Source organism: Pundamilia nyererei, unplaced genomic scaffold, assembly GCF_000239375.1.
Source record: "Pundamilia nyererei isolate P.nyererei 1_Seehausen unplaced genomic scaffold, PunNye1.0 scaffold00060, whole genome shotgun sequence".
Lineage (NCBI taxonomy): Eukaryota > Metazoa > Chordata > Actinopteri > Cichliformes > Cichlidae > Pundamilia > Pundamilia nyererei.
Genome location: NW_005187461.1, coordinates 1,482,821 through 1,553,995, shown reverse-complemented (window position 1 = coordinate 1,553,995; position 71,175 = coordinate 1,482,821). Strand labels below are relative to the sequence as shown.

Below are 71,175 nucleotides of genomic sequence, written 5' to 3'. Positions count from 1 at the left end.
TAGAATAATCCTCATCAGCAGCTTATTCCTCTTAACATCTCAGCATGTGCTGCACCTCTCTGACTTCAGCTGCCGTGCTGTTCATAGAGTCCCACAAAGGCATCTGCACTACCGCTCACACAACCTTGAAGGCAAAGGTTTTGTCATTTTTCAGTTACGCTGCACATTGTAACTGCGCATACATCCACCAGCAGACTATTGCCGTCGTTCACCAGGCCTCAACCTACACTGTGAGCTTGTGATGAGTTGTGCAGCTACACCAAGCTTTTTTACTGGGGGGAAAAACATGGGCAGGGAATACAATTATGTTATAGACAAAAGCGGCTCTGCAGGGCCACTGAGGGACGGAGGGGTTTGTCTGCCACAAGGATCCACAGCACAGTTGGACAGCAAGCATTACTTGTGAACGTTCCACAGACATTCCAGACATGTGCATGCATTGTTATAGAAACCACTGAGTTCTTTCCTATTCTTGAAGTTTCATCTTCATCTGGGTGATTTGATTTCTCCTCGTTGCATCAAAGTTGTTTAAATTGCTGCACATCATGTGTGTTTCATGCTACTGTAAACACAATCGCACTGATATCTTCAAATACACTCTTTTTTTGGATTAATCAGTATTTTCTCCCCCATATATTTATCATGTTTAGAACTGCAAGTCTAGCCATATGGAAAAGAAATAGTAAAAACTTTACTCATGAAAGTGGCCACTTTCTCATTACTTTCATACATTGTTTTAGTAAGTATCCAAAACATACAAGTTTCATTATATAATTTTTCAAGGGATCTTATATCTGTTTTCACTCTTGTGTGCTTTTCATACAAGTTTCACACAAGACAAACTTTATAAGATTTATATAAATCTTTTCCATATGGGTATAATCCTGACTGACAGCTCACATGGTCATTGTCTTCCACCGTGTAGTCTGTCCTTTATAATTAAATCGAATTATTTAATTCTTTTGGCTTTTTCACAGTCCGTGAAACATTCACGGTGCCAGGGTTTCGTGCTGATTGTTGAGTTATGGATCCCCGTGGTGGTTACCACACGTCTACTCATGCTGAGCAACAATTCTTGTTTTATTTGAATTCTCCACTGCTGTTCTTGCCGTTCTTCTTCATTCTTCATCTTTTAAGTGTTTCACTGTGTTTTAATCTATGTTTCATTTATATGCTTGTACTTTTTTTGTGTGTACTTGTCCCTGACCTCTTGTTCAGTGCTAGCTTACTTAAGTGTAAGTTTTCTTTTGGTCATTTCCTGTTTTCACTTGAAAGCTGCTGTTCTGTGTTACCTCATTTTAGTTTTGCTGCTTTCTTTCTGTTGATTGTCTGCTTCTTGTTTCCACCTGCGATGCTTTCGTCCTCTGTTCTGCCCTCGCCATTGTTCAGTTTTGCAATTAGCCTTCTGTGTACACACTGCCCACTCCCTTCCTTTGTCTGATCTTTTCATTATCAGTCTGAATTTTTGTTTGTTTGTTTGTGTCCCCTCACACCACAAACCCGCTCTCCCACCCAGTGTGCAGGTTCCTTTTTATACTTTTGCTAAGCTTACAACACAGTCAACAAACAAACAAAACCTCTGCACGTTTTATTTTGTGGATTTTACTTTGATGGCAAATGCAATTTCCTTACATCTCATTCTAACACTCACAGTGAAGCACCATATCATGCAATGTTGCATGTAGCTGTGAAATAGTCTCAGAAGCCTGAAAAACTATAGAGTAAGGCTGGACTGCAAACCTCTCTTTCTTTTTCAGACAATAAGAAATCTGAAGCCACCAATAAGAATTAGCAGACTACAGCATAAGAAATACAGTAAAAGCAGGGTTGATCATTACCTTGCATGAAGCTACAACTCTGGTTTCGCTGTGAATAAAAAAATCCTCCAGAATCTGATCACACTGTGTGCACTGACTTTTAAAACTGCAAATCTTTTTTTCAGGATAACATGTAAGCTTCACTGTTTTAAATTCACTCCACTGTATGAAAATGGATTATGTGTTAAATCAAAAGTGACTGTCAAGAAAACAACACAGAGAACCTGCTGACAGGCCACGTACATACAAATAAAGACACTATTGATCCGCCGCAGTTTATGGCTTTAAAAACAGGGTTTCCATCTGGCCAGCATTAATGAGGTTTGCCAAACTTTGCAACCCAAAGTTACCGCGGTCTCCCAAACAGCTAACAGTCTCTTTGATGCTCGAGATGATTTCATTATTTCAAAAAACCCTTTGAGATGTTTACAGGACTTGGTGATAGTTTGTTGGGTAAATGGCCTTAAAGCTACAAACATTCTTCTGAAGTGGTAGCGCGCTCGGCTCGGTATGTTACTTTAATGTGTGTGCGGGTCGTCGTAATTACTGACATTGCTGCCGTTTCCCTTTGCTATAAGTCATGCCTGATTTTATTGCTAATTATAAATGCAAGCAGCATAACGGTAACAACTTTGAGAGTGTGCTATTTTGCAAGAGACACAGTGACAGGATGGACAACACAGAGGGAGAAGAGGGAGAAACTGGAGAGCGAGGCTCATTATGCAGCTCTGACCTCTGAGGTCAGGGGCAGGAAGGAAGCTGGCAGACACAGCACTGAAATGTTTTTAAACTACAGACTACAGACAATGGGATTTATTGTTTTCTACAGAAACGCGATGTATATAGGATCTTTTAACAATAAAAATCAGTGTTTATATTCAAGTTATTTGGAATCCAAGTAATAACTGAACAAAATATGTCATGATACTTACAGTGAAAGAGGTTACTCCCCCTGCATTACTTACAATGCAGAAAGTATCTACTAGGAATGTAAAAAAAAAGTACATTGCATGTTTTCTGTATTTACTTGTGATGCTCTGCAAAGAGCCCAAAAAGCTGCACCAGGCTTTACATACATAGCCAGTGATTTACATCAGAGTCGCTGCAAACGCTTTGGCACAATCCCAATGTGTTGTGAATTGAAAGTGGGGTTTTTTTTTCTGTGAATAAATGAATGTAAACTGGTTGTACCTCCCATGAGACCAAGTCATTAAATGTGATGAAGCTCTGCTGGAAGGACAAAGGGGGGTGAATAAGGAAGGGACGGAACGGGGAGGAGTGAAAGGGGGGGTGAGCAGAGGAAGGATGCAGTGAGATGAGAGAAAACACTTTAGCTTAATTAAGACTAATGTGCTTTGGGTAAGACTCATCATGTTTGGGGAGAAATGGTGTGGAGAGTTCAGCACAGCAGGGGAACGTTACAGTAGAGTTTCACAACAGATGAAGCATGGCTGGATGTAATAAAGAGTTTGTTGCCTGCAGCGTTGATCATGTTTTGCCACATCCAGCGGGAAGGGAAGGTCAAGCAACTTTACCGGAGGACAATTAAGACTTAAAAGCACAGATTTGTTTCAATAAATGAACTCGCAATATATGTGTATGTCAAATATGCATGTGAAGCCTTTTTCCAACACGTAAGCATCGTCTGCCGTTTTTAAATGAGCCGATTTAGAGGGTGTGGGTGAAAGGGTGAGACTGCATTGTTTTTAAACATGTGGAAATTGTTATAATGATATAATGACCTTAAATTGTAATGGATATGCACCACATTTGTCTCTAAGTAAAGCCAACAAAAACCAAAGTCACCATCGCTCTAAAAAATCATTTGCAAAGACTAACTGCTCTGGGAATGCACAGCAAACGACTGCAGACAAAGTGAGCACTTTTGTCTTATTTGTCTTTGTGGAACTATGTTTAAAGAGCCAGTGAGATGACCAGATATACTGTTCCTCCCTTCCTATGTGCAGTTTGTGTAACTTTTAATTTACTGCAAAATATGCGTTGCGATAGCACATATATTAAAGTGATATATGTAGGACATACATAAAATAACAAGGAGTGCACCAAGCTAAATACATAGTGGACTATCTTGTTTGTTTGAGATGGACTAAGCACTAATCTCAGAGGAGTCAGTTCTAACATTTTCTGCCTTTAACAGCAATATTTGACAATACTTTACATGGTAAACTAGAGAGGAAGAGCGGGACGGATCCATTTGATTTAACTCTGTTTCTTACTCTATTACTCTATTACTCTATTACTATTTCTTCATGTTGCACTGCTGCTCAAATGTGCACCTTCTTTGGTTTGTTTTCTTTCTTTCATTGGCTCTCTATATGGCTCAATACTGCATGGCACTCTGTGGTTGTGATGGGGTTTGTCCTTTGGTCAGTCTGCAGCAGTGATACAGTCGGTCACAAGAACTTTTCGATGGAGTGCTGTAATGATGGATATATGATCCCCTAACCTTTCCTTTAGTGCCATGATGCAGTTGACAAGTCTTAAGTTACTCAGCAGCTTTGGGGTCGATTCTGACATCGTAGAGAAGTTAAGATGAAAAACATATTTTAAGATTAACTGGATGAATTCACATGATGTGCAAAATAAGAAGACCTTGGCTATTAGTCCGAGTCATGAGGGAATGAATGGTAAATGATTCTTACATAGCGCCTTTCTTTATACAACATGCCTCATTCATACTTAAGTGCTTTCTAACTAACATTCACACACACATTCATACGCCGATGGATGCGTCGGAGAGCAACTTGAGGTTAGTATCTTGCGCAAGGATATTTAGCATGCAGACTGGAGCCAGGGATCGAACCACCAACAGTCCGATTAGTAAACGACCTGCAGTATCTCCTGAGCTACAACCGCCCCTATAAGAAGAAACATGCTTATGATCTGAATGAATGTGATGTGAAACCGGTGATAAACGTGGTGGGAGGAAGCATGGACACTAATTCTGAGGCAATGTCAAGAGGAAACAGGTGGAGGAGGGTTGCATCGATGTGAACCTGTCCAACACTTTGTAATATGGCCAATTATGCAAATCTCACCTCAAAAGTGCAGGTGTGTTGATATTTAAGGTAAGATTTCAAGTTGTTGTTTCCCTAACCAGCGCTGTCTCCAGTGTGTTGAGGTTTAAAGTGAACAGACAAAAGAAAAACCACCGCTGCCTTAGAAATGTGGCAAAATTTAATTCCTTTATTTACCCATTCTCTTCCCCACTTATTCCATTTCATGGGGTCTGGTATCAATCCCAGCATGCACTCTGTGAAAAGTCACGTTGTGGCAACGTTTGATTTAAGCAGTGTGAGGTCTGGAGTTTTATTGCTGTCTGTGTCAAACAGACAGTGAAACCAGCGTAACTGCTTCCTCAAGACCTCTTCGGAGACCAATTTTATAGTAATTTAGCAACAGATGATTGGCACTTCAAACAGGATACACACTCTGACGCTGTCCTTAAATCTTTTTAAATACTTATTAACTCTGCTCTTTCATTAAATGTACTGCTAACGTGTTTAGAGACGCCCTCAAAGAAAGATATTTGTGTTTGTGCCTTTAATCAGACACGCTAGGAAACATCTCACGGGAAAGTGTGAAGTAATGATGTAACACAGGGTGATCCCCAGCAGTGTGGTGGATTTATGCGATTATGACACTCAGTGACTCTCATACACAGATTCTCATCAGCTGCTGGAGTCCATGCTGGCTGTGAAGACCAACCAGCTGCTCTCACATATCACCTTTCCCTACCACACCAAAGGAGGAACTCTCTGGGCCTGCTAATATCCGTGTAGACACAGCAAGCGAGGAAAGGTCACAATTCCCCGCTGGATGTTAATCGAGCTCATCAAGCATACCATCAAAGCCACAAAAACACACATGAACCTCTTCACGTTTTTGTTTGGAAAAGCAGTATTCCTTCAAAAGTATAAAAATCGGGTGATTAAAGTAATAACATAAAATGTAATTACACCGTGCACAGTGATCTGTTTTTGTTCTGGAACAGTCAGACGCTGCTAAATTGGTTTCATTTATTATTTTAATCCACATCTGCAGTGTATTCTAATAGCATAACACTCGTGATTACAGCAGCCTAGACGATCTGGGCCTTATTTTACGTAGCATTCCTTTTTTCAAACATAATCCCAACCATTTTCCCTACTTTAAATTCCATCCACTTAAAATTGCAACTATCAACCGGTCCGACTGCACGATTAATGAGACACTGCAGCAGATGAGGAAATTACACAAAGAAATATTGCTTTGCAGTTCGTCTTTTAGCAGACAGTAACACTTTAGTCACGTATATGTTGCACATGTTGTTGGTGACCTGCGGCCCACCTGTATCAAAATACTTTTAGTATTTCCTACAACTAAACAGCAATGCTCCAGCTTTAATCTGGATCTTCCAATTGCACTTTAATTAAATCCCTTATTAGAGCAAATATTGTGCTTTTTAAATGTAAAGTTGTGGTGGATATCTTTTTCATTGACTTGGCATTGATGTGTTTCTCGTCAGCACTCCAATAACAGTAAAAATCCACTTTTTACAGTCAGTGTATTGCTCACATCCTTGTTTTTACCCTCGACAAACCATTAGTCACACTGCTGTCCGTTCAGTAGGAGACCCACTGTCCGTGGTGTCCGTCTGTTATTGTTTATAGCACGCTATTTCTGCCTCGCTAAATCAGACAAAGTAAAGGTTCAATGTGCAACCGGGGGCTCCCCGAGGATATGAAATTTAACAGGTTACTCGAGATGGTAATTTTTGGCAAGTAAACCAAAGAACTAAATACAGACTCAGAGTGAACTAACCCTCCTTTGACTGCGTGACACAGTTAGAGGTCAGACCACAGAAAGAGTGAGCCGGCATTCCCGTAGACAGAAAAGTTATTTTGACCGAGTTTTATGTGAATGAGAAATTATCCCTAAGACAGCACAAATCTGATTCCAGTAAAGCAATGCCACAAGACCAGCACGGTCATCCCAGTAGAGCATTTTCATCATCGTTGTCATTCACCTTGAAAAACTTGAATGAATTTAAAGATAAAACACTGAATATACAGTTAGAACAAGTTTGTGAAGTGACAGCTGTACGCGTGTATGCTCCCTCTCTCTTTCAGCTAAATACTGTAAAACTAAGCAGGTCGAGCATCTGTGTATTAGTGGCATCAACACAAGCACTCTAACATTGTCTATGATGACTCTGATTTCTCCAAGTCATGAAAAATGACTGTATTCCTTTGGGCTGTGAAAGCATCTTAATCTGCAGCTCTTCAGCATAAAAGTCAGAAGTTATTTTTAAAGAATATATTCAAGATGTCATCTGTAACTGCATCTGTGCCTTTCGCTGAAACCACCCTGGGTGCTCGCACACACAGCAGGAACCCGAGTGCAGCAGTAACCTCATCACTCTCGTTGCATTAGAGATGGATCCCTACATTTAGCACTGCCTGGGTCTATGATTTCATTACAGATGCTTAATTCAATACTAACAACTCAAATGACTTCAGGTCAATTACTCAATGACAGCGCTGCGGGCAACACCATCAGTCACTTACAACTAACCTTCATTTCACGTCCTGTTCACTGTCAGAATACACTGCAAGTTCTCCTTGCAGGTTTTGATCTTAAGTTGATATATACCACTCACTCCAGCATAAAGCTTCGCTGCCAAGGGCACAGCTTTGAAAACAATCATTTCACATTTATTTCCCAGTTTTTCTAGCGTTGGATCATTTTTGTTTTTTGTGTTTCAGCAGGTCTGTGTTAACAGATGGACAAAGTCAGGCTTCTCCTTTAATAACCCAAGGTCAGCCTGTATCTGACGCACAGGAAGATGTTCAGATGGACACACACAGTGAAAGAAGACATAACCTAACATGACTCGGAGATTACAACCGTGCTGGAGATGCCTTAATGCCTGTCACAAATTTCAATTTCATCTGGGAACCACGAAGGGCTTTTTTAAAATAAATAAATGAATAAATAAATGAAAAGTCGGCTCATTAGCTATTGTTGATAAATCTTTCTGAAAAGCCAAAATTATTAACAGGCTAATGGCAGTAGTGGAAATGTTGGCTTAAACCTCTGGTGAGATGGGATCTGAATTCTTAAACATCTTTGCAACATAATATTTGTGCAAAGCAGTGGCTCTATATTGCATCCCAGCAGCCATGGCTCTGGCATGGCTAAGAAGGATGAAAAAGGTCGGAAAGCAAAATTCAGGTTAAGTGGAGAAAAGACAGACTGAAGAAAACAATTAAAGCTGAAGGGGCTAACACAGTCCCCATCAGCCTGTGAAAGACCTTATACGGCGAGACAGTAGCCTTAATGGTAGAATCAAGGTCCATTAGAAGATTGACCACAGTGTCAAAGAAACTGGTAAACATATAGTCTGATGAGCTCCTACTGACATTTAAGTGAGCTTGAGGGAGGGAATCGAGAAAATGTGTGTGCTCAGACGTCTGTGAGAAGTTTTTCCTTCAGTTTTCTTGTTCAATATCTTCTTTTATGGGCAGTAAAAGATTAAAAGAACGATTAAAGAAATCTTTTCCATTATGGGCAGTGGGGTGAAATGCAGACTCCCAGCTCCCAGCAGGACCTGCAGTCATAAGTGAGGTAATGGCCTTGAACTGCAGGCGTCTGTGCAACCTGAAAATGAGCCCTACGGTCACTTGCTCAGATTACTGAGCCATTACTACAGCTTAACTACAAGAAAGCAGTGGAACTGAACTTACTTCAAAGGGATGCAGTTGTAAACTGTCATCCCTAAGCAGTGTGAAAATATAAAAAAATAGTTTTGCATATATGTCAGTGCTCTCAATTTCAAGGTCGAGACAAATGAGGGGGAAGCTGCATAAAGAGGGAAGAGGAGGATAAGAGGATGGCGAGGAAGAGGGGAAAAAACGAAAGACCTAGGATTTACATAAGTGAAGACTGTGGATATAGCTAAGGATTTACAGACACACACGGGATATTCTAATACAAGTACACACACCCACAAACTCTAACAAAGACTCAAAGAACTGAATGCGAGCAACGAGGGGTGCGAGGCCTCGCCACTGCAGACGGCTCATCTGTCGTCCTTGAGATAAGAGAGGGATTCAGGCACGATGGGTTCAGACTCTTTCTGTCTGCAGGCTGAGCATGCGAGACGCAAGTTGTTGCATAAAAGCTTCGAATGAAACAACAGGCATTATGCAGAATTACATATTCAAAGATTTTCTTGCAGTTTAGATCTGACAGTGTTAGATGGATGTCATGCAGTCAATGTAAAATGTATGTTATTATGTGTACGCATTAAAATATCTATGAAAAATAGCACATATTTCTTTCATCTTTCTTCCATGACTGAGACCATAACACGCCGGTGCGTTCAGGAAGCGTTAATGTGCCACATAAACCGACTGCAAGTTCAAAAACTGGAGATTTAAAAAAGATCAGAACATTTCTAATTTATTAGCAGCTGGTTGAAATTTTTATTAGATTATCGAAATGCCAAAATATTACCTGATGGTTTTATAGCGGCTTGATGATTTTATGGTTTTAGTGCGCTTGTGCAAGAGTGCATCCATGTGGCGGCAACACGTCAGGAAAGCGTTACAAGCGTAACTTTTTTAGCATCAATGTGAAAATATATGATTTTGTAAAGCAACTCAAATTTTGTTGCTAAAAATACAATTATATGCAAATAGTACAGGATTTATTACATGTTCATATGCATACAATGAGCTTTGTTCCATGGGACACCTTCAGCTTGTAGGAACCACGGGGACCACAGCCAAAATGCGGGACACCAAAAATCACGTTGGATCTGAAGTTTAGCTCTTTAATCGAGGCTGTGTTGATGCGCATGTTTCAAGGAAAGAAAAAGGCGCTCGCATGAACAGGTAAAATACACAATACTGTATAAAGAGAGGGAGAGCTGGTGTGGAGAATTCATCATGTGCGAGTGATGACGGTGGATGAAAAAGAAGTGAAATTGTCATTGCTCAGTAACCAAGAAAAATAACAGAAAAAATAAGCAGTTATTATCCCAAAACAATGACACAGCTTTAGTAAAGAAGACAGTACACACATTTCTACTATCTGTACTTTATTTTATATTCAGAGACGTCTCCTGTTTGTTCCCATTGCATTTAAGCTTTGAGAAAGAATACCAGGATAGCATATTTATCACATGTATTCTCTTTATTCTGAGACAATCCAGCTGTTGTTCATGATGGGAGTGGATATTTGTTGCAACCCAAACCCAAATGCAACAACATAGGTCATTTGTCAAAGTATGGTAATTGTGTTCCCACTGGAATCCAAAGTCCGCTCTGTTCCCACAATGCTATTTTTGTAGTTTGGATGCAGACTGTCCCAAAAAGTCACATTTCAACTGCATTTTAGGGGATTTTGAACTTCTCCATACAGCTAATTACAGTCGTGCCTATGGTCTGTGTCTATAACAAACAGATGGAAGTTGAATTAAATGGCTGGTGATGTATTACCGTTGCAGCAAAAGGCCAGGAGAGTGTCCCAAAAGACAGAAATGATGAGGAGTCAGTATCCCTTTAAAAACAGGAGGGTGGCTAAACGGATCATAAAATGGGTTTGGCTTGAGGACAGCAGCATACAATACAGCACAGTGATGACAGATGGTCTGTGAAAACGCTGGGATGTCTGCTGCCAGGCTGTGAAGTGGCAACTGCCCGTGATATGCTGAATATAGTAACCGAAAAGAGAAAATGCTGATGGGTCGATGTGAAAATGTGAAATTACCAACACTGTGTTTTTAGAGACATTTTTACAAATGTACATTTTTAAGACTTGAGAAGAAATTTACCGAATATCTTGTTGCAAGCGACAACAAATAAAATGAAAGTTGCAAAAATTATTTGCAAATGCAAATTTTTCACATAACTGAAAATAAAAACAGAGGAAACAGGTCAACGTTTTATCTGGACGTCGTTCTGTGGCAGGACGCTAGCTGGAAATTGATGCTGGCATATGGTGCCATCTAGTGGACAAACATGGCTGGTACAGCTATGATTACGGTGTAATCTTTAGTGACATTTAGACGAATATAAGTAAATATTTTGTGTCATACGATCTGACAGATGGAAACACGTATTTGTTTATTCTTGTATGGCTGAATTTTGTGCAGGAAACTTTCCAGTTCATGGTGACAGATTTGTCAGCATGCTGTTAGTGCTGTAAGTATACAAGATCCCAAAGGTAGTCTTCTCAGTTCAAATCTGATTACTGCCATCGAATCGTGAAGTAGTACTGGAATGGCGGTCACAACATGGTACACGAAACTTGATTGTGCCCCAAAGAGTTTGAATGGAATAATCCCCACAACGTGAAAACACCACCAGCAACGTCTGCTGATATCAGAGCCAAACTCCACCACCTGCAGCCTCAGTCAAAGTAATACACTCATGCACTCCTGTATCAAATGTTATGTTGACTCTTTGATCACTTCGGGCTCAGATTGTGAATTCGAAGAGTCATTTCTTCTCGCTACAGCTGTAATGTGCAGTTTTCTGACCTTCTATTGGCCATTTTCGTGTCTTCTCTTGTCAATGAGGCGTTCCTTATAGAGAGCTGCTGATCTATTAGTTCTCAAATATAATATATTATGTTGAGACTTCTTTCATCTGACCATCTTGTGATATGCCGCTGCGCTCTGTGTACCGCTTGGTGGTGTTAGAAAACAGCTGTTTTCTATGATCATTTTCAAAACATTATAAATACAATTCAAAAATATCTACTGACACAAACTCTTCTTTTCATAGCAGGAAGACAATAAATCCTTGTTAAAATCAAAGATGGCTCTTTTAAATATATGAGGAATCTACCACTATTGAGACATTTCATGGACACATTTGTGTAATAGTACACAGAGACCTCATTGCCTTGTTATCCATGGAAAAAGACTCACGTAGATATTTTACTTTGGTAATAGCAGGAATCCCCCTGGACTAAGAAAAATACTCCAATGCAAGCCAAAGTCCTGCACGTTTTCTTCCATTTATCCAGTTGAGGAATCCAGGGCCCTGGAGCCTATCACAGCTGCCACAGGGCAGGCGGCAAAGTTCACCATGGACATAGAGAAGGACAACCATTCACATGCATGAGCCATTTATAATCACCTGTTAACCTAAAAAGCTGTGGGAGCAAGCCAAATCCCTGTTTTAAATCCCCGAGTCACCAGTAACAGGTACAGCACTGCATAACTGTGATATTAAAATTTCAAGAATTACATCTTGCAGCAATGCTTTTTTACTGTTTTTCAGATAAGTATTTATCCGTGTTGCTCAAAATGGTAACATGAAAGGTCAGTATTACTTCACGTGCGATGCTACTGGGAGAGATAAGAAGTCACTTGGTGCACAGTTCATAATATACTGCAGTCGCAACCACTGGACAGTCTCTTTCCCTGTCATGTGATGGATGTCGTCAGTCCTCAGGCATGTCTGGCAATCCTGTTTCTTTTCTTTGCCATTGCAAAGAATTATCTGTTTTATTCCTAATAATCTAAAAGGCCAAATTTGTCTTAACACTAAACATCTACCTCTGAGTCACTCACTGAGTACAGCAAGAAAGCAAATTATTTGGGGTCCTGTACAGCCCAGAATAACATTTTTTATTTCATGTGAAAGAATCATATGTTTGTTCAAGTTCTAGAGCTGTGGTTCTTGGAGGTCTTACAGAGGTCATAGCTCTCCTACCAGCTTCAGCACAGCCTGCGTCTGCATTCCTCTGCAGCAACACGACCGCCACATCTCTGCCACTGAAACACATCCGACTGCACTAACATGATGCATACCAGAACTTTGTGCTGTGCCCAGGCGTTGGCATCAATTTGAACTCCTACATGGAACAAATTGGGACTAAAATAGCGCTACAACAGATAAGTGATATTTTACACGGTTGTATTTTTGGTTCGTGTTCCTCAGGCTTGTGTAGAAGGTGAACGGTGCCAGGCAGTGAACAAAGTGCCTCTTTGTGGTTTCTGCAGATGTTTTCAGTGCGGACTTCAGGGTGTACACATTATACAGTTAGAAATAATCACGTAGCCGAGTTTCATGTTCATGGAGTGTGAACTTTTCACATTTCTCATACTGAAGAACGGAGACCAAGCTGTTCAGTGCTCATCCTGGCACCGTCACATATGCTCCAGCTGAGGTACACCAACTGTTGGTGGTAAATACATAGCTCATGACTTTATAAAATATATGTATGTAAGCACATTCTTTCTAGAGACAGTTGGATGAACAAATAACTCTTCATTTAACAGCAAGTGACAACAACTTTGTTACATGACAAGTTGTTTCCAAGGCTGAAGAGCTGAATTGCAAAGGTTACACTAAATACAGATGAGAATTTTAGATTTGATACGAAGCTTTTCTGTGACATTTCAGTGAGAACATATTTGAACAAAGAAAATCGCTGCTGCATCCATGAAGAGGACACGAGACAAACACATCAAAGTTGTCCACATGTACAAGAAATAGGGGAGACCAGAAAAATGGTGCAAAAATAAGAGGGTGCCTTTGAACCTAATGATAACCAGATGGAAGCATTGTAATCCTGCTCATGAGAGCAAAAGAGAGAGAGGAGGTGGAGAGAAAACACAGTTCTGAAGGCAGACCGAATCCGAGAACACGAGTGATGAATAAAGCGTGCCGTCTGATGCTGTGTGTGGCTCCAAATGCTCAGTAAATTTAGAGACCTCTGTGCAGTTTTGCAACCAACATCAGGCAACCATGCTGCCCTGGAAGATGCTTATAGTTGCTCTTTTCTGCTGCTGCATCGAGGCAGGTGCCACACAACATCGGGCTAATGGTAAGACTCAAAATGCATGTATGTAAGTTTGCTACAGAAAAGCAAACAGTTCAGTTTCTGCAAATACTTTTTGAGGATTGGGAATCTTTGCTGAACACAGAGTGATCCTCGTTCCTCACCTGTTCTGTAATCCAGCACCTAATATGTGAGTTAAATAGTTTTAAATGTCTATTTTTAGTCAAAGCGTGTTTTAATGTTGGCGGCTGCTCTGGGATCACAGATCAGCTGCACCTGTTTCTAATGGGAAACAGTGGCTGGAGCTGTAAACTGATCTGAAAGAAGGAGGAAACACTGTGAATAATAAAAAGCTTACAGCAAAGATGATCAGATCAGCTTGTGACAGATGATTCTTTCTGCCTGTGGAGTTTGAGTGTTTTTGTAAATCTTGATTTCATTGCAATTCAAAAAAAGTACGCCACTCTAGGAAAGCGATTAAAAAGCAGAGATGAGTGTGGGTCACTGACATGAAGGCAAGGATGAAAGCAAGTAGGGATGAGAAGCTGCAATCATCAGGATTCGATTTATTGGGCTCTTTTTTAAGATCAGCTGATAAACGTGAGCACCATGTGCACTTTAGTGTTATGATGTTACCCCGCTTTGGGCATTTATCCCAGTGTTTCAAACAACTTCCTCCCGCTGCGATGTGAAGCTGCCAAAGAAATAAAGTTGGTCATGGAGATTTAAGACTGCAGTTAAAGTCCAGGATCTTTTTTGGAGTTAAAGTCTTAGATGAATAACTTACCATGGCGCAGCACCAGTAAAAACCATGCAAGTGGAACCTCATCCAACCTCACGTGCTTGAAAAAATGCTAATTTTAATATTTGCTTATATAATATAATATATATATAATTATATCATTTAATATATGCTATTTAATAACTAGGAACATGTATGTACATGAAAACATTTCATGTAAAACTGTGCAATAAGAGAGAAGGAAGAGAAAACAGTGTTTGCTGTGATATCTTCTATCAGCAGAACATAAAAGTGAAAACAGGTTTGGATGTGCTGGCGTTTAATTACTATTTTATGCAGCTAATTATGAATTATGTCCTGACATAATCGTAATTACCTAAACATGTAATTCAGAGTAATATGTTTCATGAAAATGTTTAATCGCTGTGAATTGGAGAAGTTACTAAAAAGGAAACGCTATCCTGTTCAATAATGCAAGCTCTCGCCGGCCTTATTGAACTGAGATTAATGGAGATCGTTAGCTTAACATAATGACCGACTTGCTCGGTTGATTTAAAGTCTATTAAAATATCATCTCGTTTCATCTGCTGAAATAAACACATGCTGTGAACGTGCTGGCACTGGGTAAGTGGCTCTGGCGTATCAATAGCAATGAATTTCTTAATGTGCTTCCTTTTTTATTTGTTGAACTGAATCACTATTCTGCCGATATTACTGCATGCCGGAACAGTTTGCTGTCTGTCTTTTTGCACGGTTCCCTCCTGTTTTCATGCTTTTAGGAAAAGAAATTCTGTCACCTGGATCTCGGAATTGCAGAAACTCCACTTTTAGGCATTAATAAAACCACGCCATTATTGGATGTGAGAGACTGGACAATGTGTGAAAACTGTAACTTTGTTCCTTTTAAACATGTTAGTTCCATCATTGTCAGCTCACTGGGTCCACCGCTTTGGCCATGTAATCTAGATTGATAGAATTACTGTGTAGTCATTCATGCTCTTCAGTGTTTTAATCCCGTGACCTCCTGGACTTTTCATGTTGTTTTCTGTTTTTCATGAGATTTTCACATCACCCTACAACGCAGGCTCTCGAACTCTGGTGGTTTTACACACTGACATGTGGCACCAACACCTGGACAGAGTTTTGTCAGATACCTAATGTTTCCATTAGACTCGCTGAGTTTAATCCTAATTAGTGAGCCTTTTCTGAGGGAAAGCAGTTGACTCATTCACTGCCATTGACATCTATAGCCGTCAATTGCAGTGAATGAGTTAAAAGTAAGGCAAAGGAACAATTCTGCTTTTGTAAAATTCATATTCAAGTTAAAAAACGAGAGCTTCTGAATTGCATTTGACCCATCAACTTGTTTTTAACATCCTGGCTTAAGGAATGCTGAAACTGAGGCTGAATCCCATATACAGCTCTGCACAATCATCTGGAACTTGTTGTACAATCCATGTGCCACTCCACCTTTGATTTCTATGTTTCCTTTGAAGTTTGAGGTCATGTCTCATTGTCTGCTGATAGGATTCATAAGAAAGGTTACAGATCACAGACTTTAAAACACCCATTATAGATTATCTGCTGCTGTGAGCTGGATGAACCTGGATTGCACATCTGTCACAGGCTTCACCTCACAGTAAAATCTGCATTTCATTGTACCATGCAGGGATTATTGCTTACTTGTCACAGGGATTTCCAGCTGAAAAGATTTAAACTGTCTTTTGGATGCATAGAAATAATCCAGATGTGAAACTGCGCATGCTTTCATAACACCCTTGATTCTCATTGTCTGTGTCTCTTGGTGCACCAGCCTTATTTCCAGCTGCAAGTAGTATAAAAAGAGGAGTGACAGCTGCGGTGAACCCCACTTTCATCAGCTCCATCAGTGATGCTCACCTGCTGTTTGAGGTAAAAGAACAAACCTTTGAGTTTTTATGAGTAAAAAGCAAACACTGACAATGTAACTATTAACAGTTACTTCTTTTCTTGTCACTAAATACAGATACTGATGTCTGGCATACAGTTTGAATCCAGTGGAGTGTTTTCGGTCACAGATGCTGAACTAGCTTCCCTTCAAAAGACAAGAAACCTGGATTTCATCTGTGAAGAGATCATTCCGAAAAAGCTAACAGACATATTGAGGCTCATATCCGGTCTTTCAAATCATACTGGCTACCTGCATCAGCACGATTTTGAGCGCACTGTCTTGACTTTGGTGTACACTGCCCATCAGATGGTCAGCTCCGCTACTGAATACCAAAGAGACGTGTGGGCAGAGTCCTTTGTAAGCCTATACAAATCCATCAAGAAGGATCTGACACTGAGAAACTGAGTAAGCAGTGGTGCTGTGACACAATGACTCACTGTTTAATATGCACACAGATGAAAAGCTGAAGTGTTGGAGCTTGCAGCTGGATGGCTGACAGATCCTGATGGAAATGTCCTGTCAGTAAACGTCAGCATGAATTCGTAAAGTGCACAGAAAGAAAATAAACACAATCATTGTAAAATATTAACTGTTACAGCAAATGTTCATCCAAACATGAGGTACTGTATATTAAACAAATTCATATCTTGAATGTAGCATTAAACATTGTGGATTTAATCATGTTCCTGTCATTTCAGTGTTTGTTCACTAGCACCCAGATGTGACGGCATTTCGAGACTAACATGAAAGAATAAAACATCAAGTTTTGAACCAATGAGAACTGCAGGTCTGGATTCAGATGACTGCTCAGGTTTTTTAAGATATACATCATCAACAATTATCATATCACCAGTTTACAAAAAGTCTATCTATACTACCTTCCCAGTCAAAGATGAGCCACAACATTAAAACCACTTCTCACGCTGTGGTAAAACAGTCTCCTCCTTAAAGGAAAGTGTTACTCGTCTACAACAATGTTTAGTTGGTTGAAACGAGCGAAAGTCGCTTCCCCATGAATGCCAGGAACGAAGGCTTCCCAGCAGAACATTGCACTGTAATGAAACGATCACTTACCCACTAAGTGGTTGTAACTTTGTGGCTGATCATGTACCTCCCAGTGCAGGATATCATTTGCAAACGTCACCTTAAAAGGTCCTTTAAATACTTTGCACCGTGTTGTTATATTAGAGTGCCCTTTACAAGGTCCAAACTTGTGATGGAACTGGTTTTGGAAAAATCCCCAAAATGGCACGCTGGAGTGAGTGCACCGCTCACAGGCCAGCTCCAGTAATAACTTGTGCAGGCTCTTGTTGTCCCAATGGCTGTTTAGGTTCCACGGAATTAGCAACTGCCCCGCATCCATCTGAGGAGTTGGGCATGGTAGGAGGACAAAAGGGGATGTACCGGAACCAGGAGGAAGAACACAGATGAGAGTTGATGCCAAAGGGAAGGCTGTAGACTTTTCCGCTCTCCAGTGTGTTGCTGGAGTCATCCTCATGAGCCTTGTTCCAGGCAAGGATACCTCGTTCATGCTTCGATCCTGTTGGACATGTTCAATGTTTTTAAAAAAAAAACTGACTCTGGATTATCTCTATTTCCTGATTTGGTTTGTTTATCATAAATGTTGACAACACTGTGTCCCGGGATTATGATTCTCTAATAGAATATTTCTAAAACATTGTTCTTTTAAATTTAGCTGAAGTGAAAGACACTAATGAAAGGTTAAAAAATGTTACTTATTTTGCTGTTTTCATTTTTAAAGTCCTGTGAAAGAGAAAGTAGACCCTCGCTACAATGACAATGATAATGATCCCAAGCACGCCACCAAATCTAAACCAGAATAGGTAAAAAAAAAAAATCAAGGTGTTGTAAAGACCCATCAAACTTTAGAGCTTGAGCAGATTGAAATTCAGTGCTCCCTTACAGTCAGACCATAAGAGGGCTGTGCATAAACAAATACCTGCAAACATCAATAATCTCAAGCAATGCCGTAAAGGAGAGTGGGTCAAAATTCCTCCACAATGATGAGGGTGAGAAAGGAAATGATTATTTCACCTAGGAGTTCTCATAGTCCTCACTGTAGAGTCATAGAGTCTTGTGTAAACTTTCTTTTTCACATTACTTTTCATTCTGACCCTTTCTTAATTAATTGAATAATCACTAAACTAAATGAATATGTCCACAATACAGTTTCATTAAATTGCCATGTTTATCATAACCTCAGCTCTGTGCTTCAGTGTTTTAAACATGGTGAATTAAATACATGCAGAAAAGTAACAAAGAGCAATACCTGGAACGGTGTTGTCCAGTATGAAACCAAAGAAGCCACCGACAAACATGCTGGTTGTCAGAAGTACCTGTAGGACCTGATCAAGTTCTACCACACCTGGACACAATGTAAACAGACCTGTGTTTAAATGATCAGGTTTTTTTGAAAAAAAGATTAGTAAAGAGTTTCTGTCCACCTGTAGAAATAGCTTTGGAATTCTTCAATATCCAATTTGGAATAACCAGACCAGTGAACATGGAGAAGCCGAAAATGAAGATGTTTCGAGACGAGTTCATGTCTGCGTACTGAAAATGTGACCCAGAAACAAAGTTTAGTTAAAACCGACTCAAATCAAAAGAAGAAAATGTGCCGACACGTTTGAGCTTCAGTACAAACCTGCAGATTTGAAACTCCGGCTGCAGAGATGACACCAAACATAACCATGAACATTCCTCCTATGACAGGTGACGGGATAGTGGTGAATATAGCGCCCACTTTACCAAATATACCCATGACAACCATCAACACTCCACTGGCCACAATCACCATCCGACTGCCCACCTGCAAAAAATAGAAATTCTCTCAGTTTTCCTGAGATCTGAGTGCACTGAAATTTGTGCTTAAAATGGCAAATTTAAGGGAGGAAAAGAACTAACAATGCAAAAAACTGCACAAAACGCCAAAAAATCCAAACAGTAGCAAAAACTTCATAAAACAGCAGGTCATCTCACCTTTGTGATACCAAGGGCTCCGACATTTTCGCTGTATGAGGTGGTACCATTTCCAGTACCCCAGGCACCTGCCAACAGGCAGCCTATCCCCTCAATACCGATACCCCTGTTGATGGCATGTTTTGGGGGTGGAGGAGCCCCAGATAACCTAGCACAGGCGTGGTAGTCCCCAACAGACTCTATCATAGAGGAAATTACACCAGCCAAGATGCCAATCACCCCTGCCAGGCTGACAGTAGGTCTCCCCCATTGTCCTAATTTTGGAAACGCAAGCAAGTTGAAAATGTCACAAATGCATAATCTGCAAAATATTATTCTGAAAATAAGATAACTTTGATGACTCTGTGAGTTTCTTCCAACACATCACTGAGCCACACTGTGGTACTGGATGATATTCCTCGTCATTACAAAGAAATGTGGGTGGAAACAATGATCCCATTCAGTCTGAGTTTAGTTAAAAGTCAGAAACAAAGAAAAGTTGTTTTAACGGAGCTTTTCTATCTTACCTGGGTACGGGAAAACCAGCCAGGGAGCCTGACTCATGACATCTCCCTTTAGATCGGTGCGTGCAAGGTAACCATACTTGTCTGGTTCAGCAGGAAGTACATTGTAGACAGTCAAAATGTAACAAATGGTCCAAGATAACGTGATTCCAAGCAAAACCTTGTGATGCATTAAAACAAAAACACCTTGTTATCTGTTTTGTTTGGCTTTAATATAAAAAAATTAATAGAAAAAAAGAAAAGACTCAATGTCTTCAACATACAGGAAGAATCTGAAAGACGTAGACTGGAGAGGTGTGCAGCCTTTTATCCTTGTTATATGCTGGAAAGGGCACTGGTATGTGACGGAGGTACTGCGAGAACAGGATGATGAGTGCCGTGGTCCTGTGTGACACAGACATAAAGGGGAAAAACATCGTGTAAATATTGCTGAGATGTAATGAAGAAAAAGGAAAGTAGATCAGCTGTACTGGATGTTGGGCAAGAAAGTTTTAATAGGCTTTTCTCTGCAGCCTTAAGATTAAAGCTTTACTGGGTTGAAGGCGTATTCTTTTCTAAAGTCTTGCCCAGGCAGGACTGGGAGCACGCTTAACACAACCTAACACGCATTTTATTGAGAAACCTGCTTTAAGGTGGCATGAAATATTTTCTAGACAAATCTCTCTGGCAGTCTTTAAATATTCGTTTTTTCATTTTTATGTTATGTAGAGAAATGGGGCCTTTTTTAGGGACTTTATTTAGAAGTTTTACCCACATTGCAGAGATGCCCCAGTGGTTCCCAGCACTGCTACCCGCTGAGTCAAAGAGGGACAGTCCAATGAGAGAAATAGTAGGAGCGATGGTGAGAGGCCCAATGAAGCGCATGAAGAGGCCAATGAGGCCTGAAAAACCAACCAGCACTTGGAAGACTGATCCCACAATAATGGATCCCTGAAGCTTAAGAAAACACAAAAATGTTGACAGTCAGAATTTGGAATTCGTAACCTCATTAACCTTTTTGTACTAAAAAACATTTCTGTTGTTATTTGCTGGCAAACATTTCCATTGCCTTCCATAGACTTTTGGGATAAAATTCTATCTGCCTCACCCTTAAGTGTTTCTGTTTAACAGGACATGTACAAATCTATAAGCCAGGAGCTGCAACCTCCACCAGAGGGTTCCAGTCTGTGGCTCGGCATCATGCATGAACTTGAAGGCTTCCAGCATAGGCACTAGGACCACTACAGACGCTAATCTGAAATCTTTGTGCCTCCCTGGAAGCACTTTTTTTTAACAAGCTCAACTAGTTTGCAGTTGGAGAGAACAAGTCAGACGAGTTTTTAGAAAAATGTAACCAAAAATGGGATCAAAGTGCTGAAGGTTCAGACTGTCACAGTTTACTTACTGCTCTCATTCGACTTTGCCACACTTCTATGAAGTGTGTGGACGAGGTGTTGACTAGGCTGGCATTTTGTGTCCATGCAGGACACGTCCACTCTGGCATGGAGAGCAGTGCCATGGAAGGAGCCAGTAATGTGAATGTGCCACCTTGGAGAATCGGCAGCCTGGAAATAATTAACACAATACGAGAGAGCAAACCATCAGTTACTGTATCTTTGGGTGATCGAAACGCTTAGACTGACTGAGACAGTGTCTTCTGTGCATGCATGTGTTTTTTAAGACCTCTCTGACGGCATCTGCAGTCTATTTATTTGACTCGTGTACAAGGAAATGGTTAATTTAAACCATGTGAAGAGAGTGTGACCTGTTATGCAAACTGTTAGACTGAAAGTTAAGTCAGTTAAAATAATCTGCCACGTAATGACCCTCATTATGCTATTCTCATAAGCAGTGCATCATTCACACACGTCGCAGAAGAAGTTTTCTTGTGAAAAACAAAACATGCAAACATTTCTTTTGATGAAACATCGGAAAGTTTTCGTTGTGTCTCGGGACGCTAAAAGCACCACTAAGTGCGAGGCTTGTTTTCCCTCACAGCTGACTTGCAGACATTTTGGGAAAGACAAGAAAGCATGAGTGGTGCTAAGCCAGAACAATGTGGACTTAGCAGGAAGTAGATTCCAAACATAATAAGATAGAAATTCCTCCGTTAATCCATCTGTGACACCAGTATTCAGGCAGGCTGAGTCTGCAACCACATAACAGAAGTTCAGAGCAACAACATACAAGTTTGTAGGCCTCCAGAACAGTGACATCATGTTCGCTCTCCTGTGCATGTGTCCCTGTTTACAAGGAAGTTTCCATACTGGTATTTTAAGCAGAAATTAATTAGCAAAACAACTAAATACTATTTATTTGACAATAAAAGCTCTGTACAGTATAAAAGCTCAAATGGACTTATTTCACCTCCATGAAGCTTTCAAATACTACTCGGTGTTCATGAACATTCATTTTGGCAGACATAATAGTTCAAAAGAGGTTTAGAAGAAAGGCAGAATGGCTTCTCTGTTCTGGCTGTTTAATAAGAAGAAGAAGCTTAGTTAATTCCATCCTGCTGCACCACTGCGTTGGACAAATACTCTCAGAACACCAAAAAGCACTGAATGAACAATAAATTAATGTAAATCATCTTACATTAAATAAAAGAAATATAAAGCACTCCAGAATCCCAAAATGTAATTCATGACTGCAAAAATTCCTAGTGCATATCCCCAGGAGACATCCCACAGATACAGACAGCCACGCAGCCTTACAGCCTGGTTTTCAATAAGTAATGTTCCTGCTTGTTTCCTTACCTAATGCCAAAGACTACTTGCAACAGAGTGCAGACCCCAGAAACCAAGAAGATTGTACTGATGAGATGGCTCTGTGTGAGGCCATCATGCTGCAGACACAGTCCCTGGGACAGAATCAGGGGGATGGCAATGATACCTCCAAATGCAGTCAAACAGTGCTGAGAGGGCAAAGTTGGGGAAAAACAGAGATTCATTTAATCGTTGTAGGATTTACACATTAAAAAAAAAGGTACGTGGTTGATGTTTGTACACCACCTGAGAGATTACAGTGAAGGTTCGGTGCAATTAAAGTCCAATTTCACTATCTGGCTTACACAACTAAAACCAAGCAACTAACACTCAAGGAAATGTCAAGCGAAAGCTGGTCATGTTTACATTGTTACTTTAGAAACAATGCAGCAAAGCTGGCTCCTAATCATTGTTAAACATGACCAAAGGGAAACAAATCAAAGAAAAAACCTTTGTTGACATACCTGGATTCCTAAAATGATGCACAGGTACCAGGGAGGAACATCTGTTACACAGTATGCTAGTTTGTTACTGCACTCGTCCGTAGAGGAGGCTGGTTCTTTTTCGTTGTCGGGCAGATCACAGAAACGTCCTTCCAGCTTTAGTTCATTAGAAGAATAAGCAGACATGTCAAACTAGAACATTCTGCAGGGATCTATCAACACTTGTGATCCTTAGTTCACTGTATGCATCATTCACAGCTGACTGCCCTTTGTTTAAAAAAAGAAGCATGTATTGATATGTGTTTACACGTTATCTATAAAATGTATGTAAATAACTATAATTAAAGAACTTAATTTCATGTTTCTCATAACCAAAATATTAGAATAAGATGAAAAGAACAGGGCAGTCAGATAAGTTGTTCCATTTTTCAACACTAGGAATCAAGAATTCCTTCTATAATCATGTGATGGTAGGAAAACCTTCATTTCACAGATACTTTAAAGAATCTACTCATGCTTCTGTTTCACTCAGCAAGCAGCTGTTTGATCTTAAACTAATATGAGGCTGTTTAATCGTATTAGTTACTGCAGTTACTGCAGGTAAGAATGTGGGTTATTATTTATAATCCACATGGACACCTGAGAGTTATGAATGCCAAGATGTGATTCTGAATCCAGTGCTTACAACTGTGTAGAGACTATGCAATCTCTCGAATCATTTCCTAATATGAAATTAAAAGCAACACTCACCGCAAAGGTATAGTTGTCAAGTCCATTACTTTCCTTTTCTGGAGCCATGTCAGGCTATAGGTCCAGTTTGTGGTCTCCTGAGCCGAGAAACAAAACAGAATGAAAACCATTAATCAGAGGGGAGGGATCAGGAGGAGCATCTGATAGAGGCGAGAGAGCGTACAGACGGGTCGGAGCAGGCAGAGTATTACGAACGCGCAGAGTTCAGACATGAGACTGCAGCTTTTGTTGATCAAAATGGATCCCACCTGCAGCTCATGTGAACCGAATTACAACAGAATCAGCAGCTGACCGCCCGGCATTTGGCTGGCAGGAGATAAAATCTCTTACCAAGAACTCTTTAGGCAAGAAAGTATTAAAAGATTTAATTCCTCAGCATAGGTCATATAATTCTAAAGCTGAAGAAGCAGCAAGTCTACTGCACGTGGTGACCTGTGCTCAGCTCTGCAGTCAGAGATGTTTAACAGTTAAAGAATACAGCCTTTAGTTTGACAAAGACTTCCCCCTCCCAGAGTTTCTTTCTAAATTTAACACCAAATGTTTGTGATCACATGTTGACAAATAATCACAAAGCTGGTATTGATAGATGACTAGAAAATGTTCTGTAGATGTTAATTTAATTTCCTAATTTACTGTATATTTCTACTTCCCGTAAAATGATAGTAAATCAGATTATATTGTTAGGAGTTTGATAACAGCCCACCACCACTTCATTAATGTGCTGGACAAGCAGCAGAAGCTCATCCTCACACTGCTTGCATCCATTTCTGTCTGCATGTCATATGATTATTAGTGCACATCTCTTCTTATTCCAAAATCAGGATCTAAGGCACACGCTGGCAGCACAAAGACACCAGTGAAAAGCAACCAATATCATTCATCCTTAAAGGATACGAATGCCTGTGGAACTCTCCGTTCTGTCATTGCCCGGACATTTGAATTCTGCAAAGGTTTTCTGAAGGAAAAGTCAGGTGATCACCAAAATGAGAAGGTTTCCTTGTCAGGAAGAGCAGAAGTGTTAGAACTAAATTAGAAAATACAATTTTAAACTAGAATCCTGAGAAAGGGTTTATCCTGACTGCTGTGGAGTATTTAAATAGTTGAGCTGGAAGCTTGGAACGTATCCAACAAATAAAATAGCTGAAGAAAACTGAGGTCACATGAAACTTACAAACCCAGGAGAGTAGCAGGAGTGGGGCATCATGCGGTCTACTCTGAGTGCATGTGACTCACATGTCAGCGAGCAAAGGCCCGATTGTAGAAACAGTGTTATTTTTAAAGGCTTAATATCATTTGCAAAAAAGAAACAAAAACAAAAAAGAGAAGTGAATATTAGAGGATAACTAATAAATACAAACACTCATAAAAGGTACCAGCAAAAAATGACTCTTAAACCAAAACTATTGAACAAGCCTTGGCTCTGCAGCATCTTACTTACACAATTAAAGCGTATAAGAAGAGGTGAAATGAAGAAAAGGAAGCAAATGAACGGTCACAGCAGACGGCTGCTCCTCCAGGAGCCAGTTCTGTTTATTATTGTTATTTCTTTGTTGTGATTTGGTGTTATCAAATAAAACTGAATTCTGACTGAATTGAACACACACACACACACACACACACACACACACGAGTGAGAGAAAGACAGCTCTCTTCCAAGAAGACCAATAGAAGGCCAAAGGTCAGTGGAGTAGCAATATCTGGTCAGTGATTGAAATACCAATGGAAAAGAAGTTATACACATAATGATTTAGCACTGAAACAAACAAAACTGCTGAACGACACTAAGATTTAATGAAGCTCTTATTCTTGTAACATGCTGGGAGGTGCAAATGAGACATAACAACGTTGACTGTAATCTTTTACGGCCTCGGTCTAAATGTTTTGGCTCTTATCTTGTGTCTGATTGCATCCTGTGACCTTCATAGTTTTACGAGCCGTGCAGTTTGGCTTGAACTTACCGGAGTTTGCCGGTAAGAAAGCGCATGTTGTTACTCCTTATAGTTTTCTCACCATACCTTCGATTAAGTGTGAGCTTGCTATAATTGATTAGCTTCTCTTTGATATGATGTATTGTGTCCGTGTCTTTATCAGCCCTACTTAGCTCTGACTTGGAATGGTGCATACCGAATTACCTAGAGATCACAAGAGGCACATGTGCGTCACATTTTGTGACTCATAAGTGGTTAATGAGTTAATATAAAGTATTTAAACATGTGCATTGCTTACCTTCAGCCCCCAAGCTCAGAGGGTTCATGCTGTTCATGAGGGTTCATTATTATATTCAGAGAATTACAAGCAGGTTCACTGAGAGGCCGGTACCACTAGATGGAGACAGACCACTTTCTCCTACACTCTGCAGCTCAGTGCTTTTTTTTTAGTTGAACTAAAGTGTCAGAGTGCATACAGAGGCCATGGTGATAAAGATTACTGTGCAATAAATCAGGCAATAAGAAAGAGAAGCAATGATTTTAAATTTGTTTATGGTGAAATTTTATCAAGGTGATAATCAAGCTGCAGATTTAGAGTACAAATCTATCCTACAAAACAGGAACCTGGTGTCCTGCTGATTCTGCTGAAGGAAATAAAGGCTCAGAGCAAACTGAACTACTCAGTTCTATCGTGATAACATCGTGATAACAACCAGATGCCATTATCTGGAGAATTAATTGAGCACACACCTTAAATTAATAGCTTATATATGAAAGATTAAAACTTTGAATGCTGGATGCTGAATGCAGTATTTCTTTTTCAAAAGTATGCTGTGGCATAATGCAGTAGCTCCTCCTCTTTATGATCATGTGACGCAGGTCAAACACTTGCTCATAGCAGTGGGAGGACACTCATGTGTTCTCACCTTGTAAAGCATTGAGTGTAACAAAGATCCCAGACAGAAGAAGTCAGACATCAAGAGATTTCTATTCTATTTCTATTCATTTTGTTTTTACTGAAAGAGCCTGACAGAGCACAAGGAATATTTTGTATCTTTTATACTGGTGACCAAGAACTGACTATAAGAGGAACATATAATGACAGATGAGCTGACGGTAGGCGATAAAATGATGGAAATATGGAAGAGAGGAGACTCAAAAAAAGAGTTATCCCAAATAGATAAAGGAATGGAATCTCAGCCGAGGAATAAAATACCGCATTCAATTGAAGAAATTCTGAAAAGGCCCTCATGTGTCAGAAAAGAGAATGAAGTACATCGGAACTGGTCTGTCATCAGAGAAAACAGCCAAGTATATAACCAGCATCCATGTACAGGTATGTTTTTTAGCCTTACTGTAAAAAATATTGGTTCAAATATTGTCAGAACGTGTGTGTTCTCCTTTTGATGTTGAAATTTTTACTCTGTCAATAGAAACTCAGAATATGGGACTACATGAAGAGGCTCCAAAAGCTGCAGGAGACTGCAAGAGTGCGTAATACATTTATATATGAGTAGAAAAATCGATTAAAAGGATGATTCAAGAATGAATCAGTTTGAAATTGAACCACTTCTTTACTATCATATGTTTCAAACTGTCTGCTCACAGGTCAAAGAAGAAAGAGGCAAACCAGGGTCACTTTTACACCATTCCAGGTGCAGGAGCTCGAGAAGGTTTTCCAGCAAACCCATTATCCAGATATTAGCACCAGAGACCAGTTAGCCTCTCGCCTGCAGCTGACAGAGAGCCGAATACAGGTGGGATACACGTTGTTTGGTTTGGATTTATTTTCAACTTAAAATAGTGAGATTTTTAATACTGGCCACATAAACAGAGTAATATTATTATTGGCGCTACGTTGGTATCAGTCACTACTTTATTTCCATTTGATCAAATCAGCAAGCTCCAAACACTCCAACTGTCTGACTGATTGCACTAACGAGTCCATCCATCCATTCTCTTCAGCTTATCCTTATCAGGGTCGCGGGGTGGCTGGAGCCTGTCCCAGGTGTTTCAGGGTGAAAGGCGATGTACACCCAGGTCCAAATTCATGGGCTGCATCCTCCAGAGGCCGCATTTGTAGACCGATTACGTCACAGCGACGCGCCGAAGGCTGTTCAAATTCGTAGACTCCCCCGAATACAGCCGACAAATGCGCCCTCTTTTCCCCGAAGTTGAAGGACTCCAGTTTCCAACAATGGCGGCCGCTACTAAGTTTTAAAATTACTCATACGAATCTTTCTGGGTCACAAAATAAACTTTTAACATATTTTCAGGCGAGAAAGTAGTTGTGTAAACATCAAATATCTGCTCGGTTTACCAAGATATCGCATATTTGCAAAAATGCTTCGACGTTTTCGGAGACGTCTGCCACCCACCAGCTCGACAGCTAGCTGGGAGCTCGAGGGTTACTGATGCGGCCGAGAACGGCACAACTCCCGGCACATCATTTTCACATCACCGCGGACTTTCGCTACTCGGGTTAAACGTATTATATAAGTCACTTAGACAACCTAAAAATGTTATTGTTGGGCTTTTTTCAGTGTTTTGTTTGTTCGTGAGTAAATCGGCTTGGCTGAGATTAAAGTTGTTAGATTAGATAAAATAAAACTTTATTAATCCCCCGGGTGGGTTCCTCCTTGGTTTTTACACAGCTGACTAAACGTCAAATAGAAAACTGATTAAACAGAAGTATGAGACGGTCGAGAATTTACGCCAGTGTCCTGTTATATTTTAGATAGCAAGAAGCAGACGGCTGAGACAGCGGTGACGCTAATCAGAAGGCTAGACCGTCCAATTTCAGAGCGGTTTACTTCTGGCCTACCCGACCTTCTGAGGACCTGGCCCACGTAGACCGCGAAGCCCGGGTCCTCAGGAGGATGCAGCCCATGAATTTGGACACGACCATCGGCACTCACAGTCACACCTGTGGGCGACTCATCAGTTAACCTAATCCTAGTAACTGTGTGTCTTTGCACATTAGTGCAGAGACAATAATGGTCTTTGGACAGAATTCTTGCACAAGCCAAAACCTCAAATGATTAATGATAAGGTGAGACGGGATAGGAGCACACATTTAAAATCATTAGCTCCAAACTGCAACTGTTTAGGGGTTTTTATAAAAATGTTTTGAATCATTGTTAGTTTTAGATGTGATGCAGGCGTTTTTATTACAATGCAAAATACCCCGAGACTCCTTTTATTGTGAACTGGTTCATTGTAGGTAAATTAACTGCATTAACATTTCTTCATGCTTGTATTAGTATTATTGAAGTTTAGTTCATTTTTCTAAATAAATGGTCATTGTGTGTGTTGTTCAGATTTGGTTCCAAAACCGCAGGGCCAAATGGAGGAAGGTTGAAACACTCAGAGACATAGAGCTGATCAGCAGGCAGCGCTTACTTTCGACCAATCTTCACCGGCTTTATTATGAGGTAATTTGACATATATTTTTGTAAAATTTGTATTTATTATTCTCACATGTTCTGTTATGAGGCTTCCCTCATATTCCCAACGCAGCTCGAAGCTCTTTACAATTAAGAAATAAAGCACACAGCTTAGACATATTTAAACAATAAAATGTTTATGATATTATAAAGTCTTTGAATACAGCGTGACTTTCTTAGTAACTGAGCCATTGATGAGGTTCATAAGTAGAATATCTGGGTTATTCCTGTGAGATAAACATCTTTCTCTGCTCTCACAGAAGCCCCAGCTGCAAGCAATGTGCTGCCTGCCCTGCTGTTTACCAAAACCTCTTCAAGCAAGGCTGTATTTCAGCTCATCAACAACACCGGTTGTGCTGACCGCCGCACATTCTCCTGGTCACAGGACTCTCTATGTTGACATGCTGGGAACAGAACGATAGCACCTTCACCAATTCTGCATAACACTTTTTTTTTACATTGTTTTTAATTACACGAGGCAAAGAAAAAAGTTTGAGATGATGCTCAAACGTAAACACGAATCTGTGAAATACTGTAGCCGTATATTTTGCTTTTAATGTGTCATGCTGTGTGAAGCTGAAATAAAGGCACTGATCTTTTTCTTTATCTCAATAAAGCTGATTGCTTCAAACGTTCTGATGTCTTTCTTCGAAATAAAAGTCCTCGTGATTAGTCTGTACTGATGTATTTGTACAGATCAAGGTTTGGGGGCGTCCTGTACCGTGATATACTTCTTGGTAGAGAGAGCCGTGTCACCGCACTGTTACTGTGCAGCAAAGCATTTGGCTGTGTTTTTTTTCATGACACGATTTTTCCTTGTCACAGATAAGATACAGCTTTGCCATGACCTGTTCATCTGTTTGACTTTCTGACAACCTCTCCTTATCTTAATTTGGGCTTGTAACTTGAGGTTATTGGCAGGTCAGATTTAGACAACATGTGGGATCAAAGGAGAAATACAGGGTGAATCATTACTGTATATTGGGGCTATAGAGCTATATAAATAATTGTGTTCTAGGCGAACTTAAAGAGTGAAAAGTTTTGATTCATTCTTGTTCCTTTGCCGAGCAAATGTTACATATTTATATTAAGTATTGTTCGTGGCCTTGCTTTAATGACTTGTGCTCACCAGTCACCTTGAAACCTGCTGCGTGCGACAATTCCAGGTTTTTCTGAGAAGTGTTACATAGGCCAGTTCCCAAATAATTACCAATTATAAGAGAGATAACACAGCGTCGCCTTCGCTATCAATTCAATAATTTACTTGACAGGGTCATAACTGATTACATTTAACAGGGCTCTGAGTATGGCTAAACTTTTCACCCTGGCCTTATCTTACTTTATTGCATGTGTTTGCTGTAAGATAAACCACACTGGTGGCTGAATGGGAGGGATTACAGTAAGGGGACAAAAATAGTTGTTGGAAAGAGAAAAAACAACAACCTTGAGAACCTCACAATCGTACTTTTATTGGATTTTGTTATTGTAATTCCAAACTGGCATCTTACATTTCCTAAAAGGCTGAAATAATTCCTGGGAAACCTTAGTTACTGATACCAGACAGGTTATCTTATGCCTAATAGCTGTTGCAATGTTTTACATCGAATGTTAGTTTATTGTTCACATTTGATCTTAATTTATTATTTTATACTTTGTCACTATTCTTCCATTAAACTTTTCTTTTCTCAGTTAGAAAGAATCCACATAGATTAGCTGTACCTGCTTACTTTGAGAGTAAGATCTTTTCCATATAGTTCGGAGACTTTACTGGCCACGAGTGCCATAAAGGAATCAACACAGGAAGAGATTACCCAATACAGGGTTGTACACCATTTTCCTTTCACCTTAAATATATCGCAGTCTTTGCAACTGTAAGAAAAACTTCTTTCACTAAGGCACTAACTTGCATCAGGACCCCTGTCTGGTATAAAAAGCATATTGATGTCAGTAAAAACAATTTTTTAAATGCAATGGACACAAATAACTTTTATGGTATAAACACAACCTGAGAGTGATATTAAACACTAAATTATATATATATATTAGTGTTTCCTGTTATATCTGCAGTGAGACTTTACTATATGTATACAAGTAGTTTGATTAAACTTTTTATTAGATTATAAAAATCCACAACTGATTATATGACATAAAAGCTTATAAATTGCACCTACCTGGTTGATAAAGATTTCAAAATTCACCAGTTTTTGGTTTAATTTTTTCATATACGAATTTATTATTATTTATTTCCATAAGAAAACGTAATGTAATCATTAAAACATTTAAAAAGCAGAAGGCATCCGTTTACTCAGTAACATTTACATGTTTGCACACGCTCAGATGGGAAGCGATACACCAGAGTAACCGACAGATGGCGCCCCTGCACCCATGAATAAGCAAAATTGATGCTCTCAGTTTTGCTGTGTGTCAAACAGAAGACACCACTGACCTGATTTTATTCTGTCATTTATTTAAAGCTCGTTTTTATCAGCTGTTGAATGTTGTTCAGAATACTGAAGCACTAAAACAGATTTATTTTTGTTGTTGTTGTTTTTACTTTGTGCTTCGTTTCCAGTCTGCAGCTGGCTCTCAGTGGAGAGGAGGGGTGGGGGGCGGATATTCATCATCTCGCAGCCTCCGCCCGCCTATCTGGCTCATCTGCCTCTGTCCAAAGCGGTGGAGAGACGGGGGGAACCGCAGACAGACAGGGGGACATAAAGCTTTTAGTCGAAGCGAAAGCGAGAAAGAGGGGCGATGGCCGCTGGTGCAGGATGCGGGGAATCGGTGGATCAGTACCGGGCCGAGGTGGAGCGGCTCGCCCAGGAACTGGCCGAGGCGAACCGGGAAAAGATCAGGGCTGCGGAGTGCGGTTTAGCTGTCCTGGAGGAGAATCAGGCGCTGAAGCAGAAGTATACAGAGCTAGAGACCGAACAAGAGATCCTCAGGAAGGAGTTGGAGCAGTTACAAGAGGTAAGAGGAGAGGATGGGGCAGTGATTCTATTTATTTATTTGTTTTCATTCTGTAGGGAGGGGAAAGCACTGCAGTCAGGTGTGTGACTCGCTTGCACCTCAATTGAGTGACGCTCAGCGGGTATCTATAAACCTGTTTGACGCCCAGAGGCAGAGTGGGGGCGGCAATTTATCAGGGCTTTCAAAAAGAGCAATAGTTTAATGCAACTTAAATATGATGCAATTGAAGATGCTCCAGCTGGAAAATGTGCAACACTGTATGAATAAATTGCTTTATGAATAAATTATAATGTAAAATGCTGTTTGTGCAGTGGGTATATCGAGCAGCACTGAGCATTACAGTGTCGGAACTGCAAGCACACAGTAACAGTCCACTTCAGCTCCCACAACAGGGAGTTTCTTTGTTTTCCATAGTAAGAAGAGTCATTAGGGAATTTCAGGGACTCTTTTAGGACCTTTTTTTTTTTGCTTAGATGTTTCTTGAGGGTATTTCACTGCAGGCCACATGGTGCTTCAATAATCAACTGGTCTGAATTATAAGAGATAAAGTCACATCAAAACATGTAGTTAAAATCCAAGATCTTTTAAGGTAGGTGTCGACCTGGCTAATGACTGCAGGGTGTCGAGTCACTCAGTGCATACATGTAGCAAGAGGCAGATGCTGACAGGGCTCCCTGGTCCAAGGTCGCCTATGGAAACTGCTGACCATTGGAAGAAGGAGTTGAAGGCTGGTTACACTGGTGCGGTGAGTGCTTGTGAGTGTCCGTGGCATCGAGATAGGCCCCGTCATTATTTACATGGAGTCATCTATTATCACTTGAACATCAGTTGCTTTGGTCGAACATTTAAGTCATCGAGTCACAAGAAAACTTTTCTGAGGACTGTCAGAATGCATCATGTGTTACAGGTGATCTTTTTGATATGCTAAGGGTGTTAGCTAAACCTTTCAAAGATAGCCAACAGCCCTGGTCAAAGTAATTCTCTGAATTATTCTTTTTATTGTTTCACTTTTTCGCATAAGAATCATTTTGATTCTGGTTCACGTGTAGCCCATTTGAAATAAACCTCTAAAAGTCCACATTCATCCTACACATCAGTGACTCTTTCTTGTGCAACTAGCTCACCAAATATAGCCAAATAAAAAAGAATCCACACAGTACATTAAGCATCACTTATCACATTACATTTTGCATGCTTAATTGTATTTATACTTTGTTCCTCGTACCCTTTTATTCCACTGCTTAGCTTAACATTTCGGTTTGACACGCATGCAGAATCTGAACGATCTTAGTGCAGATAACAGCACAGCAAGAAAGCTGAGGAGACAGCGTGATACAGCCAGCAGCTCAGCAGTGTCAAGCTGATAACTCACACTTATGGATTACAGAGGGATGGGTATTATGATGGACTATGGTGAGAATATGTTGAGAAAGAAAAGATAATGGAGAAGAAATATAAAGACATGGCCGTGTTTTAAGAGGGGAGACGATTATACGACTAAAGCATACTGGAAGAACTGACTTTGTTAGAGGAAGTTGCCTCTACCTCTAAAAAATAAATTAAGCACGTCAACTGCTTTTAAGCAGTAGTGTAGGCAGCTGCTCGTACATTATTCATCCTTTTAGTTTTCACATTTGTAGTAAAACTTTGATTTTAACTGAAAAAGAACATCAGGTCAGCAAAAAACCACCAACCATTCCTCAGTGTTGTGGTCGGCTCACATCTGCTTGCCTGTATGATTGACCTCTCGCTTGACAGAGGCAACATTTTCTGTATGTGATATTGCTTCAGCAGAAAAAACCCCACCTCTGGGATCCTGTGTGTCTGCTGCACACTTCTATGAATAAGAGACCAAATGGCAGCGTGCAAACCTGCCACTTCAATAACATCACATCTGCTCTCCCTGTACTCGGGAGAGGTGCAAAATAAAAGGTGCAGAAATTCCAGATAGAAACTGAAATTGCTTCTGGGATTAAGTGGAATAGAATATATAATTACAGCGAAAGGTAGACACCTTTTTTATTTCAGATTACAATGTTTTTCTTCAGTCGTATTGTTTGTATTACATTGTTCTATATTTTTCAGCAACAACTGACAAAAGGCTACTTTATCATACTTGTAGAAACAAAGAACAAATGCCTGAAGTGTGTATTTGTTATCCAGATGCCACACGGATCATATGCCATTGTGTCTGCATGTGTGTATGTCCAAGCTGCCCAGATTTGCATGCATGTTCCTACTGCGTTTGCATACGTTCTGTAGGCACACATACGGCAGCACTGTATTCCCCGTGTGCTCAGGTTGTTTGCCCTCAATCCAGGTCCCAGCTGGTGGGGAGACGCTGGTTAGAGCGCTGCTTGTGCTGCACATTCAGCTCACAAACTAAACACATGGAGAAACCTATGCAAGACACAAGTGCCTCAGCTACTGTAACACAGGACTAATTTGGGCTTGTTTTACAAAAAGTGTGTATCTGTGTGAGTATCTGGCTATGCAATGAACCACAAGGACTTGGATATGGAAAGTCATGATGTGACGTGACACATCAGCATCCTCCACGCAAATAAGTCAAACAGTCTTTGTGTGTACAATCATGCACAAAAACGTATTTTTTGGACATTTTTGCTTTTTGTTGTTGTTTTTGATGATGATGATGATCCCAGTCCTTTGTAAGAAATTGATGTTGCTCCAGTGGTATTCATCATACTGTTGCTTCTTCAGAAATAACTGCAATTGCATCTCTTTGCTATCTGCAGGGTCCAAGAGCATGTGTTGGCACTGAATACATATTTTATTTTATTTTGTCCACTGTTTACCTATACATTGTTTCCCTCACCCAGCTCCGTCTCTCCCTCCCCGTCTCAGTGTTTGCCTCACGACCCAATCAGCCGTTCCTTCCTTGTTTCTCTGTGTGTATGCACTGTATGTCTCTGGATAGCTGCCTAAGCAGTGACAGAGACATCACTACCCTGTGGCTTTGGCTTGTTAGCGCTATCTCTGGGCAGATCAACCTCAGGAAGGACACATAGTAGGAGGCAGAAGGAGGAGGATGCCACTGCAGAGCAGAATAAGCTCCATCATGTTAGTGAGGTTATATGCTTTCTAGGGATTCACGCTGTCAGCAAAGCTTGAATTTACCTTTAAGAAGTATTAGAAGAGAATCGCTCTGCTATCATTTCATAATATAATTATTTATTTTGTTTAGTTGAATAAAAATGCTTGACATGTTTCATACACCTTGGATCTGAGGAAGCATGTGAAATAAAAGTTAGCAATATCAGCTGCTTTCATAAGTCATCTTTTGGGTCTTTCGGATCAGAAGCTTGCAGAAGAAATGACATTTGTGATAAGTTGGGAACCGGCAGTTCACAGGTCAGTTTGTTCCCTCTGCTTTGGGCCATGAAAAATGCCAGCTGAGATCTGTGTCAAAGACTTCACATGGTAATCTGAAAGACCAAAAAAGAAAAGCTGAGTCACGATTCATCAGATCAACGTGGAATTTCCTAATCAGATAAGTAGAACGTAATGCTGAAAGACCGGGCCCTGCACTTCCTTCTCCTGTAAGGTTTAAGCTTCATCATCAGACATTTTAACAACATGTTTGCATTGTGTTGCACAAGCACAGTCAGCTGAGATTCTCCCACAGCCAGCAACAAACAGAAATGAAAGGAAGTCTTTTGTATGATGTGCACTTTACTTTTAGACAGAACAAAAAAGGAGACAATGAGCGAGATTTTAGCAGTTGCTCGCATGCTATAAAAGTGTGTTACTGTTAAATTACTCCAGTTATCAGTTATGTCTACTGGCTGTTAAGCTAATGGGGGGGTGATAATATGTAGGTTGCAAAATGGTCCAAAAATACTCCAGCTAGTGCATTTTTCAAAGGTACACAAGGTGAAACTTTGCTTTACATTTGGTCTGAACACACAGCTGTTTATAGCTTTCCTGTCCATGACACCTGTAAGGGGGGATTTTATAGCAGCCCTGTTTAAATTGTATTCAAATCGGTAAAACATCTATTTAAGTTGTATTTCATTATAAGGCGTGTGGCCACTAAAGGTTGGTGTAGTTTCTTCGTCTTCAGCCTCCATCTGTTCAGCTTTGTATACAGCCTGTTTATCATCTGCCAACGTTAGCATACCATCTAATATGTCAGTGAGTTATGGATTCATCTTGTTATCTAACCAGTGCTAGTGTTAGCTGATACCTCCCCAGCTCTACAGTTTGTGCATATGGTCAAGTCTGGTTTAAAGAAAAGAGGAAGAAGATGAAAAGGATGGCAAAAACCTGAACCCAAGGCTTCAAAAACATAGTCCACAATCACGTGAATGATTTCACTATGACTGGAATCTTTGGATATTTAAGGATTTCTTAATTCATAAACTGTATCCAGAGGAAAGAAGCTGAAGAAGAGCAAGCTTACTGAACAAGAATGCACAGGTTTATCTGTCTTTCTCAAAGAAGCATGAGAAAGAGCTGGACTGTATAATTATATGTGTTTCTTTTGAAATCCTATTGGCTGTTATCAAAGATGATCAACTGTATGTGTGATAAATACAAAAACAGTATTATATCCATTTTCTTTTAACATCATGGAACACTGAATCTAATTAATATATAAGTCAGTATGAGAACACTGTATGACTGTTGCCTCATCCTTTCTCCTTGTGTCTCTTCCTCACCTGCTTAATTTGTACCTATAGTAGGCGGGGCTAACCCTGACCTCAAAGCGCTTTATAAGTGTCGTGTGATTTCTAAATATTCACAAGCTTTGTGTTTGCATGGATTCCTGTAGCTTGCAGTGGACGATACCTAAACTGAGCTGCAATTTCCCGAGTTTGAATCTGGGTAGGGACATGTGTCATATCACAGCTTATTGTCTCCTTTCCATAATTTGTGCCTCGTCTCCTTTCTCCTCCATCTTCATGCCTGTGACCTGGAAATTGATCTCAGTGTGCCATCTTGGAGAATGTCCCAATTTCTAAAAAGCATTTGAAGAGGGAGAAGGGAAAGAAATCAAGGATGAGAATAAGAGGAGGGAAAGGGGGAATACTGTACTATAGATTGTACTAGTTTAGATTTAGTTTATTTTGGTACTTGCATGTCTCTAGAGCCTTGTGTTTAGTTTTACTTCCCCCATCTGTCTAATTGTCTTTGATTACCATCACCTGTGTCTCATGCTGTGTCCTGTTTCCTGTTGTGTATAAATGTTGTTGTGTTCCCCACATTCTTTGTTGCAGCACTGGCTGACCTTCCTTGTGTGTTTGTTTGTGTGCCTTTGGATGAACTTGTACATCAGACTGAATAAATATCTCACTCTCTCCTCTGCAGTTGAGTCCTAGCTCCACATTAGATGACTGAAACAGTTTCTTGAAGGATTTGCACAACTTAATGTGATATGCTGTTAGTCAATGATCGTGTGTGAGAAATTGCTTTAGATGAACTTTTTTTAGAATGAGCAACCACCACCAAGTTTCAGATTTCTTAAGCAGACATGGAACAGTGTAATCTGACTACATTCAAGATGAAGAGTCACTTTTTCCCTGCTGTGCACATCTGGCTTTTTTTTAATTAGTACTGTCACTCTATAGAAGGAAAAAAGGAACATTGATTAAAAGGATTAGCAGAACTTGAATACTTATTAACATTTCTGGTGTGTTTGACGTTCTCAAACAAGAAAGCAGCAGCTGGGGAGAAAGGGTTTTCTCGCTTCTCCTTCCACCTCCTCCTTTGACTCCTGTTTTACATTGGCAGAGGCAGTAAACATGGACAGAAGGGTTGAATCAATATCTCATGAGATGGTAGTGTTTCAATCTTTTAGCTGTGCACTACACCATCAGCTCAGCGTGCCCTTCCTCATCTCATTATTCCCCTACAGCCCCCCCCTGGATTGAAGTGGGAATTATGCATTGATTTCTGCTCTGTTTGGTGAAAACGTATCATGTCTGAGCTACGCTGGACTCTATTGTGTGTAGCGTCGTGTGTATTGCAAAGATCGGTGAATGCTGCCTAAACACGTGTGAGAGATTCTATTTAGTAGCTTCAAGAATTTTAGAAAAACTGGCTCTTTAATCAGTAACCCACTGCGCTTTATGAGCAATCAAACTGTTTTTGGCACCTTTGCCTCTTGGATGGAAATAAAGCCAAGAGTGGAATGCACTGTGCAGTTTTCGCTGATGCTGACCTGTGACCCTTGCAACAGGCTCAGGGATGCAGTCAAGCATATAGATAAGGACCTGCATGCCCTCGTGGTCTCTGTTGTTTTTGTGGAGAGTTGCCGTGTGTGTTTTTCCAGCACCTGAAGGGAAAATCATTGGTCTTTGTGTTTGAGCCACACATCTGGGCTGATGTGCACAGAGCTTCCCCCTTTCTGTTTTTCCCCTGTGTGCGTGTGCAACACGAAAGGTGGGAGGCTCGGGTGGGGATGTTGTGATGGAGAGCACAGGGTGAGGGGCGGCAGGATATTGTAGTGGTGTTGAGTGATTTCAGCCTATCAACCAGGCCCTCTTTGTTGTTTCAGGTTTTTATGGTTGTATTGACGTAATGGAGAAAAGGGGAGGAGACACAAAAGTGTGCTGTGCGTATCGTATACACACTGTGTCAGCAGAATAGAGGAGCAGAGAACAGAGTTTGTTCAGTTGCTTCAGTGTAACGATTGTTCTTTTCTATTGTCACAGAGAAAGGGGCTTAATGAACCTGCAGAGCCCCTTCAGGTTCGCCCGTCCCTGCATAGATTAAGTTTTTTCAGAATGCTCCTTTTTGCTGCAGTGAAATGTAGTAAGAACAGGACTCCCCTCCCTGCTGGCTGCTGTATCGATTAGTTGTCCACTTTAGCTGTGTGTGCTGCAAACTCGGATACCATAGCAGAAAAATCTGTCCATCCTCTCACAAGGAGGAAAAAAAATACATTATTCCATGTGTCGTCAAAATTTATTGTTTGCCTGAATTAAATTGGACTTCTCTTAAGTCATTAATGCATCACTGAACGTGGTTGTTAAGCCTTTCTTATTGTCTAGACAGAGCTATTGAGTTTCATCTACAGTATAGTCTTATTCTATGCTTCTCATCCCAGCATGCCCGATAAAGAGAAGCCTTTTATCTCCATATCCAGAGGCCATTTTATCCCGCAAAGGGCGCTTGGAAATGCGCATGATCCTCCCTGTCCTCTGCCTTGTCACCATTCTCACACACAAAGGCAGGCATGAGCACATGCACACCCAAGCATGCGCTTGTGATGGGTGTGCCATACAGAATAGGGTCACAGATGCGTCTTTGTCACTTCAGCCCTATTAGGGAATGTATAGAATTAGACAGACTTTCCATAGTTAACCTGTTTAATTAACCATGTTCTCAGTACACTGGTCATGACTTCAAGTAAGGTCAGGAAACTAAAACAGGAAGTATGCCATGTCAGGGTGAATATGGAGATGATGGGCCTTAATTGGAATTAGTGGGATTAAGTTTTTTGGCAGTTTTGGGTGCAAACTTTTTGTCCAAACACTGACTCACATCAAGCATGATAACAAATCATTTTGACAAGGAAAACATTTCATACAAAAGGAGCAGAAACAGATAAAACAGCTTATAATACACAATGGAGAGATATTTAAGACTCTCATGGGTGTGAATATGTGCCATACTGCACCTTATTAGTACCTTTTTCAAGAAATCAAACTCTACATACTCTGGCATGGAGGGTCTCTTGTGGCTGCACAAAAGCACTGAGTCACCCTGAGGCCCCATGCATGCAATACCAAGAGGGTCACTGTGTGCAGGCTAGCCTCTCCATTGTAGTCTGTATTTGTCTGGCTTGGCTGAGTCCTCTTTATCAGGAGAGACCGAGTGCAGAGAGAGGAGAGCGTTTTATCAGATGAATCTGCTCTGTGTGTCTCTCTGTTTTTATGAGTCTGGCTGCCTGTCTGGGTGTGTCTGCAGGAACGATTACAGATTATCAATGAGCCTGCGAGTTTTCAGTCACTTCTGTCTTTTGATGTTGTAACACATTCCTCAGTGTTCAGACGCTGTTGTTGTTTTAAGTTTCCGGTTTCTTCTTCCGCCACCTGAAAAGGGGGATAAAGGACACCAGCATAGAGGGAGGGACTGCATAAAGAAAGAAGACACGTACTCCATTAGTGGTCTTCGTCCCCTGACTACTTAATGAAAATTATGGCGGGATTGGGGGGTATAAATGGAGATGGAAATTTAATAAGATATTAAATCTGGCCACTTTGTTGTATTGGTGGATTATCCTTTTAGAAATATTTAACTTTATCACTTTTTTTCTGCTAATTTAGTTTTCATGAACCTCTGAGCAAATCACTGTGTTTATCAGGTTGTAACCTGAGGGAGAGGATTTGTTTGGATTACCTTACAGCTGATTCACTTAGCCACACAGTTACACACCTGCATGCACAACATAATAACCTTCAAATAGAAAGAACGGTCCAATATGGGCTGCAGTGTTTCTGAAACATAATTTAGCTTTAGCACACATCCCACATGTTACTGTTATTGTTGGCTGTGCAGTCAAGTATGAGAAACAGCCTCATTTGCATCGTGCTATCAATTTCCTATGAAGCAAAAAATGATTATCCCCTGATCAGTTGATCAAACTACCCAAATCTTTAGTGGCGACAGATTTGGCAGCGATACGCTGGTACGTGTTTTCTCTGTTTCTTTGATAAGCGATACTTTCTTTGGCCTTTTTTTCTTTATGACATCAGCTAAATATTTCATTTATAAAGCACTAAATATTTGGCTGATTAATTATAAGGAAACTAGCACAAAGTTTTCATTAACATTTATACACACCAAAATGAATGTAGCCACATGACACCATTCATCGGTATGTGGACCAGCATTTTTAAGGCTAAACTTTGGGTTTAAGGGAAGCACTTGTTGAAGTGAAATGCGACATTAATCGGACGAAAGAGTGAGCTGCTGATATAATGGCCAAAGCTAGCCAGCCTAGTTTGCATAGTTAGCTTATTAAAAGACTGAAAAGGTGCACTGAACCCAGCACAGACAGTATAACAGTTTTCATTTCATTTCATTTATTTATTTATAAAGCACATTTAATAACAACAGGGAGCTGACCAAAGTGCTGTACAAAATAACAATTAAACAATGACATTAACAACAACAACAGGTAAGAAAATTAAAAGAAAATTTCGATAAAAGAATTGGTAACTCTCATGCAGTTTCGAATGTGTTTTAAGATGAGATTTAAAAAGAGTAACAGTTGGGGCCTTTCTAATGTGGAGAGGTAGATTATTCCACATTTTCGATCTCCTCTATGAACCATCCTAGACTTATGTAAGGTAAGGAGCAGGTGATCACTTGATCAAAGGGCTCTAGAGGGCGTATAAAGCTGCAAAAGGTCAGACAAATAGTCCTGTGCCTGGCCATTTAGCACTTTATAAGTCAAAAGTAAGATTTGGAATTTAATTCTAAAACGCACTGGAAGCCAATGAAGGCAATCAAGCACCGGAGTAATGTGTTGGTGTTTCTTCACACGAGTCAAAAGGCGAGCTGCAGCATTCTGTACCAGTTGGAGCCGGGCCGAGCTGGACTGACTGACACCCACATATAGTGAATTACAGTAATCCAGTTGAGATAAAACAAACACATGAATTGCTCGTTCCAAGTTTCTAAAGGATAAAAAAAGATCTCACTTTGGATAGGAGCCTTAATTTAAAAAAGGACCGCTGGACAACTGAATTAATTTGTTTCTCAAATGTAAGTTTGCTATCCAAGAAAACCCCCGGGTTTTTTACATGCGTTTTAACAGCACATGTTAGGTTACATAAGTCCAAATCTGGGGCATTGAAATTACAACTTGGTCCAAAAATAATTACCTCAGGTTTGTCCTCATTGAAGGTAAGAAAATTTGAGGCCATCCAGGTTTTAACTTCGTCAAGACATTTGACTAGCGATTCCATGGGTGTGGAGGTGAACCGAAGATAAATCTGGGTGTCGTCGGCGTATGAGTGAAAGTAGATGTTATGCTTCCTAAAGATTAGGCCTAAGGGTAACATATAGATGGAAAAAGGAATTGGACCTAATACGGAACCCTGCGGGACACCACAAGTAAAAGAAATAAAATCATCATCACGGAAAAAGTCCTCTCGGAGAGGTTTTATGGAACCGCTGTGATGCCACCAATTGGTTTGTAAATTCCTCTTAAGGAACCAAGGAGAATGCAAACATAATAGAGCATGACCCTGCAGCTCACTCAGTCCACAGCCTAAACAATGACTTACAAGATGAATTTATGTCTCAGTCACAGGTTTCTATTCGTCACTGTATTAACTTTGTAGAAGTGACAGTAAAGTAAAACTGCCAAACCCCCCTTTGTGATAAATATGTCACAATCATATGAGCATACCGTGTCCCTCTTTTTCTCATTATTCTCATTATTTCAAAAAATCTTGATGCCGTGGTCAAAATGCTCAGGTTGAGGCTTTACTAACAAACAGGTGATGTTACAGTTGTGTTCATTTTTATCTTTTGTTGTTCCCTCTTTGTGAAAGGCAGGAATGAACAGTGATTTAGCACGAGTGCGAGTTGTCCTGTACCGATGTGTATTTCTGAATACGTATTTGTGTGTTGGAATAGCTTGAAGGTTCCACTGTGTGTTTTTGTGGTCCACTAGCTCAGGATCTCCTGTAGGGCACATTGCCAAGCAAAGAGAATGACACAGCTAAAGCTGGTACAGTCTGTGCAGTCCTCTAGTGGCTTTCCTATCTGTCGGCTTACACTGGTCATTGCTTCCTTTCTAATGGGAAATCGCAGCTTTCTAGGTGAATGTAATGGTTTGTCATCAGATCAGTAATGTAGTAATGTAGTGTTATGTAGGCCATTGTTTAGTTTCACACTGGGTCAATAAGGTTGATTTTAAATCTGGGGACGATAAGGGTGAAGTAAGGAGGCGGAGAAGGCGAACATGGGGACGTATTTTAAGAGAAAAAGCAGTAAATAAAGAAAAAAATCTAACAAAGAAATCTAATGCACAGCGGCCTCTCTACCACCACACCGTTCATTCAGTCAGGTTCAGACTAAACACGTATAAGTGATAGGCATTCTGGGAAAGTATCCAACCATCTTTCTTATCAGGAGCAGACTTGGGCCAAATTGAATCACTCAAACAAGCCGCATCATTTTAGCCAGGCACCGCTTGTCCCACTGGCAGAACCCTCGGCTTCACACAGCGTGTTCTCTGGTCATTGTGTTGGTGAGCAGCAGATGTGACACCATTGTGGATTTCTGGGATTGATTTTCCACTTTAAAGCACATGAAAGCATTTTTCAGCTGTTAGCCTACATTATAGATGTTTTTATTCCTCAGTTGTGGGCATAATAGCATATTGTCATAAGAGGAATAATAGGCTTTATTGCACTAAACAGCATTCTGGTAAGGAGGAATAGAAAGCGAGCTATTTATCCTCATTACTATCTATAAATCATTCATTTCATGTAGCTCAATTTTTGTGCAGACAGTAATTCAGGGATAGAGGAGCTCTCTCTAGGGAAATTTAACAGGTTCTGCAGAGCATGCATGTGCACTCTACAATACAGTTATAAGCTATAAATATCCCTCGTGATTCAGTAGAGTAGTCCTGATGACCTAAAGCACACAAACAAACACTTGCGGTAGAATGCTCGCACTGCAAACTCTAATTTTGTCCACTGACAACAACAAAAAACAACAGATTTTCAACATGTTTTGCTAAAATTTGCAATTACTCTTCATCTTTTAATTGATTTCCTCCATTCTTACTTGGCTGTGATTACACACTTTCCCCTTACTTGTGGAAATGTGCTCGTGTGTCTGACAGATCTCTTGACTTGGCATTTATTCTTGTTGCTTAGAAACCAACAAAGACATGTCTCCGTCCTTGTTGAAGGACAAAAATATGGCAGAGCAGTGTTTTCCATGAACCTTCTTCAGTATCTGTTTATGATATTCAGCATATTAAACTGAAAATATTACATTTGGTGTCATATTAGACTAAGGCTAAATGTTACTTATTGTAAGAAGAACTACTCACAATCATTTTAATGTTATCTGTGGCTGTGAAGACGATATTGTGAGCTTTAGAAAAAACTTTGATCATATAGCTTTGAAGGCATCGAGGTGCTTTTAAATGGTGCTTCAGAGATCAGAGTGAACATTTAAGTTTCAATCATATTAGCGAATAAAAGTGAGGCTCGCTCAGTCTCACTTGTCACAAAATTTACATTTTATTGACGATAAACACTAAACTTCGTCCATCCATTCGCTTCCACTTATCCTTTTCAGGGTCGTGGGGGTCGCTGGAGCCTATCCCAGCTGTCACAGGGCAAGAGGCGGGGTACACCGTGGACAGGTCGCCAGTCTGTCGCAGGGCTAACACAGAGACAGACAACCATTCGCACTCACATTCATACCTATGGGCAATTTCGATTAATCGATTAACCTATCCCCACTAAAAAACTTCAGTATTCATTAAAATATCAATTATATAGAGCAAAAACTACTAAAACTAAATTCCTAGATTACAGAGTATTAATTACAGACAGTTTGCAAGATAATGTAAAGCTTATTTACTGAACAGAAACAACAACAGGGAAATTTTCTTCGCCATATTTATTTGAAATAAAATGCGGTATTTCACTTTTTCTTTTCTTTCCTTCTCTGAGTCGCGTACAGCAGTCAAACGCTGTGTGTGTCAAAAGGAGCGAGTGAGTCAGGACTGCATCTTGCATACTTGCCTCATTCACTTACTGCCAGCTAACGTGTGTTTGTGTCTCGTGGTGACTGAAGGTTGAGACACTGCATGCTGCTTCTTATTTATGTCATATTTGGGGCATTTTTGTGCTTTGGGGATTATTATTTATTCCTTCTGGGAGTACTGTTGTGGAGGGATTTTTTTATTGAATGAATTATTCGGCATGCTCTCAAACACTTTGGATAAAAAAGTAGAGAAACTAAAAATAAATGAAATGTCCCATGCATCAGCTGCGATGTGCTGTTTTGACGATGCACATGTTGAACAGTCCTCTTTGTCTTTTCTCTCCCTTTGTCTGGCTACAGTATCAATCCCGTGGTGAATGATTGCCCTCTAACACACACACACACACACGCTGACAGCTGCATGGTAGTGGATGTGCTGCAAGTCTCTCTCCATGGTACTGAAATCCCTGATGTGACTGCCCAGGCCACCCATCTGGCTGAGACGCAGCATTTGGTGTATATATCTGTGTGTTTATGTTATTCATAATAATGTTGCTTCTTAGCTAATAACCATATTTCTGTTCACCCATAACTGACAGAAACATTAAGGATGCCGCACTCGTGCTTAAAATTATCTAATTAAAAATACATATTAATTAGAATAACTGACATAAATAACTCATACAACTCGGTTATTGGTTGTTCCTCTCGACTGTGTTTCTGCACGTTTCGAGCATGTTCATTTACCTCCAAGGGTTGCTCTTTGACTCTGAAAATGTAATCGAGTGTATATCCTGCATTAGCTTTACGCTACATTACCATCTATAATTAAACAGCTCCTGTACGACAGATTAGTCCCCCTGTTAATGATGAAAGTTTTCATAAGATTAATTGCTGCTGCAGAAATAGCTCCATCCTCTGACCTCCTGGGTGTAAAAATAGATCCTTGCTGTATGCATATACACACAAATACAACATCACACACCCAGAGCACCTCCCCTGACTTCTCATTAGGGACTCCAGCAGACAGGGAAGGATTTTCGGGTTACACAAACTCTCACACTGCTGCAGTGGTGGGTTTGTTCCCTTTGCCTGCTCCTCCTCCTGTCGCCCCAGGGATGAATATCTATAGAACCCATTGTCTGAGACACATACGAGTGTGGAGCCTCAACACTTCTTGCAGTCTGTGATTTTCAGTATAAAGATCCAAAATGGCTGCCCATGAGTGACTCCATATTAATGTGATCCTGAGGAAACGATATTAAACTTTAATCTTCTCCACTTGATTGCCAATTAGGACACAAATACTGGGGCGTCACTTTATACATACAGCTCATGTAATTATCATGAGATTTAAAACATGTCGAAAGATTGAAACAGGTCTTTTTTTTGGTGTTAAAATGATCCCTGTAGCAGAGAATAACATTTGGCCGGGAGTCTTTGATCCAATTCTGCACGATGCACTTTCAAGCAATTAAAAGGAGCTTCTCAGGAAGATTGTAATGTGATGCAGGGAGATGCATTTTCCTGGAGGGAAAGCCTCAGAGGACCAGAACCTCTTTTCTTAAAATCTTTAACTGAAATCTCCTACTAATTTCTTTGGAACTAAATGCTGTGATAAAGGGTTTTGTCCGGGCCAGATTTTTACTTTCTGTCCTGCAGAGCCCAGCTGTTGCCGTGAGGCCTGCTCCGAGATTGCCGGGCTCTCATCCGAGCAGAGAATGCAAGCTCATTCAGTCACACTGTGCCTAGAATTAATCGTCTGTTTTGTTCCAGAGGCCCTTCCTCTTAATCATTCACTACAATCACACTGTGGCTCTCTTGAGACCGAGAGGGGGCACCAGGGTGCGTGCACAAAGGAGTATGAAAAGAGAATGATGAAATACACAGAAAGTGGTGTGTACAGAAGGAAAATAATAAAGAAATATAATACAACCTTTCTTTAATAGATACATGTTGCAGAGTGTTTTTTAGTTTACGGGGCATTTTGCCAGACCGATTATTGCTGGCATTTCTTCATATGCTAACTGCTACACTTGTAATTCAAAGGCATAATAAAGAGGTCTATTGAATTTGCATTAACATGCTCTCTGAGGAGAGCGTGAATGAAAAAGCTTCTATTTAACAGACTTACAGCATGTAGATTAAAAGTGGGTTACACTGACAGATTGGAAAATGTGCCTGTTGGCCATAACTGCAACTGAACTGAATTTAACCTTTAATTCCACTTTATTGCTTACTTGATAATAAGTATCCATAAAGAGAGAAACATGTGGTTCATAATTTTTTTTTTTTTTTTACATGTAAAAGCACAAATTAATTTCACCTCAACACAGCAGGAGACTGCCCGCTTAGCTCGTTAGCCACAAATGAAAAGAAAAGACAGCTGCACTTTAGGCTCATGTCTTTTCAAAGTAATGGATGCTTGTGCCTAATAAATGATTCATGACAAACAGAGAAAATATTATGATGATGAGATGGGATTGGGAAGCTTACATTATTAAAACATGTAGTTCAAAATAAATGGCTTCCTATTTAAATTGCATGGTCAGTTTGAAGAGTCAGTAACCATACAATACAGTATCGTCTACAGCAGCGGTCCCCGGGCCGCGGACCGGTCTGTGAGTCGTTTGTTACCGGGCAGCGAGAGTTGAGGCTCGGGTGTGAAATTTATGGTTTTCAGGGTTTTTATAGTTTATTTTTGTAATTTTTTTTATTGTTTTTATCGTTAACCCTGGGTTTTTTCCCGTGTGTTATGACTAAAGCTTCCTTTTTTTTGGTGCCGGTACTGGTTTTATTTTGTTGTATTTATCCGCGACACCTTAAAGGTCAGCCCGTGAAAATATTGTCAGGCATAAACCGGTCCGTGGCGCAAAAAAGGTTGGGGACCGCTGGTCTACAGCATCCTGTGGCGATTGTAAACCATAAAATATTTTTCAGATGATCCATTTTCTCTCACAGAGGTTTCTGCAGGCGCCAAAGTCATTTCTCCTGATGGAAAGGGGCAAAAGGGAAGCATGGTTTATTGAATCACTAAAACAGTTACTGATGTTCCAGTCATGAAACTCACACATGCATTCAGGAAACCTTGACAGAGAAATAGCGCTGAACTGGAAACACTGGTCTTCCCCTAACAGTGAATGTGTGTTTGCTAGTTTACCACTTTGACCCAGCAGGCCCGCTGTGGTTGCCATGTTTTTTCTGTTGATACCTGCTTTGATTTTATCATGACACGCCAGCTCTCAGTGTCGTGAAAACCTGTGTCAGGAAAATGGGAACACTGTGTCTATTGATCTGAGTGAAACATCACCCACATCGACAGACAGCAGGTATTCTTAAGGGCCAGCCCCTGCAAGTGTCCCATCAGTGCTGCCAGTGGTCAAAAGTACAGCAGCACTCGGCCTAGCACACACAGCTGGGAGAGATGTGTAAGATTTCCGAGGCAGTGTGTGCTAATCCCTTCCATCGCTTGGATTATGATGCTGATGCTATTTGACAGGATTTGGATCAGTGTGATTTTAATTTTGACTTTACAGAAATACCGGTTTCCTTTTCTTCTTACCCTACCTCCCTCCCTTTTTTATCTCTTCAGGCATTTGGCCAGGCTTACACCAACCAACGGAAGGTGGCAGAGGATGGGGAGACCAATGAGGAGACACTGCTGCAGGAGTCCGCCTCCAAGGAGGCCTACTATATGGGCCGACTGTTGGAGCTGCAGTCGGAGGTGACGCTTAGCCGCTCTGTGGCGTCCAACGCCCAGTCAGAGAATGAGCGGCTCAACGCACTTGTACAGGAGCTACGAGAGGTGAGTTTGTCAACACGAGGAAAGCATGCAGACGATTTATTACTTCCTAAATAAAGAAAAACAGGAAATTGAATCTACTGTGTGTGTAAGAAAACTGCATTTCACTTTTTTATATATTTCTGCTTATGTCAGTAGTATTTTGTTACCAACACCTAAAATTCTCTCTATGAGATGTGCACATTAGTTGTTTTGAAACTTGAATGCATTTGGCTTGCAGCTGGCTCTTGACTGAGCGAGATACAGTAAGAGTTAACTGCATGTAAAGCCATCTTGTAGTTTTTATGATCAATTCTTGAGTCCAAACGGATTGTTTTCCACAGTTTGACTAGTATTTCTTTTATTCTACATTAACTAACATGAGACCTATGTGTTTATCAAAGATCAAGAGGTTACTGTGACAAACTAAAAGGTGTCATGCCTCACACAGAATAATAAACGATATGCATATGTGCAAAGTGTGTATTTATGCAAGTATATATGTCTGCAGCAACTGTGTTGGGCAGTACCGGAGTTCGAGCAGGGGTCAGACACTGCGGCCACGACCCCATTGTGGGGGGCAAATCCAGTGCTAAGCTGGGATATAAAGTGAAATGCCCTGAGCTCGGCACATGTGTAGGGACAGAGTACCAGCACTACGCCCACAGGACACACTCTCATTCACTAATTTGGTCAGGCAGTGCTGTGATGTTCGCTCATTCTCAAAGTTCACAAGAAGTGAAGATATTGATGGTGCTGGAGCATGTGGAACAAAATCAACATCTCAGCTGTAATTACCTGATAAACCTTTACACACGATGAGTTGTTCCTATGCACAAATGCCTCATGTCTGAGTCATGAGTGTGGCGCTTTGATATATTTATGAAGTGCCTTCTGCTGTTTTTTGAAGTCCTCATTTGCACATGTGATGCCAGTTAATGAACAGGATTCCTTTCATCGTGAGAGGCAGGTGCTGCAGTGACATCGAGCGCTTCATTTACCACAGAGCAAATCTAATTAAAAGATTTTTGTTTTACAGATTTCAAGCAACCTAACATATACAGGTTTGGGGAAAAACACTGAGTTAGTTTAGATAGATGTCTGTTGTTAGAGTTACAAGTCAGAACATGAGAAGTGATAAAGATGAAAATCAAAGTGCACTTTAAAGCCCAAAAAAGGAAACACAGGCCTAAACTTTCAATTTGTAAAACTTTGCCACAACAGCAGTGATGGCAGGGATGAATGAACACAACATGGCTGGGCCCCTGTTGTGGGTACCATTGTATGATGACTTTAACAGCCGCACTTCGTGCTGTGAACAGCTCTGCCCTGTGGCGGGCTCAGTGCCAGTGTTGTGTGCCGATCTGTCCCTGACCGTAGGGTCTGATTGCCCCCAGTATTATTTGGCCTTGAATATGCTGCACACTATTAATAAAATGTATTTTGACAACATGTATCACAGAAAGCTTATATTCATGTTCATACATCAACCGCAAATGTATTTTGTGTGTTTTTGGTCTGCTCTATTTTTTTCTTTTTACAGTGTTTTAGCCAGTTTTAGCGTAAAAGTGCTTTCAATGTATTTGCAAAACAGTCCAATTGTGCCTTTGTGGGATTTCCCCATTTACACCATTAACTTTTATATAATGGGAGTTCCTGTCAGCTAATGCACAAATCAGGAGGTTCAGTGTAGACCAGAGGTCTTCAGTTTCAGCTTTTTTGCCACTTCTAAAAGTAGCATCGTATTCACTGCCAATGCGTGTAGCCACCCACTCCACCCACAAAGTCTCTGGGTCAGCACTTCTGCCATATGTACAGAGAACTGCAGGGGAGCTGCAGGCAGCTCTGCAGCAGCAGGAGTACACACATGCGCAAATGCACTGTAACATTATTTTGTAGCCTATACTACAGACTCTGTCCACTAGTTGCATTGGGCTGCAAACATTTACACACAACTGTGTGTGAAAATAAGATATATAAAATATATTTTTTCATTTTTGTCTTGATATGTAAATATCATCTAGTTAATTTTTGGGAAACAGCAGAGAGTGTTTCAGCGCATGTACAGTAGAGGTATGTAAAAAAAATAGCTTTTGAGAAAGTCCTACCTCAGTGTGCAAAGTCACGTCTACATGCATCAGCATTATGAGTCTGTGCATGTCATGCAATCTTAAGCTGACGGGACTGTATTTGATATTGACCTTGTTTACGTGGGCACCGCTTTGCCTGTTAGGGTTTAATCATATTCAGCATATTGGATTTACATGCTAGCTATTCTGGTTACTGATCACTGCATGTTTTTTGGGTTAGCATCTGTGATGGTTATGAGAAGTCTATTCTTAATTCCAGTAAATATCATCTTAAATTAATTTGATGTAGCTATTATAAATTTGGCCACAGTGGCTTGTAGTCGGCTCAAGACGTGTTGCAGATTTATCCCAACCAATGAGACCTCAATGAGCGGAAAGAGTGATGGGAACTGTTAAAAATGTCACCGCTGTTTTTCCTCCTCCAGAGTAACGAGATGCTCGAGCTGCAACGGAGCAGAATGAGGGAGGAGATCAAAGAGTACAAGTTCAGAGAGACCCGGCTGCTTCAGGACTACACAGAGCTGGAGGAGGAGAACATCACACTTCAGAAACTGGTGTCCACACTCAAGCAGAACCAGGTTGGTACGAAGATCAACAGTTTGCACACTAATAGCTTCTTATTTATGTGTCATTGTCGTGTAGAGTTTCACTCTCTAAATGTATTTCTCAGATTTAAGCGTGTCAGTGAAATTGCCTATTAAAGATCTGTCATCACTTTCAGTGATGCATCAGCAATCGGTGGCTCAATTGATTTTAATGACTCACACTCGTGTCACCAAAATGTACCAGTACTCGCAGTGATCTCACAGTGTTTCCTGCACAGTAACACAAAGTCGTATTAGTTTAAACTAGCTCTAGACACGTGGTTAGATGAAGTCGAATAGAGATCTTAACGGTTATATTAATTTCTAAAGGATTTGTTTTTTACCAGCTGTTTACAAATGTGTTAAAATAATTCTTTTCCTGTTACCACGTGGCCTTTCTGTGTCCCTCAGGTGGAGTACGAGGGACTGAAACATGAAATTAAGGTGCTGGAGGAGGAGACTGTCCTTCTGAACAGCCAGCTGGAAGACGCTTTGCGCTTAAAGGAAATCTCTGAGGGTCAGTTAGAAGAAGCCCTGGATGCCCTCAAGACTGAGCGCGAGCAGAAGAACAATCTGAGGAAAGAACTAGCCCATCACATCAGCCTGGGTGACAGCGTCTACGGCGCAGGGGCTCATCTGGCGCTAACTGTCACCGGAGTTGAAGGCCTGAAGTTCCCCGAGGAGAGCAACGGCACTAATGGCAGCACCATCCCTGCTGCTAATGGCAACAATGAGGACAACAACCGCTGCAACGGTCACTTTCACGCTGGCTCTGGGATGGCTAAGATGAACGGGGACTACAGACCCGGCCGAAAGGGAGATGGCCTTCACCCCGTGCCAGATCTGTTCAGCGAGCTCAACTTGTCAGAGATGCAGAAGCTTAAACAGCAGCTACTGCAGGTAGGTCATAAGAGAGAGCGCCTTGGAAATTTCACTGAAAGTTTAAAGTCCCACATGAGCCCCGAGCCCAGTTTGAAATCAGAAAATCGTTGGGTCACTGAATCTTTATTTTCAAGGACACTGACGTCACTTGAACGTCACCGAGGGTTTAAATAACAGCGCTGAAGGGGGTTGAAATTAGCTTCAAAGAGCAGATTGCAGGACTACCATATTGATCTCCCTTCCCACAGTATATTTTAGTTTTTAGTGTGAAGACTGATGGAGTCTGAAGGCATTCATTTAAGGTTATTGTCATTTGAACCCTGTACTGACATTAGAGATAGATGAGAAGTGGAGAAAGACTAGAGGAATGACATCACAAATGTTCAGACTCAAATCGAGGCCCTAGCGCTCAGGGCGCCCATCTGGTAAGTGCTTTTTAAGAAGCATGCTAATGCACATTCAGTGTCTGTATCATGCATTATATATTATGTATGCTTTCACGCATGTCATGGAGGGAGTAGCTTTCAGTATGCGAGAATGCAGCTGCAAGACAAAGGCCGAGAAAGGCAACAGATTTATGCCAAAAGTGAAGGAAACTGCTTTGTACACTTTTATTTACACCGCAATTAGTTCCTGCTTAACGCTGTGAAAAGCTGCTACTGTATACAAAGAATGTAAAAATACAAAATATATATAATATAAAATATATAGGTGAACTAGCTTTCACTTAAACCCACTTGAGTACAAAACAGACTCATCGTGGAGGATGGTATATAGAATGTTAAGTGACAGTGAAACCACAGAGAGATCAAACTCGTGCTAAAAGCAAATAAAGTCATTACTGTACATCTTTTATCTAGCTGGGCACCAGCAGGGAGGAGAAAACTAGATTAGTGGTTGCTCTATTCACAGTGTGCCTCTCGCTGTAAACACAATTACTCACTAGCTAATTTTCTCTTTTGAGTTGATCTGTCTGGGAAAGACCATCAGCCTTATAATGTCCAGCTGAAGTCCAGTTTTCGTTGTGTTTCTTCTGGAGTTGTCCAGAGTTTCTTATAGTTCAATCTCAGAACTTGAAAATCAGATTTATTGCTTTAATATAGTTTAACGTGTCGTTCTGGAGGACGTACACAAAAATGACATTGCACTGGAAAGTACAAAAAGAAACAAATTTAATTTTGTATTTCTGTCGTGCAGGTGGAGCGTGAGAAGGCAGCACTGCTCAAGAACCTGCAGGAGTCCCAGACTCAGTTGCAGCACACACAAGGTGCCCTGACTGAACAGAATGAGCGCGTCCATCGTCTCACAGAGCGCGTCAACGCCATGAAACATCTCAATGGAGACAAAGAGCTCGATGATCCAGAAGAGAGTGAGAAACCTAATGGGGGGTCCTCATCCCCAATGGCCAATAGCCATCATGATCTCGATATCCACGGTTTTAAGATTCTTGAGTGTCGGTACAAGGTGGCGGTGACCGAGGTGATCGACCTAAAAGCAGAGCTCAAGGCCCTGAAGGAGAAGTACAATCAGGCGGTGGAGGGACAGGGAGACAGCCATGATGATGACCGGGTCCAGGCACTGACTGAACAGGTTTGTGCAATATTAATCCAGTTTTGCTGAAAGTAAAACTGCAAACGTACTCACTAGGGGTGCAACGATACACAAAATTCACGGTTCGGTTCGATACTTTGGTGTCAGGGTTCGATATTTTTTCGATACAAAAAATGTTCATGCTTTTTTAATTTGTCGTTTATTAAAATTATAAATATATATTTTAACTCAAAAGTACAGTTTTTAAATGTAACGTTGCTGAAACAACAAAGGGATAAAATAATAAATCTATCTGATCGAGAAATCCCTCATCTTTGGAAAAGAGTTTATTACAGAGAAATGTCTCTTTCCAAAATAAAAGCTCTACTATAGCTTCTTCTGGGCTGTATTCTCAGCAGCATATTAAACATATCAGGTCCCCATAAGGAGAATCCTGTGCTAACGGCTGTCTAAATGACTCGGGATGATGTCGGATGTTCCCACTAGTGCTGTCAGCGTAAATCTGAAATGACGTTAACGCCACAACACGGCAAATCTCCGTTAACGAGCTACCGCGGATCGCCCGTGCGTGGGGCTGGACGGCGTCAGCACGTTAACGAGCTAACTGCGCTAACACAGTAGTTCCCACCCATGTAATTGAGCATTGCGTGGCACATCCAACATACTGTTTTACTTTAGTCCATGACGCGCTTACCTTCAGGGTCATACTTCACATGAAAACCAAAATAGTTCCAAAGGCCAGATCTGAATGAGGGTGGGGGAGGTTCAGTTTGCCATGTTGCAACGAGCTTAGCTTTGTTGCAACGAGCTTAGCTTCTGTCTTGCTAGCTTGCGCTGTGCTCAGTGAATCTGCGCTCGACAGTGCAGCCTAGGCGGAGTAGTCGAAAGCAGATCCTCTGAGCTCTCAACACAGACAGCATCGTCAGAAGAAAAGAAATAAATTAAAAATGTTGTATTGTTCGATACATATGCGTACCGAACCGAAAGCTCTGTATCGAACAGTTCAATATCGATGTGAGTATCGTTGCACCCCTAGTACTCACCGTTTGTTTGTTTGTTTGTTTGTTTGTTTGTTTGTTTGTTTGTTTGTTTTCTGAGCAGGTAACACAGTTGGAGCGAAGTTATCGTGAAAGCCGGGAAAGGGTTGTAAGCCTGGAGGCGGAGCTCCGAGCAACTGCGAGTACTGCCTCAGAGAGCCAGGGCATGCTGAACGCTGCCCAGGATGAGCTGGTAACCTTCAGTGAGGAGTTGGCGCAACTCTACCACCACGTCTGTCTGTGCAACAACGAGACACCAAACCGTGTCATGCTGGATTACTACCGCCAGAGCCGAATCACACGCAATGGCAGCCTCAAAGGCTCGGAGGATCCTCGAGCTTTGCTCTCGCCTCGCCTGGCGCGACGTCTTGCGGCAGCATCGGCAGCCTGCTCCTCAGAGTCTCCGCGCAGTTCCACAGACTCCCCATCCAAAGATGCCCAGCATAACGAGACAACAACTCACAACCCAGCAGACTCCTGCCACAGCAGCCCTACCCGCAACTACACCGGCTCCCCGGTCATCGGCATCTCTCCTTGCCCATCTCCGGTACCTTCAGACTCAAGTGGGGACCTGCGGAAGGAGCCGATGAATATCTATAACTTAAACGCCATCATCAGAGACCAGATCAAACACCTGCAGAGGGCTGTTGACCGCTCGCTGCAGCTGTCCAGGCAAAGGGCTGCAGCTAGGGAGTTAGCACCCATGCTTGACAAGGACAAAGAGTCCTGCATGGAAGAAATACTAAAGCTCAAGTCCCTGCTTAGTACTAAGAGAGAGCAAATAGCTACACTCAGGCTGGTGCTCAAGGCCAATAAGCAGGTAAAATCTTTTGTTTGTTGGATTCTGGCACTTATTTCATTTTTTAAAAAAGCCTAAAATGCATTTTCCATTAACATTAAATGATTCAATTCAAATCGCCCATCTTTGCAGACAGCAGAAGTTGCGCTGGCTAATCTGAAGAGCAAGTATGAAAATGAAAAGGCGATGGTGACAGAGACCATGACGAAGCTAAGGAATGAGCTGAAGGCTCTGAAAGAAGATGCAGCCACCTTCTCTTCTCTCAGGGCCATGTTTGCAACGAGGTGAGAAGGGCTCAGGAAATGTGGCACAGCTAAGATGAGAAAGCAAAGTGTTCGGTTAAAACGTAGAATTTGCGTATAAATGTTGACTTGTGGCTACACATAATCCTGCTGTGTGTCTGTTAATCTCCCTGTAGGTGTGATGAATATGTTACACAGCTGGATGAGATGCAGAGGCAGCTAGCGGCAGCAGAGGATGAAAAGAAGACGCTGAACTCCCTCCTCCGAATGGCCATCCAGCAGAAACTGGCCTTGACCCAACGCTTGGAGGATCTGGAGTTTGACCACGAGCAGACTCACCGTACCCGTGGTGCTAAAGTGCCCAAGATAAAAAGCAGCCCACCCAAAGTAAGTCGCAGAGGTGTCCCCACAATTTCTTCCAACCCTACCAGCCTCCACAGCCACTTCATCATCATCACTCACACCCCGAACACCACTGTGACCCTTTGTAATCTTCCCTGTGTAGAGCTAACCTCATGTTTGTTTGTGGCTTTGTGGATATCAGCCGTACCTTCACCTCTGCGTCACTGCAGTTACTCCAGTTTCTCTCTGGAGTTCGAAGTCGTTGGTAGATCCTAAATGCCTAGCCCTACGCTGTTTTTTATCATCATTTCCACACCCAACACCAATTTTCTTCCCAGAAGCCTCTAGATTAGGTGGAATAGGAGAGGTGGTATCACGTGTCTTTAGTTTAGAAATGCATACGGCACCCCGGTGCACTATCATGCAACATCTGTGCCCATGACACATCACAGGGAAGATTCTTTATGAAATACCAGATAACAAATCTGATATTAGATATCTTTTCTTCCATCTAAAATCCTGCTGCCATAAAATATGACATCATTCCCCAATACTAGGAAGTGTTTCAAAATGACAACAAAGCAAAAATGGCTTTATTTTTAATGACTCACAGCCCCTCACTGTGGCAGATTCAATGAATTACAGCTGAGATTTTTCCTTACAATTTATTTACACCATGACTTAAGTTGTCCCAGGTTTTTGACAGGCTCAGACTAGTAGGAAAACCAGTCAAGCATTTTCTCCGTGTATTCCTAACCCCTCTTTGGAAAAGGGAAAGTAAACAAAAGAATTCTTTGCTGCAGCACAATCCTCTTTGCGACGTAACCATTTCTCAACACTAGATGGCGGTGTTTGAGCAAATGTGTTTCCCTTTTGAAACTGCAGTCAATTGCTGTTGGACCTTTTTCTCCCTCCTTTTGACTCCGAATTACAGTCACATATATTATAAATAAGCCAATTTAAACTAAATGTTTTTAAAAAGCAATGTGTAATCTTCTCTGTGTTAAGTGAGCGAGTAAACAAGACCTCAGCAGAACTGGTGTAGTCCAAAAATACAATGCCTATATGCAGCGGGTGAGGTAGAGTAGGATTATATTTTTAGCTTTTGTTTCACTGTACGCGTCCTTGTCTTTTTTTGCCCTTGCAAATCAATATAATATTGTATTGGCAAGTGTGTGTGTGTGTGTGTGTGTGTGTGTGTGTGTGTGTGTGGGTGGGTGCGGGCGTGTGTGTGTGTGTGTAAAAGTGTCCATGTCTCTGTCTCTTTGGGGGTTTTGTGTTTTCTGCTTCCAGCACAGATTGTCTAGCTGTGCAGTGGCCGGTCCTGATGAGACTGGGCAGTCACTTGAGCTATACTCAGTTTGGTTTCCAGTGTGCTATTGATCTATAGTAATGTACTGAGAAAAACTGACCGGGATCAGCCTGGTGCTTCACCCTAAAAGTCACGGTAACAGTAGAATTCAGTGTCTTTGTCTCTGATGAGGTCTTCCCTTGTCTTGTCCACCCTGTTATCTCTGTTCTGTTGTCTAACCCCGAGTGTCACCACTTTGTATATTTGTCTAATTTATCAGTTTCTTGTAGATTGTCAGCAGCCTGCTGCCTCAGTACCGCTACTCTCCCCACAACTAAGGCGAGGGAGAGCCTCCCTAGTACGCAGGTAACAAGCTGTAGAACCTGCTAGCAGTAGACTTACTAATATCTATCTATCTATCTGCATACAATTCTATCAGTAACATGTCACATCTTTGTCATATAAAGTGACTTTTTCACATTTTTAGTTGGATTTGTTTAGTAGCAGCAACACCTGCATCAAGATAACTGAACCTGCATGATCCAAATATTAACCTTTACATTAAGTATTATGCAAACCCTTGTATTCTGGAATTAATAGTTCACACTATGAATTATTTGTCACTCTGCATGAGCAGTTTTGCATGACCATTTTGTATCTATACATGCTTTTCTGACAAGGCGAGGTTTTCACTGGAAGGAGGGTCTGTTAACGTATGCTCTGCACAATGCTATGTTGCTAGCAGGCCAATGAAGAGCTGATCCAGTGATGAATATGAGGGTCTTCTTTTTTCAGTTAGGCTCTACTGCTGATGTTGTTATTACCTCACGTTATAACCCTGTTTTGATTTCTCGATGTCACCGTGCACCATGTTGTTTCTGGCCTGGTTTAAATAGTTGACTTTCTAAAAGTGCACATATTTCCTTTGTTCCTAAACTTAAACAATAAGACTGACACCACTCTGTCTGTGCACCACAAATGAAGCTGTCACTATCAGTTAGTTAGCACTAGTTAGAATAGCTTGACATAAAACCTGGAAACAATAGCTGGCCTGGCCACGGCCAAAGAAAAAGAACGACATTAGCAAATGAATTTGTTTAATAGATACAATAAAGGAGTTTAAGTATGCAAACTGTAAAGTTCAGATGTAACCTGTACTACTACTTTTTCTAGCTTTTGATAGAGCTGAATAGCTGTTTCCAGTATTTATGCTAAGCTAAGCTAACATGCTGCAGTGGGTATCAGATGTAAGTGGTATCGGTATTAATCCACATCTAAGCATGTTTTTTTCTTCATGCTTACATGTGGAAGGAAACCGTCTCATGCTCCATTTTTGCATTTTATATTTGGAATAACCTTTTTCACACTATTCTCTTCTCATGTGTCTTTGCCTCCTTTCAGTCCTAAATTTCTGGCAGACCACCAGGAACACCGAGCAGTCCTGTCCAGCAGCAGAAGCCTTCTCTCCCCTTGCGACCCTCGTAACTGTCTGGCCCAGCAGCCCCATCCTCCTGGCACCTAACCACGCTGGTCCTGCTCAGACCTCAGTCTGGAAGCAGTCCTGCAGAGACACAGACACACTGGACGGGGGTTCCCTCAGTTTAGCTCCCCTCCACCAAGCAGTCCAACCGGGTGCTTACTGGGCTCTGTGATCTCACTGAGCACTACACTGCCCAGCTGTGGCCGGCCTCCTGGTTACCTGGGTCGTAGAAGAGGAGCAGGACGCTTCCTTCATCTCTGGAAGTGACCTACTGTCCTGGAAACACAAAACAGAGACCTGACCTGAGGCAGAAATGCCAGTGACAACACACTGAAATCTGCCGCCCTGTTTCTCCTAGTATTTATTTATAATTTATTCACTCTGCCAATTATTTATTTCTGATATATTTATTACTTGTATATTTTTGTGTGTTTTCCTTTTTTGTCATTCTGCGAGATGGAGCTTCCTGCTGTGATGAAGACTTAAACAGTTTAGCACATTCACTACTGTATATGTATATTTGTTTCCCCAAAAAATGAAAACGAACAAAAGCAGAACGTCTTCTTTTGAAAAACTTAAGGAAATTGAAATATTAGATTTTACCAGCATAATAATCCCCAAAAACTCACATATATCATTTTTACAAAGGGGTGTTAGCAAATATGGTTTTTGTAAACAGGCTAATGAAGGTCTAGATTCAAAGAATAAGAATATTTTTCATTTTGTTGTTGTTTTTATGATGGCGAATTTAATTGTGTTTTGAATCATCAGTAGTCTGGATGCTTGTGGACTATTTTATAACTCCTTTTGCTTTGATTTTTGTAATGATTTGCAGCAGACTCTGGTGATGTGTTGTTTGTCTGTTACATAGCTCAGGTCTCTCAGAGACCGGGGTAGGTGAGTGGTTGGGTGTTTGAGATCAAGACTAGGGCTGTTGGGCTGAGGTTTTTATTTTGCTCTTTGAATTGCACAGGTTTAAGTGACCGTGGAGTGAACTGACCTCCTTTTTTAACATTAGCTAAGGACAGAGGATTCCCCAAAGGTGTGCCTCCTCTTAAGTAACTGTCACCTTCATCATTGTAATCTCACCATTTTCTTCAGAAAACTTTTATTATTCACATTAATACCCCTAATTATGACATTAAGAAAAATGTTAATCATGCTGACATTTTCCATATCCGAGCTTACGCTGTTCTCAAAACATCACCTTGTTCAGCTTTCTCTACATGCTTACTCCATACAGTATGGAGTACTGTTCAAGCACAATTCTGCACTATGCATTAGAGCAATACAGTTGCCCCTGTTTCAGACTGATCTGGGTAAGATTTACCAAATCTTTTAACCATTTCCGTCATCATGAACTAACCAGCAGGATGAGAATGATAAAACAGCAGGAGGAGTGTTGCCGATTTTGATGAAGGAGCACTATTGTCAATTTTCTGTGTAAAAATTGAGACATTGTTGCTTTTGAAACACTGAGATGGGCAGTTTGTGGAGTTTGTTGCATAATTGAAGTCCCATATTTCTGTACCGTACTTGTCTGGTACACTCATAATGTCTCTGATGTTAGATACAGTTGTTTGTCACATGGATATGGAAGGGATAAATTAAAACTACATAGTCAGTATTAATCTTGTAATGACAGAACTTCTGTTACAACAGTAACAACTGAGTGGATGCTGTGTGTGTGTGTGTGTGTGTGTGTGTGTGTGTGTGTGTGTGTGTGTGTGTGTGTGTGTGTACATTTGTTTGATTTATCATTGTTAGATTGTTACTTTTGCAACTATAGAGCGTTGAAAACATTTGTGGTCCAAAAGTAGCTTCTGCACTCATGCAGGCTCATCGGTGACCTAACTCTCTTGGTTTGTTTGCACAACATAGCTATGGATGGAGAGAGACTAATCTAAAAATGGAAAAATATAACATGGTTAAAAAGGAATGCTAGCAGTATGCTGTACTGCGGTGGGTTTTAAAGTTTCTCCACCACTTAAAACGGTGTTCAATTGGCTTCACAACTAAATAAAAGATGCCCTTGGATTTGTATGACTTTTCTTCTGCGTCTGTTTCTCTGCCTTGCCATTTTTAATGAGCTACACAAAACTAGACTCCACGAAACTTCCTGTAATGATGGTGCCTGTATTCCTGTGCTCCTACAGACAACACAGAATAGGATAAAATGCTAAATTATACTATAGGACAAAATCAGTGTGAGCCAGTGTCATGCCTAAAAGGGTGACAAATATTTCCTAGAGTCCAATGCAGTATGCGGTCTGCCGTTTAGTAAGTGCCACTGGTAATATTGCATATTATTATAAAAAATAATATATAAAAGGTAACAGCTAAAAAATGCATTATTAGTTTATTATTATTATTATTGTAAATATCAATAAAGTTAGCTTTAGCTTGACATTAAAGTGATATGCAATCACGAAATTAGGAAAATGAATGGCCTATTCTGCGTAATGGGCACTTTCCCCTTTTTTATTTTAGTTCTGTATGATTAGCCCATTTTACACTGTGTTGCTATTTAAAGGATCTAAAATGACCGTACATATACACACACAACACTGCTCTGTTTTGTGTGTGTGAGGGAATAAAAACCGCACAAGTCGCTGTAAGGTGGTTTAAAAAAAAAACAGGCTTCTGCTCCGCTGACTGGAGAGGCGGGTGCGGCTCGGGAAGCACCCAATCAAGGTGCCATTGGAGGGAACTCACTGAATCAAACCGAAAGTCTTTCACATAGGTTTTCTATATTTATGAATATTATTATTACGTCTGTTTACCGAAATCCAGCGCGTCTTCAGTGCTGCTGACTGACCCGGGCAAACAGTTGTAAGTGGCGCTGCGAAGCTGGACGTGGTTGTGAACTTGCAGCGAGGAGGGGATCGCGTTGCTCAACATTTTCGTGGTTATTCTTGAAGATTGAAATTCCTGTCACTTAAGTATCCGAATGCTTGAGCGGTCAGAGTCTCGGGGGGAAATGGAGAGCTTTAACAGAGTGGCTTTTCGCAGGAAACCGAGAAGTCTGGACGCCACGCAGCGACGAGAAGCAGGTGAGGGTTTGTTTTTTAAATTGTAGGGAACATTTTGATGATTAGATGTAGGCTACAATCCCAAAGCCACTCTGAGAGATTCATTTCTCAACTATTATTTTTATTATTTATTTTGTGCGACTTTTTTATCCAACTTCTTAAATATTTAATATGTCTTCACAGGAACCACTAGAAACATTAAATAGGCTTTCATGTGCAGGTAGGAATGACTCAGTGTTATGACTTTTTTAGTTGTCACATAGCCGTGATGTGTTTTCCTCAGTCCGGTTGGGTAAGCGTGGAATGGCCAGGCCGTGACACTCGGCACACCTCCGTTACAGCCCCGTGTTTACACACCACTGCTGTGCTGGCTGATCAGCAGGTATGAAGGGTTTAAAGGCAAGACCCAACCTGTTGTGTAACCATCTGCAGGCTGGAGGGCATGTTTTTTCTTTTTTTCTTCCAAATAACCACAGTGAACAAAAATTAGTAGGCAGTCATATGACACTGCCTGTACACACACCTCTCAGGTGTTCCTCAGAAGGTTTCTGTGCACTTTGTATCTCAGCTTAACATTTCAAATGCATTAAAAAAATCTTGGGATCTGTGACCAAACAAACTTCCAGATGACTCTTTGCAGAACCCCGACCTGGCACTTGTGACTGAAAGTTTGCTCGCTAATCCAGTTTTACATTTGAAATTACTCTGAAAAAGGATCCAAATGATTATTACAATTATGACTGGGCAAGATCCGCTTAGACATATCGCCTTATCTTGCAGTCCTACTGCATGCTTGTGCAAACATGCAGCTAAGAATACAGTACTCCTAGTTTGATGTGAACTTTGTTCAGTGATTATCACTACATGTATGAAGAGGGAAGGTGGCTTCAGATCATAAAATCTGCCTGTCAGTGGACCGCTCCTGTTACAAGTCCACACCTTTAAGGTCAGGAAGTGAGCTCAGTCCTAAAATACCCAAAAATATTACCAAGCATTGAATCACCTTGTGTTTGCAGTCACTTGTTCATAATCACTACCCCCTTGTATTGCACAATGTCGCCATATACCAAGTTGTCTATGCTTTATGTAAAACTGCTTTTATGATAATAGGCCAAAGGATAATAACAAAATGCAGCACTGAATCTGAGAACTGAGCAACGCAGGCTGCTGATGTGGTTAATGTGAAGTCTTGGCTAATTTCTGGAAGAATTGATTTGATTTGTCATTTTCCATCAGAAGAGGCTTTAGCATCTTACCATGAAAGCCAGCCGTCATTCTCACTGCCAGTTTATTAGCACCAAACAACAAATCTGTCATGCTGGTTCTGTCACAGTAAATTTAACCTGCACATGAACTGTGATCGCTCTCGGGAGTTAAAGCACTGAATCGAACTAATACGTATGACTTAATTGCCCCTGCTGCAGTTGTTTCTTCTGTTCAACTTGATCCAATATGACTCTTAATGATCCAGCATTTTTATTATGCCTGGCTGAGCCTGCATTTCTTTGACTGCGGTTATTTTCTGGCTTTCAGCAGAGACACGGTTTTAAACTTTTAATCATCTGTTACGCTCTACTTCCATTCACTCAGGCCAGACGATTCACTAGCTTTGGTATGAATGTGGATTCTAAGCCATTATTTTATTCTGAAGGACAGACGTTGCAGTCGTTTGTGTCAGTTTTGATCACGTCACTGGGGACAAAAGGTCAGGAAATAAACTATTAGGTCTGCAAGTTTGTTATCCTTTGAACCTGTAACACATTGTTACCATGTCAGCCCTTTTTTGTCGTGTCAGTGTAACGGAGTTGGATTGCACCATGTAAATATCTTTGGATACCATCATAACCTTCAGAATATATCTGTGTATGTGGGCCCATGTCTTAGAAACGTCTCACAACGATCTACACGCACAGTAAAATGAATTCAGTGGAGTCCAAATAGCTTCACAGCACGTCGGTTTATGCTGATGTGAACACAGCCGTATCAGTCTCCAACAAAGGGACTGTTTGTTTTTTGTGTGCTAAGATAGAAGCAGTGGGACTGTATGAATCAGCAGCTGTGTGGCCTGCTAGCCTGCTGTTGCCGGTATTGTTTTTGCTGCACTGATGGCCATTCATGCTGAGCTGAACTGTCTTACTGTCCTCCGCTGGCTTTAACTCTCTTCAGCAATGGTTCTCTTGTACAGTTGAGTTCACGGTGGCTCAACAGTGATTAGTTTTTTCTATGACATGCTTTGCTGAACCACATAAGTAAACACTGCTCATAAATCATATGTGTGGTTATGGAGAAGCATTGCTTCATGTGTTATTGCTATTTGAATGATGAAAGCGGCCAGTTGCAGCCCCCCACCACACCCACTTCTGTGGTTACACCATAGTTAAAATCTTGTAAATAAAATGTGATTAAAGAGTCTTAACGGCTTAGATTGGAGGAAAAATCCACATGTACCATGCAAGAGTCTGAAATAATGGCCTTTATTTCTTTATATTTAAACTAACAAGAAGCTGGACTTGCTTTCTGAAGGTCTTTCAAGGTTGTTGGGGTTATTTTGTTGTTGTTTGTTTACTCATTTTCAGCCCCTTCCTCGTACCTCACAAGTTTCAACGAGCTGATTCCTAAAGAGCTATTAAATGCAATCTTGACATGCTGTGCACTACATCCTTACAAATTTTAAGGAAACTTAGCCCTAAAAAACTACGTACAGCAGATGAACACTATCTGAAAGTCACATTATTGACAAACTGGAAAAAATCCAGCAAAGATCTGACACAGACCCTGAGATCCATCTGGCCCTTCAGTTGATCCATGTAGTGTTTGCTAAAAAGCCTCCTCAGAAATGCTCTCAGTTGATGATGGCTGTCAAGAAGCCATCGTTAAATAATCAGAATCAGAAAGACTTTATTTATCCCCAAGGGGTAATTAAGATACAACAAAGCAGCATGACATTGAAGATAAGGACAAACAATAAGAGTGAGATAATAAATACACAGAATATACAGTATATACACAGTTATAAAATTACACAGTTTTAAAATTAAAGTGACTGAATAGGTGAATAAATAACTGCAAGTGACTAAAAGTGAATAAAGTGTCGGCAGTATAAAAGAGTGTCGAGTAGTTCTAGTTAATAAGCAAAACAAGGAGAAGCTGAGGTATGCAACATCACACAATAACTGGACCGAAGAGATAAAACCTCCATGAGACCAAATTTGACATTCGTGGTTCAAATTGTCGTCGGTACAGTATGTATGCAAGAGGCCGGGACAGATGTGAAACAGTGTCTACAGCTATCTGTAATACATGGTGGAGGCGCTGCCATGGTTTGAGGCTGCACTTCAGCCAAAATCAAAATAGACTAAATTATAAATTTAGTTATGAATTTATAATAAATTTATAAATTATAAATTATAAATCTGGCCTCCCCAGAGCCCGGACCTCAACATTACTGAAGCAATGAGGAGTCATCTTGACAGAACAAAAGGTAGCCAACATCGAAAGAAGATCTTTGAATGTTCTTCAAGAACCCTGAAGAATTATTCCTGCAGACTACTTAAAGAAATGAGACAAAGGCTTGCACAGGTTCAGGCTGCATCGAAAAAATAAAGGTGATCATACCAAATACTGATTTTCAAGCTCGTTAGAATTGTACAAAAAGGTTTTTTGTCTTATTTATTGTATTTCCATGTATATTTTCATATGTTTCAATAAATCGCTTCACCTATTTCCTGTTTACAGTATAAGGAGTGAGGTGTGCCTGAGCTTTTGCACAGGACTGTATGTGTGCACGACTCCAAAAGTTACGATTTTTATAACAGCAGCTCAGATTATTAATTTATAAAATAATATTTTATTGAAAATGTAACTAATAGGATTTTGTAATAACTAAAAAAAATTAATTGTTTTTTGTTTTTGGAGTAGTTACGATACCTGCTAACAAGTAAGATCATTTCCTCAGGATAACGCAAAGAACTTAAATGTGGAAAACGTGAATTGCTATGAGATGACTACAAACTGTTGAATAAAAAGTATTATTCTGATTTCGGTGCAGGTGTCACAGTACATTTGTTTAGCTCCAAGCATAGTTTGGTGGCCTACTCAACACATCACAGCTGATCTGTGATGTCAGACTTTCAGTTTGAGGATAAATATTTTATAAACTTAATAAATGAATATCCACCCTCAAGCTGTCCTGAGATCTGGGATCAAACGTTGAATTAATGTGTTTTTAAAAGTTCTTTTTAATTGGTTTCCATGGATACTTTTGTCTGGTATTTTTCCATTCACAAGTTTGTTATCGCTTTGTTCTTTGGACGGTGAAAAAGTCACGAGAATCAGGAGGAATCTCATCAATTTATTGATTTTTTTTTAATCACTTGACTTTCAGGACATCGTCTGAGATGTGTTTTTCCATTTGTTATATTCACTGGCATGTTAACATTGGCGTGAAAATGTTGTACAATAATATTTAACCACTTGCCAGGTGTGTATGTATTTTTGTTAATCTTTAACTTTATTAGACTGAGTAATGCGGTTGTTTCCTTATTGGAATTTCTTCCCAAAGTTTACTCTGTCTGCTGGAAACAACCCAGACTATAGACGATTGCTCATTGAAGTCTGGAGGAGGGGTTTGGTTTACTCAGGGAATAATCACTGTGGGTGTGTAGTGCACTAAAATGGCTTTTGTGTCTGTGTGTTTGTGTAATGTCAGGAGCTGCATACACAAACGGTCTCAAACAGATGGATTCACAGTAGAATTATTTTTGAGGTACTGGTGCAGTTCACAAACGCTCCAGTAGGAGGCATTAAATGCTTAGGAATGTTTACAAATGGTTGTCACTGCTCAGTGTGGCAGGGCCCTTTCAGAGAAATGTAGTCCTTTATAATGAAGCCTGTATCAGCTGCACTTTAGAGTGGCATGACACTGTGCAGCTGATCCCGCATCAATTAGAAGAGTAATCATCGTGTTCGGTGCTTTTGATTCTCTTTGCAAAACCAGGCGTACCTCCCATCTGAGCAGCTCTTGATTCTATTGTTCTTTACTTTTACACACTAGTGTTCAGTATTTGTTTTTTGTTTTTTAAATTTCATAAACTCATCATAAAACACACCAGTTCTGTGAAAAATTTCATGGCTATTTTGAAACTTCTGTGTTTATATCTTCATCTGTATTCAAGGTCAGCTTGTCCTCTCAGGCGATTTTTAATTTATTGTAAATCTGTTGTTGTAATATATTTCTAAATGTTAATGAGTCTGAGATTCAGTTTGCCCAATCAATAGAAGCTTAAATAGCTGCCATGTTTCAGCCAGGACATTCTGTTTTTCTTTCCATGCGCCAACCAGAGCTTCCTGACTGCAGTGTGTGTGTGTGTGTGTGTGTGTGTGTGTGTGTGTGTGTGTGTGTGTGTGTGTGTGTGTGTGTGTGTGTGTGTGTCTTTTCCCGGTCCTGACAAGCATTGTTATAGCCTAAGAGGTCCTTCCCAGACCACTGCAACACTGTTACCTTTAGTTTGAACTGAGAAAAGGAGGAATCAGCCTTGCTGTGTTGGCCTGCTAGACACCAAGGAACCAATGAGCTAAGGAGCCTTCCACTTTGAGGAAGTTTAACAAAGGATGATATTGTGAAAACGTACAGCCCGCCTTTTTGGTTCTCACCTTTGCGAAACTGAGGACATCCCTTCTGCAACAGGATTAAAATGTGTTTGTGGCTTGCTGATTCATCTTTTATCTTTCTCTGCAGGATCGTAGGGTAAAGCGCAGCATAGTGTGCACCCAGAGGTGTACTGGAAAGGTACACTTTTTTACACTTGGGAAGTGCAACATTAGTGTTTCTTTGTAACACTTTTCCTTTCCTAATCTTTTTATACACCTCACTTTTGGGCACGAGATGGACTTCCTGAGATCCTGTCTGAGACGCGATATATCCTCGGGTAGGTGATTCTCACAGGCTGGACGACACAGTGAGGATGAATACTATCTTTAGCTGAATATATATGTTTAGAAGGACCATTTGGGTTATCATTTTAAAGTAAAAGACACTGGACGGATAATGAAACGACGACGCAAGTACTGGTTTTGGAGCCGGAAAGGTAAAAAGTCAAAGATGTGTCTGCTCTGCTGCTATGGTAAGATTTAGAGACCTGTCATTATGAATTACACAGCAATGAGTTAATGTTGTTGAAAAGGGAAGAGAGTTTTCTTGTTCATGCTTTTAAAAAGTCCTGTGTGAATCATTTTCTTACATGTGAAATGTCCTCGATGCTCAGTTGTCAGTGTTTAAATGGCATTTAGCAACTTTTAGTTTCCTTTAGTTTCCTTTCTTCTAGTTTCTTCTAGTTTCCTAACTGTTAGAGAGGTCCCATTTCTAACATTCCCGTCCTCCTGCTGTACTTCAAAGATCTTTGTTGTGCTGCAGCTCCCTCCGATCAAGTGTTTGCTTGTTCTTGCTTATCTTTAAAGAGCCTTGCCTTCTGCAGCACCGCTAATTGTGTTGGGTTTCGTTAGCAGTCTGCGTGAATGACTGGTAAATTCACACAGAGCGACTACTTGTCATGTACAGCGAGTGCTTTAAATGTTCTTGTTGATTTACTGCGTTGGCCTCCCTGCAGACCTGCCTGCAGCCTCAGAGAAACACAGCAGCATGTGAGGGGAGCTTTAAATCCACCACAGTGGAAAAAACCCAAAAGTTTTGTTCTCAGAGGCCTGGGAACTGGCTCCCACTCTTAAGACCCTCCAACCACTCTGACCTTTTGGCAACGTCCCTGATGAGCTTTTACAACTGTGTTCATGCAATACAGTGTATGCGTGCTGTAACATTGCAGCCCCTTAAATGCGCACCTTTCTTCGGCTCCTGTGTGTTGTTGAGGGGTTGAGTCACCCTCAGTTAAAAGCAGACCAGGAGAAGCGGTGTGAGACATTCTGCTCTCATTCACATTGGCAGGAAGGAAAAGGCTGGGAACACCAGCGAGCCCGGCTCCTTTCACCATGCTCATTGTTTTAATGTGGGAGAGAGTCTAAGAAGCAGTGGAGACCCAACTTATCAGCACTGCTACATGCACAGTTGGATTCATTCTCTATTTTTACTTTAGTGTTCAAAAGAGAGGTTTTAGTTCAGGGAACATTTGAGCATCTCTTACAAAAAGGTTAATGGTGAATGTTTACTTTAAGTCAAATTAGCTTCTGTAAGCACTGAAGTAGCAGCATTAATCATACTAATGTGGGAACAAATGCCCAGTCTATCAGAAGATTCTCTGAATTTAATGTAGCCATGAAAACTAGAAAAATTATACCAGTAATGATAAATAAATTCTATTATCATGGCATGGAAATGGAATAGGAATGATATGGACATCCCCTCTCTTATTTTAGGGGTATGTAGCATCATGTTAAGAAATACTTACACCAAGTTCTACAAATAATAGTGAACAACAGTTACAGTCTGTTGTTTTTAAATGCTTATGTTGATGAAAGAATGCTCGATGTGTCGGGGTTGGCCTCGGGCATTTAATCCTGCTCACTGTGTTTTTGTTCAGCTCAAGGCCATGAAGTGTGTAAGTGTGTGTGTGTGTAAGTGTGTGTGCATGTGTGTGTGTGTGTGTGTGTGAGTGTGAGGCATAATGACCAGCCCCTTAATGGTCCGTGCGACCATTTGCGTGTGTGTGTTCCCAAGATGACACACTCTTTTAGTTTGTGCTGCAGTGCAGTTGTCGACATTTTCAAATTAAATTCTGAAATATTGTGTAATTAACACTTACGTCTTTGGAGACTTTACTGGTAGTTGGCGGCTGATTCGTCAATGTTACTTCCTTGTTTTTACGTCGTATTTAAAGAACTTAAACAAGAAAGTAAGTTCTGCATAGACAAAGGGCAAGTGTCTGGTAGTCATGTGCAGATGATAATGATGAGCTAAATTTAGCACCATTGTTCGTTTCACTTGGTGAGAGTCTTGAGAGTGTTGTTGTTAGCCTCTGCTAGGTGCTTCCTGGAAAACTACATGTTTTTTTCTTTCTTTTTTCCCTCCTTTATTGCAAACTCTTTCTTTACCTGTTGATCTCTCTGTTCACATTATTAGTTTGACACGACATGTATGGACATCTTCAGATTTACATACATTCATCTCAAGTTTTAAACTTTCAAACTTGTCGGTTTCATTTAAATCAGGGTGGGTGTTGGAAAAATCTTCAATCTGTTAATGCAATAGAGGACATTTAGATCTCTGGTATTTCATTTGCTGAAATGCAAATAAACAGGTGTTTCCATTTGAGTCTTTTTTTAAATCTATAAGTGGTTTAAAAGCTGAAACAATGGAATTTACAGTAAGATGATGTATTGGATGTTGTTTAAGCACGAAAACAGCTGTCAGGCAGGTGTGCAGTTTCGACTGTAACCACCAGAGGGCTTTCTGCCAACACGCATGTCAGCAGATGTTGGGCAGAAACGCCAAATCAGAAAGGTGTGGGTTTTTAGTATTTCGGATTTTAAGGTGCTAATCTCAAAATGTGTGAACTGCTGTTAAAAATGTCGAACATACATTTATGATTATGGCTCCAAATGAAATTTCACCCTCCCACACTGTCTGTCATCAGTCAGTATGGAGCACCTGATGAGCCTTGTCAGTTGAATTGTGAGTGCCTTGTTAGAGTGTTAAATGGTGCAGAGGGGAACGTAGTAAAAACTGTTAGCCACAATGTGATTTACAAAGCATTTGCTGAATAGTAATTCAAACAGACACAGTCGATCGGTGGGTATATATGACAGAATTTCACACAGCGCTCCTCATGTTTAACCTGTGCCTGTCTTTAAGCAAGATGGTGTTTGGCTTGATAAACTGGCCTTTTATAAGATCAGCGAATGAGCGCGAACTAGGTCCACGTATTCTATCACTGCTGCACTCACAAACATGAAAATAATGAGGCGTTTATCAGTGTTAAAGATCCCGTTGAACTCATTTTGTTATACAGCTTGGATTATAATGAGATTTCTTCTGCGTGTTTACTGTGTGGAAAGACGAGATGGATAACAAAAGCATTTTCTGTGCCGAGATCCTTTTCTCACTCCCGGTAAACTAATTGTTTAATCAATTTGATGTTTAGATAAACGCTACAGTCTGGCTGCGTTATTATCTCTTGCACAGCTTTGCTTTAGGGTCGTTGCTTCACAGTCTGCATCGATTTTCAGCTGGTTGTTGGGGTTTTTTGTAGGGGAAGATTGACAGCAGGGATGGCATGATTGTGGGAACCAATCCAGGGCAAGTTGTGAGGCGGGGGTGGATGCTGACC

The 71,175-nt window shown here is 40.7% G+C and overlaps 4 protein-coding genes across 8 annotated transcripts in view; 3 read left to right on the top strand and 1 right to left on the bottom strand.

The window, feature by feature from the left end:
* Positions 1-16,481: 16,481 nt before the first annotated feature.
* On the bottom strand, positions 16,482-23,948 carry slc23a4 (solute carrier family 23 member 4). Of its 2 annotated transcripts, XM_005734795.2 has the most exons (13): positions 23,898-23,948; positions 23,735-23,811; positions 23,006-23,140; positions 22,533-22,690; positions 21,182-21,341; positions 20,552-20,733; positions 20,061-20,181; positions 19,801-19,957; positions 19,295-19,548; positions 18,960-19,124; positions 18,760-18,868; positions 18,585-18,680; positions 16,482-17,834 (listed from the first exon to the last, which is right to left on the bottom strand). In XM_005734795.2, the coding sequence occupies exons 2-13, from the start codon at positions 23,780-23,782 to the stop codon at positions 17,566-17,568; spliced, it is 1,854 nt and encodes a 617-aa protein (XP_005734852.1). In that variant the 5' UTR covers positions 23,783-23,811; positions 23,898-23,948; the 3' UTR covers positions 16,482-17,565. The 2 variants fall into 2 exon arrangements, with proteins under 2 accessions (XP_005734852.1, XP_013766771.1); XM_013911317.1 differs by having other exon boundaries at positions 23,735-23,930.
* A 2,651-nt stretch (positions 23,949-26,599) lies between these two features.
* On the top strand, positions 26,600-29,739 carry LOC102198439 (intestine-specific homeobox-like). Its single transcript, XM_005734794.1, has 5 exons — positions 26,600-26,998; positions 27,096-27,152; positions 27,271-27,419; positions 28,983-29,096; positions 29,369-29,739. Exons 1-5 carry the CDS (start codon positions 26,761-26,763, stop codon positions 29,528-29,530), a joined length of 720 nt encoding a protein of 239 aa, XP_005734851.1. The 5' UTR covers positions 26,600-26,760; the 3' UTR covers positions 29,531-29,739.
* Positions 29,740-31,738: 1,999 nt separating this feature from the next.
* On the top strand, positions 31,739-59,268 carry bicd1a (bicaudal D homolog 1a). Of its 2 annotated transcripts, XM_005734792.1 has the most exons (10): positions 31,739-32,075; positions 48,382-48,594; positions 51,086-51,238; positions 51,656-52,144; positions 53,324-53,716; positions 54,779-55,534; positions 55,646-55,797; positions 55,932-56,142; positions 57,679-57,754; positions 58,790-59,268. In XM_005734792.1, exons 1-9 carry the CDS (start codon positions 31,860-31,862, stop codon positions 57,724-57,726), a joined length of 2,631 nt encoding a protein of 876 aa, XP_005734849.1. In that variant the 5' UTR covers positions 31,739-31,859; the 3' UTR covers positions 57,727-57,754; positions 58,790-59,268. The 2 variants fall into 2 exon arrangements, with proteins under 2 accessions (XP_005734849.1, XP_005734850.1); XM_005734793.1 differs by lacking the exon at positions 57,679-57,754.
* A 2,276-nt stretch (positions 59,269-61,544) lies between these two features.
* Positions 61,545-71,175, top strand: part of fgd4a (FYVE, RhoGEF and PH domain containing 4a) — a 50,824-nt gene continuing 41,193 nt past the window's right edge. The window contains exon 1 of one of the 3 annotated variants that reach the window (XM_005734787.1): positions 61,545-61,921. In XM_005734787.1, the coding sequence (XP_005734844.1) occupies positions 61,819-61,921 (103 nt within the window). In that variant the 5' untranslated portion in view covers positions 61,545-61,818. The other 2 variants (XM_005734790.2, XM_005734789.2) reach the window with 2 other exon arrangements.

What these genes read in the sequence shown, in the direction of transcription:
- slc23a4 (XM_005734795.2), bottom strand. Translation starts at nt 23,782, where the DNA reads ATGGCTCCAGAAAAGGAAAGTAATGGACTTGACAACTATACCTTTGCG. An exon ending in CACTGGGGCATCTCTGCAAT is followed by an intron (nt 20,182 to 20,551) that starts GTGGGTAAAACT and finishes TGTGTCACACAG; the next exon opens with GACCACGGCACTCATCATCC. An exon ending in ACGTCTTTCAGATTCTTCCT is followed by an intron (nt 19,958 to 20,060) that starts GTATGTTGAAGA and finishes ATGCATCACAAG; the next exon opens with GTTTTGCTTGGAATCACGTT.
- LOC102198439 (XM_005734794.1), top strand. Translation starts at nt 26,761, where the DNA reads ATGACAGATGAGCTGACGGTAGGCGATAAAATGATGGAAATATGGAAG. An exon ending in TAACCAGCATCCATGTACAG is followed by an intron (nt 26,999 to 27,095) that starts GTATGTTTTTTA and finishes CTCTGTCAATAG; the next exon opens with AAACTCAGAATATGGGACTA. An exon ending in TGACAGAGAGCCGAATACAG is followed by an intron (nt 27,420 to 28,982) that starts GTGGGATACACG and finishes TGTGTTGTTCAG; the next exon opens with ATTTGGTTCCAAAACCGCAG.
- bicd1a (XM_005734792.1), top strand. Translation starts at nt 31,860, where the DNA reads ATGGCCGCTGGTGCAGGATGCGGGGAATCGGTGGATCAGTACCGGGCC. An exon ending in CCACACTCAAGCAGAACCAG is followed by an intron (nt 51,239 to 51,655) that starts GTTGGTACGAAG and finishes TGTGTCCCTCAG; the next exon opens with GTGGAGTACGAGGGACTGAA. An exon ending in TGCTCAAGGCCAATAAGCAG is followed by an intron (nt 55,535 to 55,645) that starts GTAAAATCTTTT and finishes CCATCTTTGCAG; the next exon opens with ACAGCAGAAGTTGCGCTGGC.